Source organism: Hibiscus syriacus, unplaced genomic scaffold, assembly GCF_006381635.1.
Source record: "Hibiscus syriacus cultivar Baekdansim isolate YM2019G1 unplaced genomic scaffold, ASM638163v2 tig00112254_pilon, whole genome shotgun sequence".
Lineage (NCBI taxonomy): Eukaryota > Viridiplantae > Streptophyta > Magnoliopsida > Malvales > Malvaceae > Hibiscus > Hibiscus syriacus.
The window spans coordinates 404594-476682 of record NW_024063284.1 but is presented as its reverse complement, the minus strand read 5'-3'; the positions used below and the strand labels follow the sequence as shown (position 1 = coordinate 476682).

Here is a 72089-nt window from a genome sequence, read left to right as displayed (position 1 = left end):
GGCTTAAGTTAACATTAAACAAGAATGAAGAGTTAAGAGAAATTAAAGTTAAGGAACTTTAAATGAAATCTGATAAGAGTTGATAAGTTAAATTAGAAGCTAAATTTGACTTGTAAATGGATGAATTAAGAGATAGGAAGTGATAGAATTAAATTTAGAACAAGTAGAAAGTTTGATATGATTATTAAATTTCATATGGAAGATAAGAATTTGAGGATAAAGAGGTGTTTTAGTTTATAAATGTGTTTGAGTATGTATTCTTGATTTAAGGTATTAAAGGAGCTAATCATGAAGAGTTTAAGTGGATTTGGAGTGATTTTCGGGTTTTAAAGTGATTTTTGGGCAAGGGGATATCAGTACCCATTAATCCGGTACCGATATCTCAAGAGTAAAAATTCAGGAAACATTCAAAGGGTACCGATACCTTAAGGACGGTATCGATACCCCCTTGAAACGAAAAAATTATCGAATGTAATTTGGGTATCGATACCTAGGTAGTGTACTGACACCCCAGTTGAGGGATGTATCGATATCCTATAACAGGTACCGATACCTCTTCAAAGGGAAATTGAGAATAGACTTTTATTTTGACTTAAGAAATTAAGGATTGAATTATAATTATTGGAATGTATGATTATGTAGATATCGAGCAAGAACAAGTTCTGGAAAGATCGAAAGGTTAGACTTGATCAAGAAGAGAAATTAAGCTACAGGAGTAATTGATAGCAAGTGAGGCCAAGGTGAGTGCATACTAGAGATGTAGTTCCAAAGGAATTATGACTTGTGATAAGTCTATTCCTATATTAGTACTTATAGCATAGTAATTATGAACATGCATACATGAGGATTATTATAAATATGCATAAATTAGATATTTTATATATTGATAAATGGTATATGATTCCTATGAATAGATGCAAAGTACACATGTAATGATACGAGATAGATAATTATATGTACATGTGCTATGTGATAAAAGAAAAGACATATGTGAATACAAGAGAAATGATATGAATATATGAATAGATATATAAAGAATCACAATAATGCCTATGTTATGTGATATGAGAGCTAGGGTATAGTTGGCATGCCAAGAGTTGAGGGTTTCATAGGTCCTTCGAGACATATTCATAGGTCCTTCAAGACAAATTTCACATGCCCCTAGTGGAGCCCCATACGAGCTGTGGTGATAGCATGAGTGCACAACCTCAATGTACTGGCATACCTTAAGTTATCAGAATATGCATGAGCCTATAAACACTATAAAGAGTATGTATGTCTCTTATATGATATTCTATTAATATTGATTATTGTGAATCACATATAATGTAAGGTAATCATGACATGATAGTGATGATATGAGTTGAATAGTTGCATTGCATTTTTACATTTATAAGAAATGTATTATGATAGTTTTATGCTTGACTAAGTCTATGACTTAGCGTGTAAGCATTTTTACACGTAGGTTCAGAGGAGCAAGAGGATCAAGATTAGGATTTGCAGAGTAGCATAGTTTCACTCAAAGATCAGATCAGAAATACTTTATAAAGTATGTATTTGTGTAATATAAATATTGGTATGTATACAAAGTTGTTAAGTATATAAGCTTTGATAAGTTTTTGTAATGTGTCGAAGGTTTTATGTAAATTATTAACTTATTTTAATGAAAGTTTGAAATTTGTATGATTTTATATGATTTAAAGGTTTTGAATAGTTAATGTGACACATCGTTCGTATCCGGGTCGGGTACGACTTAGAGGTTGATAACTCCGTAAAAAGACTCAATTTCTAGTCTTTTCACTTAAGTTATTGCTCGTCTAAACAAAGTATGCACATCATTTTTAGTTGCATATAGGTTATATTAGCTTGTAGTGGATAAATTTTGCTTTGGCAAGATTTATTTGGTTTGATTGATGCTGCTAAGGAGAAAGGGTTGTTTGGATTGTGTTTGTGCAGGAAACTTACAGAGGAAGAACATTTCTGTCGCGACAACATAAATTTGCAAAGGACAAAAAAACAAATGAGAATATGAGGAGCAGATTTATCTTGCCGAGGAAAGGTTTATCAGAAGAAGTCTGAAGCAGGTGTGACAAAACCACCTATGTCACACGCCAGCTGGATGACCTACTTCACGTGCAAGCAAGCCTTAATAATTCTGACAGTCGCATTTCCTTTTTAAGTCTGAGCATTTAATAACAGTAATTTAAGGAAACTCCAAAAGCATGCAAAGCCCTAGGAGATATTTCCTTATAAATAACCAGCCATAGCCGACAAAGAAAGGAGGCAAGGAAGAAAAGAGAAGAGCTTTACCCAAGGCATGAGTAAGAAACTGTAGTGCTTCTTCACCATCTACCCACCGACCTTCCTTGGTGCCCTCCATAACCAGACGTTAGCAGAGCGGTGATCAGGCCTCGAGAGAGGGTGATCACCAAGGCAGGCGTAGTGCTGATCAGAATCTTCGCGACAGAGCCCCTGGTTTTTGGAGTCGTTCTTCCTTTGTTCTTAACTTTTTATCTATTTAAGGTTGTAGTAAACGTTGAATTCTAGATGATCATTGATAGCACCATGAATTTCTTACTTGGTGGTAAACTTTGTTTTGCCTGAACAATATTTTTATGTTTTATGAATGACAAATTATGTTTTGCGTATGACTATTTTGCTCACTGTTTAAATATTTTACCTTATGTTGTAAGAGCATCGACAGATCGTCTGTGGTATTGGTAAAACATGTATTGGCAATATAAGAGTATCGAGAGATAGCCTTTTGTCTAGATAGTGATTCTTAGATTTGAGAGAATTAAGATAGATCCACGTGAGCAATGAAATGAATCCGGGATGGTGAAGTTCTAACTTGTTACCTTAGAGATAAGGAGTAAGTTTCAACTGACTAAAAGGGATAGACGCTAGAGTAGGATAGACAACACCTATAGTTTACGCTAAGAGGTATTGCTACAACAACAGTTTGACAAACCAAGGGTTGTAGTTAACGCTGAGGAGTATTTCCATAGCAACCGTCTAAGAATACCTAGTAATCCTATCGGGCAGTTTAGCAAGTCATAATAATTCATTCTTGACCTAGAATAATTGTTGTCAAAGTAAAAGTTTAGCATAAGTGCTCTGTGATATGTCTGAATATGTGAGGTTGTTTGCATTATATTTGAATCAACACTTGTCTAGTTTTATTTTACTTTAGCATTATGCATACTTATTTTTCCTCGACCAAACTTTTCTACAATTGTTAAATCACTTCTTTGTTTTATTAATATTAGTTCTTAAGTTGATATTTAGTAGGACTTAGTTTCTGACATTAGTTCTACTTGTGGTGAAAATATATTTCTCGACCAATCCCTGTGGTGACGATACTCACTTACCCTATATTACTTGAATCGATTGTGTATACTTGCAATAATTTTCTTGCCTTAACATATACATTTACAAGCGATCAATATTTTGGTGCCATTGCCGAGGATTGACAACTGACAAAATATTTAGCCATAACAAGTTCTTTTTGTGTCACCTTATATTTATTTAGTCTAACGTAGTTTACTATTTTCTTTTGTAGGTTTTTCTTATTGCATGACCCTGAGATCTTCTGGTAAGCCTTTGGAACCATTTGACCATGAAATTGAGCAATCACTCAGACAAAGGTTGCGTGCCCAAAAAACTAGAGAACAATTAAACCAAACTCAAATGTAAGACAACATGGGAGATTTAGGACCTGATGCAACTATCAATCTTCAAGTTGAAAGGCCAAGAGTGATAAGAGGTCATTTGAACCCGATTCTTGATGACCTCAATCCAGGCATAGTGGCACCTGAAATACAAGCCACTCATTTTGAACTCAAACCGGTGATGTTCAACATTCTAAACTCTATTGGAAAATTTGGTGGATCACCCAACGAGGATTCTAGGCAGCATGTTCATGCTTTCCTTGAAGTATTTGACTCGTTTCGAAAACAAGGAGTACATGAAGATGTGCTCAAACTGAAACTTTTCCCTTACTCCCTACGTGATAGAGCAAGAACATGGCTCAGCAGAGTTCATTCCGGCTCAATAGAGTCATGGGCAGATTTATGCAAGAGTTTCCTACTCCGATACAATCCTCCCAACATGAATACACAGCGTCGCAATGATATTGCTAGTTTTTGCCGAGGTGATGATGAATCAATGTATGAATGTTGGGATAGCTACAAAAGCATACTTCGCAAGTGTGTTAACCATGGCTTTCACGATTGGACGCAAGTGGTAATGTTTTACAATGGAGTCAATGCACCAACTTGAATGATTCTAAATGCCTCAGCAAATGGCACCTTACTGGACAAATCGCCCGAGGAAGCTTTTGACATCCTCGACAGGATAGAAAATAATGATTACCAATTCCCAAATACAAGATTGGGAACCAGCAGAAAAACATCTGGAGCATATGAATTAGAGGGTAAGGATTCGATAATAGCTCAACCTTTTGTCATAACTAATATGTTGAAAAATTTGCAACGCCCTAAAGAGGTAAGAGAAGTCAAGGTGATCAATAACGCATGCATATTTTGTCACGGTAACCATCATGAGATTGAATGCCCGGAAAACCATGAGTCACCCAACTTCGTGGGCAACTATAATCAGAGCAACAATAATCCCTATTCAAACATGTACAACCCTGGTTGGAGACATCACCCATATTTTCATGGAGTAATCAAGTGAACAACACAAATCAAGCATCAAATTACAGGCCACAGTAAAATAATTCTGACCATCAACATTTTCAGAATCAACATCATCATCAGCCCTGGCAAAACAATAAGGTATAGTTTCTCCTCTAATACTAATTCCAATATTAATTCCTTGGAGTTATCATTGTAGGAATTTATGGCTTCAACAAAAGATTTCATGACCTCTACAAAGACCTTGATGCATGAACATTCTACAACAATAAAAAATCAAAGAAATTTTATACAAAGCCAAGCAACTCTTTTGCAAAGCCATAGTTCATCCCTAAGGGCATTGGATAATCAAGTGGGACAAATTGCTACAACACTACATTCTCGCCCATAAGGAAATCTCTAGTAATACGGAGATCACTAAACATCATGGGAAGGAACAATGCAATGTACTTACACTAAGGAGTGGAAAACAGATAAACCAAGATAACAAGTTTGGGAGAGAAAACACAAACAACCTTTGCCATGGCCTAACACAACCAGAGGATCGAGCTAAAAATGTTGAACGAGAGGAAGAGCCTGAAGAGAATGAAAGAACTGAAAAGCATCACTCAAACAACGATAAATTCATGGTCGAAGCCAGAGATTCTTCAGCAATAATAGCAGACAAACGTGAGACCTCCACCACCATTCCCTCAACGGTTGAAGAAGCATGATAATGACATCCAGTTTAAGAAATTCGTTGATGTTTTGGATCAGTTGTGTATCAATGTACCCTTACTAGAAGCCGTCAAGCAAATGCCTTCCTATGCCAAGTTCCATAAAGACATTGTTACAAAGAAACAGAAGGTAGAACGTGTTGCCACGGCAACAGAAATCTGTTCAGCAGTGAGAAAACTCCCACCAATGCAAAAAGACCCTGACAGCTTTATAATACCATGCTCAATTGATATTGACTTCATAGGACGAGCTCTTGTTGATTTGGGATCAAGTGTGAACTTGATACCAAAGTCTATATTTATGAAACTAGACAGGAATCACGCCTGTCCAACCTCAGTCATCTTACAGCTAGCTGATCGGTCATATGTGCGGCCAGAGGACAGAATAGAGGACGTCATAGTAAAGGTGGATAAATTTGTATTCCCAAATGATTTTCTCATCATGGATTATGAAGCCGATGAAAACGCACCGATCATTCTGGGACGACCCTTCTTAGCCACTGGAGAATCCTAATCGATTGTTAAAAGGGAGAGTTCATAATGCGAGTAGAAGAGCAAAGCGTCACCATCAATGTATTAAACTCCATGAAATATGTGGAAGATTCAAAAGAGCGTCAATGTATTAGAGAAGTAGAGGAGAAGATAATCCTTGGACGAGGCAAATCTCTAAGACTTGATGAATACAGTGCTTTGTACCATGACCCTACAACCGAGATACATGAACAAGATACATTTGGTCCAAGCGAATTATTTCTAGAAAATGATTCAGAGATTCATGGTCCTGACAACAAAAATATGAACAATGAATGCCCCTAAAAATGACACCAATGAATGATACGGAGGAAAGACAAAGGATCAATCGAGACTTTTTTATAGTAGATCAGGTATGAAATATGAACCCTTAGATTGTGATGAAGTTAAGTCTCAAGAACATGTACCAAAATTGGAACTTAAAACTCTGCCATCACATTTGAAGTATGCTTATCTAGGAGTTGATGACACTCTACCAGTGATAATTTCTGCTAACCTAATCTCTGAGAAGGAGAATAGTTTGTTCAATGTTTTGTCACAGCACAGAAAAACGCTAGGATGGACAATGGCAGACTTGAAGGGAATCAGTCTGACCATATGCATGCACAAAATCAACCTCGAAGATAGCCATAACACTTCGGTGGAACCCCAAAGAAGGCTCAATCCAATCATAAAGAAGGTAGTTATGAAGAAAATTATAAAATGGTTGGACGCGGGAGTGATATATCATATATCCGATAGTTCATGGGTTAGCTCAGTGCAGTGTGTGCCAAAGAAAGGTGGTGTGACCGTGATTAAAAGTGGACATGACGAACTCGTCACCACAAGAACAGTTACAGGCTGGCACATATGCATGGATTACAGGAAGCTCAACAAAGCCACGAAGAAAGACCATTTCCCCCTCCCCTTCATCGACCAAATGCTTGATAGGTTAGCGGGAAAATCATTTTACTGCTTCCTCGATGGATACTCAGGGTATAACCAAATAGCCATAGCACCGGAGGACCAAGAGAAAACCACTTTCACATGCCCATATGGTACCTATGCATTTAGATGAATGTCGTTTGGATTGTGTAACGCTCCAACTACATTTCAAAGATGCATGATGAAAATCTTTTCAGATATGGTGGAAGAATGTATGGAAATATTTATGGACGACTTCTCCGTCTCGGGAGATGATTTTGACCGATGCCTCAACAATCTATCCAAGGTACTGAAACGATGTGAAGAAGCCAACCTAGTGCTGAATTGGGAGTAATTCCATTTTATGGTGACCAAAGAAATAGTGTTGGTTCACAAAATTTCATGTCGAGGCATCAAAGTCGACAAAGCCAAGGTGGACGTAATTGCAAACCTACCCTTATGTCTTTTGCTTCAACAAAATCATCCATTTGAATTTACTAATGATTGTTTGAATTCATTCACAGATTTGAAGAAAAAGCTTTCGGTAGCACCAATGTTGTCCTGCCAGACTAGAACAAACCTTTCGAGCTCATGTGCGACGCTAGTGACTATGCAGTCGGAGTAGTACTAAGGTAAAGAAAAAGTAAAATCTTTCATGTCATATACTACGTGAGCCGTACTCTTAATGATGCATAAGTAAACTATACCACTACTGAAAAAGAACTTTGAGCAGTAGTATTTGCATTCGATAAGTTTAGGAAATACCTAATAGGCACGAAGGTAATTGTGCATACATATCACTCAGCCATTAAATATCTGATTAATAAAAAAGATGCGAAGCATAGACTAATTCGATGGATATTATTACTACAAGAGTTTGATTTAGAGATTAAGGATAGAAAATGTATAGAGAATCAAGTGGCAGGCCATTTATCTAGGCTAGATAAAGAACCTGATTTTCTTGACATAACAGAAATTAAAGAAGATTTCCCTGATGAGAAAATATTATTTGTCACGGCTGCGCCGTGGTATGCTGATATTGTTAAATTTCTTGTTAGTGGTATTGTTCATCTTGATTTATCTAGCCAGGGCATAAAGAAGTTTGGACATGATGTTCTACATTACTACTGGGATGAACCATTTTTATTCAATCAATGCGAAGACCAAATAATCCAAAGGTGCATTCTAGAAGAAGAGCAGAGAGATATTTTACACCAGTGCCACTCGTCACCATATGGAGGGCATTTCGACGGAATGAGAATAGTAACGAAGGTGCTCCAATCTAGATTTTATTGGCCAACCTTATTCAAGGATGTGCATGAATTCTATAAGTCATGTGATAGATGCCAAAAAATAGGAAATATATCAAAAAGGCACGAGATGCCATGGCAAAATATTTTGGAAATTGAACTCTTCGACGTATGGGGAATAAACTTCATGTGACATTTTCCCACATCTTTTAGAAATTTGTACATTCTCTTGGCAGTGGATTATGTATCAAAATGGGTTGAGGCCATTGCTACACCTAAAAATATTTCCAAGACGGCGTTAATTTTTTTGCACAAAAATATATTCACCCGATTTGGAACACCACGAGCTATCATCAACGATGAAGGCACACATTTTAACAACAAATTGATTGCCAAGGCACTGAAACGATATGGAGTACGACATAGGATTTCTATTGCGTATCACCCTTAAACGAATGGACAAGCCAAACTGTCTAACCAAAGTCGAAAGGACTGGTCGCCGAAGCTAGATGAAGCAATATGGGCTTATCGCACAGTATTCAAGACACCGTTTGGAATGTCACCATTCAAACTGGTCTATGGAAAAGAATGTCATCTGTCTGTTGAATTAGAACATAGAGGATACTGGGCCATCAAGAAGCTAAACATGGATGCTCAGCTTGCTGGAGAGAAAAGTCTCTTGGAACTGAACGAGATAGATGAATTCAGAGCACACACATACGAGAATGCCCACCTATACAAGGAGAAAACAAATCGATGGCATGATAGAAAATATTGCCGAGGCAATTTTATTCTGGATAACAAGTACTGCTTTATAATTCACGTCTTAAGTTATTCCCATGCAAGCTAAAATCACGATGGTCAGGACCATTCATCGTACACCAAGTCCATGACAAAGGAGTAATTGAAATCCAGAACCAAAACGATGGTTCCATCTTCAAGGTGAACGGGCAGAGACTTAAAGAGTACAAATGAGCCTCAGTCATGCGCGATAAACCGGCATCATTGGCACATGATGCCCAAGAGTTTGCTTTATTTACTTAAACAAAATTCGTTATTATTATTTTTTGTTCTTCTTTCTTATTGTAGGCAAGCAAGGAACACGTGGCAGCATGGGGAGTTAGAGCATGCATGAGAAAAAAAAAGGAAACCCTAGGCTGCATGGTTTTGGCGGCAGAATAAAGAGGGAAAGATATCTTTCCCCCCACTTTATGTCCAATCAGATATTTTTCATTAAATGCAAAAATATTTCCCCTGCGTGTAAGGACAAAAATAACCCAAAACCACCCATTACTTTCCAAAGAAACAAACCGCCCAACTTCTTCTTCTTCATCGTGCCCCATTCTTTCTCTACTAAACAAGAAATTTTTTTCTCTCAACAAATTTCTCCTTATCGCCACCACTGATTTCAGCCAAGAACAATGGTAAAATCAACGACAAGCCCAGCCCCAGCATAGATTTTCAAACATTTCCAAATAGCCGAAGCAGAAGCACGCTTCAAAATATTTCAGAAACATCAAGTATATTTGGAAGATGGATTCGTCTTCCCAGCCAAGGAAGAAGAACCGTTTGGACCAGAGGTGATGGACGTGATAAAGAAATATAACTGGGAGAAGTTTGCGAGCCATCCCAAACCCATAGCACCGGCGATGGTAAGGGAGTTCTACGCCCACCTCGAAGACCCATCCAACCACACAGTATACGTCCGAGGGAAGCTGCTTCGATTTTCCCTCTCAGCACTCAATAGATACTTTAAGTTGGGGAAAGTAGAGGATCAGTACAAGCGATTCATGGCTGATGCGGATCAAGAAACGTACGTCATAGTGCTAAAGGATTTATGCTTCGGGTGGGCCAAGTTGTAACCCCCACAGACCGATGCGGGTAACCCAATCCGATCCGGGGTGTCACATTAGGGCCACTGGAGCGACCCACTATAAAAATAGCGGAAAATTTAAAACTTTTATTGAAACGTGTAACTTATAAAATCAGTTGTCACTATTTAAAAATAAAACAGATTTCCAGACTCGTATATAAATCAAAATACAATTACATGCCCCCTAATCACATGTACCATACTCTGCAACGCCGGAAGAACTCCCTTACTGAAGTCGATAGTGATACTGGTACAATTCTTTTAACCTGCAATGATGAGTAATAGAGTGATCTTTGAAAAGCTCAGTAATACAGAACTACCAGATGATGCTACATGATATGCAGATAATTGGAAAACCATAATTTCCTTATTGAATCATACGTTACTAGTGGGCGGAATAATTTAAGGTTCCCTTAGAAGTTCATCGAGTAGAAGCCATGAATCTCAGTTCATAAGAAACCTTTCATACTATCACGTTTTCATGAGGTCGAATAGGATGCCTAGTGTGTTCCATCAGTACGATAAAACCATAATAGGTATACTAATCAAATGATAGTTCAGTAAAATCCCATAAACCATACTGTAGTGGAGCTTTTTAAACTCGTATTTTAAAACCATCTTACAAAGAGTCAACCTAAGGGAACATCTTAGGGCCTGAGAGCCTACCCAAGATAGATTTTGGGGCTGTAGGGCCTATCTAAGAACACATCTTAGGGCCGCAAGGCCTACCCGAGAATGATCTCAGGGCCGCAGAGCCTACCTAAGAGTCATATTAGGTCCATAAAAATTTTCCAGCTTGATCAGAGCTGTACTTTACAAATTTGTATCTCCAAGATACAGTTTATACAATATTACAAATCCATAAGCCATCACCGTTAAGTCGGTGCATCCATAAAACAGTAATCATATATTTCAGTGTACCACATGTTAAAACAATAAAACAATTTTTCAAAATATAAGGAACACACTAGAGAATCCAATTATTTTTCAGATGCATTTTGTAGTTATCAATATGGATAACATGAACTTGTGTAATTTGATCGGATTCCAATAATAAGATCTTATTGAAGAGAATCGATTTCTAACCGATCTAATCAGACATTTCAGATTGATACTTTTAATTCCACTAAGTTTCTATGCATCAGGAAAACGTTCAGGAACCTTTATACTAATTCTAAATTCATTTACTGCGAGTGATTCCATTACCCAAACAATCAGGGGTATTCAGGAATATACTTTGAATTCATAGGATTTCAGCCCAATTGAACCAAATAAGGTATTCAGAATCTTTTTCTTCTACGTTAGTTGCGTTTTCAAACATGACTGAAGTGATTTTAGCTGAAAATAAAGAATCAAAGATTCAAGTCATTTACAATCTATGACTATCGACCGTATTATCAAACAACTCGAGTTACACAACTCTCAAACTGATGCATGTCAACAAGTCAATTCATTATCCTTCTAGTGTATTCACTCTTTAATACCATAATGCAGATCCAGATCATCCCCATAATCATGAATAGATCTCCTAACTGTCTTTATTTCATTTCCATGTTTCAACGATATCAGGAAATACAGATATACTTGATTCATGGTTTATAACCCATAAAGATAATTTATCATGTAAGTTCAACAGTGTTTCCAGACCCATCCAAATCACTTATTTAATCCTCATTCATTGAGGTTATTTAGTTCATTTAACAATCATGTCTATTCTTGTTACTTTAGAGTTTTTCAGAGTAATTTAGACGTTTCTGAATTCCAAATACATATTGTATTTCCATTCAGTTTAATTTGGTCTTCGTGGTTTATTTGTCGAACAAACGCCAATTCTTAATACTGAATGCGATCTAGAGTTGAGCTGAGCTGAATACTTCCAAAATTATCATCGAGCTAAACTTGAGTAGACGAACACGCATTCAAGTAATATCTATGCGTTCAGGTACTGACATATCATTAAAGTTGATCGGCTTACTTAAGCTGTGTTCCATAACTTTTTAAAGGTAGTCCAATACCTATGCTTATTTGGATTCCTTAATTAATCCAAGGCATTTACTTAGAATAGGACACAAGGGTATTTTGGTAATTTTGGTATTCATTTTTATTACATTTATTTCAGAGCTCGAAGATATCCAATCATTCTTGAGCTTGGTGGTATTCTTGGGTTATTTTAATTACAGGGGTATTTTGGTCATTTTACAGATTCAACGTATTTCAATCATTTCCTTCCGTCCGATCTTACTATTAAATTCAATCTTATCATTTATTTCAGTCCTTTCGAACAATTATGACAACAGAACACCCCGACAAATTATTCTTCATGTGTTTACTCATAACTCGGATATTTCTGGGTCAAGTGTCTTCTCAGATTTTACAAACGGAAAATTAGGAATTTTCCTGAACTAAGTCAGGATCTTAATAATCAAATCCGTACTTAATCGATTTAAGTACAAATCTTCAAAGTATTTTCTCATTCAGGGTTAACTAGGACTATTTTACCTCTCAAGGGTATTTTCGTAATTTCTTAACCAGATAATTTCAATATTAGCTCTTAACGAAAATAATTATAATTTAGAGATCCCTATGATCAATTGCTTTACCGAACATTCTCTTATCTTGAAATGATTCCTTAATAGAATTCTAATATCTTGCACAAACCCTCTAGGGGTTAAAAACCGGTTATCCGTATTTCGTAAGCAAAATCTAGCATTTCTTAAGCACATCTGTAGTTTTATCATATCAATATATCATTTCAGAGTTATTAATCAACTTCCAGGGACAATTCTTGACATCTTACAACTTAAGGGTATTTTCGTAATTTTACCCTACCAGAGTATTATCATAATTTCCCATCCAAGTACCTTTAACATTTAACCTTTGATGAAATAAACTATAAGTTACAAATCCATGTTGATTTCTTTATCACTAAGCACATAACTTGTAATTTAATTCTAACAATCCCTCAATTTCTTATAAAAATCATCTAAACCATAATCAATTATTGAACCCTTTTACCATATTCAGATCGAGTGCAGAAACTAATTAACTACACAAATGAGACCAACATTATCTTAATCATGCATTTACCAATATTCACATGTTCCATAAAGCATAAAGAGGTGGTAAAGTATTACCTCGATTTTCGTGTCATACTGATCAACCATAAAAATTCTCTTCGAACGCCCTCGATCTTGAAATCAACTTCTAATATTTTCCTCACGATCCAAGCCATCAAAATTACTAACTCGTATCCAAATAATTTCCCTCGTCATAAAGATAACTTATTAGAATTTAAATAATAATTTGGAAACCCAAATTTGCATAACTAAAAACTTGAAGAGCCAATAATATTTAATTACTAACATCATGGACAAAATTGATCTTATTTAAACCATTATATCATAATAATAATAATAATACAGAAGCTAAAAGACAAGGTTAAGTTTTTACCAAACTTGGATGACTAACCTAGTAATTTTGCCCTTCTCATTTTATCACAATTTCCCTAACTTGATATACCCTTTTTTTTCTGCTGAAGAATTCTCATCCATGGTCCTGTCGAAGATGAAAGAGATTGTTGAGGCTTATCTTGGGTCAAATATTAAAAATGTCGTCGTTATTGTTCCGGCTTACGCACGACTTCGGCGTTGCTCGTGAAATCGACGAGCTCGGCTCGATGATTGCTTAATAGCTCGGACCCTCTCTCGACCACTAACTGAAGGTTCACTTTGGTGTTTTTATCGATGTTAACAACCAATATTAGCTTCCTCCTTTGATGCAGCAAGCATCCATTGCTATTGCTATCTACAGTTGGAATTTGTGCTTGCTGGAACTTAAACGTTTGAGGGTAATCAACAACTGGAACTAAGTTTTCTTTCGTGCTGCAACCATGGAAGTTGACAACTTTTAAATCTCTTTTTCCCCAACAATTGATTTCGATGGAAAGCTCCGCAGAAACCTGGTTGAGGCACGAGAGATAGGGATGCACGAGTTAACGATCTCAACGGCCAATAACAAGTCCTGCCGATTACCATTCACCTCGTAAGATCTCCAGCAAGTAAAAGTTGTCCCCAGCAGCCCCGGATACACATTTGGGTCTATTTCTATACCCGACCCTCCACCATTTCCACCTCCTCCCCACGTTACCTGGTTCTTGAGAGCGATGACAGTTTTGAGGAAAGTATCAGCAGACAATGAGAAGCTGTTAGAAAGCGTTGGATCCACATTCAGCAAATGATCTAACCGTTCATTTTTTCCCTCTTCATTGCTTTCTTTAGAAGCAGCAAATTCCATTACAGAAGACATTGAAGTCTGGCTTTTGAAACTTTGGTGTGAAGTCTCAAACTTTTTCTACAATTATTGAAATAGATAATATAAAATATGGTTGGTGGAGGTTGAGGTGCAGACTAGCGTGGGGTGATTGAGGATAATACAAAATTTTAATTGATACATTAAACCCCACAGCCAACTAAAAAATTAACCCCACAAATTGGGGTGTGACACAAGTTTGAAGGAAACGCCCCAACGAGGAAACGAGTAGATCGATAAACCTTAAAATCGAACATGAAGTTGTAGAACCATTTTCTCAAAGGCAAGCTGATGCCAACCTCCCACAACACCACTATCCTCGTTAAAAGATTGATGCTCTTGCACTCGATCATATATGGGAGGAAGATCGACGTGGGAGAACTCAGCTTTGAGCAGATCCATGAGTGTGTAAAGAGGAACTGGGGTAACTTATTGTTTCCCAACCTGATAACCGCACTGTATAAGAAAGAAGAAGGTTCCTGAGGAGCCCTTCGAGGATTTCATTAAATCCAAGGAGGGCATCACCAAGAAGAAGGTACCCGAGTTGACGAGCTTCAATTACGACGACCCACAGGAAGGTTTGAAGTGGGGAGTAAAATCGATTATCGCGGCTAGAATGGTTGATGTGGTCACGCACACTCGAGAAATAGGTGAAACGATCAGACGCCTGGAGGACCACATGGAAATTTACTTCGAATATGTCAAGGCGAGGGACATACAACTCAACGCCTTCTTCAAGGAGTTGCTCCCGAACACTAATACCATACTACCGACCTTCGCTAATGTCATTCTCAAATACAATGTGGGCAGCAGCACATACCATGCCTTGACATCGCATGTCCTTCCAGAATTCCCCCAGAAGTGCTCACTGATGTGCCACCACTGGAAACCCATGTGCCAGCCGTACCAGAGGAAGTCCAAGGTGACACAGAAGAGTTCCTCAGCTCCTCCTCCTTTTCCACCTCTGAAAAAAGTCATGATAGCCTACCCCACTTCTTCCTCGATGAAGTTTTTACTCCAGCACTGAAGCAACCCAAGCACGGTCCTATACAGTCCCCACTCAGTCAAGCTTCACCGATCCCAGTAGCAGATCCTAGTCCAGTACCAGATCCTAGTCCAGTACCAGATCCAGCACAACCAACTCCTGTTGTCGAGCTTCAAACTCCAGCACGAGCATCGACCAACAAGAAGTGCTACAAGAGAACAGAAGGCCGTATACTCCAGCAATCTTCCTCAACACCAGTTGTAGTAGACTCGAGATCTGAGAGTCCTTGTCCTCCCAAACGACGTTGAACGAGGGCGTCCAGCCAACTCACCCCACCATAGTGAGTTTCTATTTTAGTTTTCTTTTATTTCGCATTTGCATTTAGTTTCATGTAGTTTTAGTCTTCATGCATTGGGGACAATGCATCCCTCAAGTTTGGGGGAGGTATTATACCATATTCTGACATACTTTGTTAGAAAGCAGTTGATGATAATTGGTTGAAAATTTTGGTTGTCATGACCTAGTAGGTTAAGATTATTGTTAGGAATGAATTAAGGATGCCCAATGATGAATACATAATTTGATTGCCCAGGCTAGAATTATTTTTAAGACTGTCTAAAGAAGAGAACCAACCTTAGGCCTGATTCTTTGAAGTTTATAAACACGATTGTAGGTTGTCTTTGCTTCAGGTAATCTGTAAAATTTTGGAAAAGAACTTTCTTCTTGCCGAGACTTCAAAAATATTTTAAGGGTGAAGTGAAAACTCTCTAGTGTTTAAAAACTTGAAAAATAAGAAGGAAATAAGAATGGACACTCCTCTGTGCAAAGGCATAACCAGAAAAACTCCATAAGAAATTAAGAGTAGCCACGACATATGAGTGAATGAAAGTAGTCATAGGATGACTCTACCCGACTAGCTTGGGGGTGGAAGGTATGCTCTCTTTCACCTAGAGTGTGGAACGGTAGGTGTGATGAGCTGACTCCCCTATAAAAAATGTTGATAAATAACTAGGAGTATAAACTAAGCATGACAAATAATTTGTTTTCTTGACAAACCATAAGTGCTTACTTAAGTTTTCTAATTACCTTTATGCATAGACTGGTTACAGTCATACACACACTATAGCAAAGAATCCTGACTAGGGAAGGGACTTGCCTGATATGATTATCGAACATGTTGAGGCTAAACAATTTTTTCTGAGGGTTGAAATCTCAAACCCTATGATTTTCTTAACACTGTTTTCCATGACAATTTTGATTTTCTTCTAGCTATTGTACATTGCTTGAGGACAAGCAATAGCTTAAGTTTGGGGTGTGATAACTCCGTAAAAAGACTCAATTTCTAGTTTTTTCACTTAAGTTATTGCTCGTTTAAACAAAGTATGCAAAACATTTTTAGTTGCATTTAGTTGCATATAGGTTATATTAGCTTGTCGTGGATAAATTTTGCTTAGGCAAGATTTATTTGTTCTGACTGATGCTGTTGAGGAGAAATGGTTGTTTGGATTGTGTTTGCGCAAGAAACTTACAGAGGAAGAACATTTCAGTCGTGACAACGTAAATTTGCAAAGGCCAACGGAGCAGATGAGAACGTGAGGAGCAGATTTATCTCGCCGAGGCAAGGTTTATCTGAAGAAGTCTGAAGCAGGTGTGACAAAACCGCCTATGTCACACGCCAGCTGGATGACCTACTTCACGTGCAAGCAAGCCTTAATCATCCGGACAACCGCCTTTCCTTTCTAAGTCTGGGCATTTAATAATGGTAATTTAAGGAAACTCCAAAAGCATGCAAAGCCCTAGGAGATATTTCCTTATAAATAACCAACCGTAGTCGACAAAGAAAGGAGGCAAGGAAGAAGAGAGAAGAGCTTTACCCAAGGCGTGAGTAAGCAACTGCAGTGCTTCTTCACCGTCTATCTATTGACCTTCCTTGGTGTCCTCCATAACCAGACGTTAGCAGAGCGGTGATCATGCCTCGAGAGAGGGTGATCACCAAGGTAGGCATAGTGCTGATCAGAATCGTCACGACGACAGAGCTTTCAGTTTTGGGAGTCGTTCTTCATTTGTTCTTAACTTTTTATCTATTTGGGGTTGTACTAAACGTTGAATTATGGATGATCTTTGATAGCACCATGAATGTCTTACTTGGTGTTAAACTTTGTTTTGCCTGAACAATATTTTTATGTTTTATGAATGAGGAATTATGTTTTGCATATGACTGTTTTGCTCACTGTTTAAATATTTTACCTTACGTTATAAGAGCATCGAGAGATCGGTTGGGGTATTAGTAAAACATGTCTTAGCAATATAATAGCATCGAGAGATATCATTTTGTCTAGATAGTGATTCTTAGATTCGAGAGAATTAAGATAGATCCACGTGAGCAATGGAATGAATCCGGGATGGTGAAGAGTTCACTTGTTACCTTAGAGATAAGGAGTAAGTTTCAATCAACTAAAAGGGATAGACGCTAAAATAGGATAGACAACGCCTATAGTTTACGTTGAGAGGTATTTCTACAACAACAGTTTTGACAAACCAAAGGTTGTAATTAACGCTGAGGAGTATTGCATAGTAACCGTCTAAAAATACCTAGTAATCCTGTCGGGCAGTTTAGCAAGTCATAATAATTCATTCTAGACTTAGAATAATTGTTGTCAAAGCAAAAGTTTAGCATAAGTGCTATGTGATATGTCTGAATATGTGAGGTTGTTTGCATTATATTTGAATCAACACTTGTCTAGTTTTATTTTGCTTTAGCATTATGCATTCTTATTTTGCCTTGACCAAAACTTTTCTACAATTGTTAAATCACTTCTTTGTTTTATTAATATTCACTACAAGAAAATATACCTTTAATGACACACGAACAATGACACACGCTAATTTATGACTTGCAAAAACCGTGTCATAAAAAAAAGGTCATGTTTCTTAAAATATGAACGATTTATGACTTACAATAATGTGTGTCATTTTTAATAGTCATAATCCAAAAAATTTACAAAACACGGAGTACACTTTTTAAATGTGTGTCATCTATAAAAGTCGTCTTTTAATTTCCCCCCCATTATTTTCATCTTTTCCCGCTTCTTCCCCCTCGATAATTATCAGTTCACTCCGCATGCTTCCCCTTTTTCTCTTTTTCCCTTTTTCCTTTTGTCCAAAACGCCATCTTCTCAAAGGGATTATGTTATCTTTTTGTTACAGTGATTTTGCATACAACTACCTCGAAGGGACCATTCCAAATGAATGTGCTTCAATGAATTTGACTTTTGCATCCACCGTCACGTACGATAGCCGAGCAATTGTCATTGACAGGAAACACCGTGTTTTGGTATCCGGCTCCATTCACTACCCTTGTAGCACCCCTGATGTAAGGTTGAATTTTCTGTCATTTTCCCCTCGTTTTCCCTTTACCTGATTTTGGAAGAGGAAAAAATGTGTTTCATGTTTTCAGATGTGGTCAGACCTTATACAAAAATCCAAAGACGGATTAGATATGATCGAAACTTACGTTTTCTGGAATCTGCATGAACCAGTTCGAAACCAGGTTCTGCCTTATTTTTTCCTCTTCAGTTGTTGTGCTAAAACTGTTCTGAACTTATGCACTAAAAATTAATCCCATTGATTATTTCCCTGAGTTTTGATAATCGATGTTTACAGTATAATTTTGAAGGAAGAAACGATTTGGTTAAATTTGTGAAGTTAGTTGCAGCAGCTGGTCTTTATGTTCATCTGCGCATCGGACCATATGTTTGTGCTTAATGGAATTATGGGTAAATTTTTTTTTTTGGGTATGTTTAATTTTCTTTTATTTGTTGATAAAATATTTACAATGGATTTCCTCTTTGGTTACATTTTATACTCGGGATCAAGTTCCGAACTGATAACGAACCATTTAAGGTAGTATATTTATCCATAAAAATATTATTATTTTATTATTTATATAAATTAGTCTCTTCTTTATTCATCATTCTCTTCTGTTTCGTAAAGTTCACTGAAATTGTTGAAGGACTATTAGCTGAAATGATTAAAAACAAGTGTAAAAATATTTTTTTAGGCAGAAATCCAGAGGTTCACGACCAAAATTGTGGACATGATGAAGCAAGAGAAATTGTATGCATCACAAGGAGGACCCATTATTTTGTCACAGGTATACGTTTTGTCTTTGCTATTTTTCTTCTCCAACTTTCTTATGAACAATTCATGTTGTTGTTGTTGGTGCTATAATATTTCCCCTAATGGTTTTCTGGGTTTTCTTATACAGATTGAAAATGAATATGGAAACATTGATTCAATATATGGGGCAAGTGCAAAACCATATATTAAATGGGCAGCTGATATGGTTGTCTCATTGGATACTGGAGTTCCCTGGGTCATGTGCCAGCATTCTGATGCTCCTGACCCCATTGTAAGTTTAGGGTTTTAAGATTTAGGTTTTTTACTTGTAATTTCGATCATAGTTAATCGTTTCGCTTGGAATTTGCATGTTTTAGTCAAAAGAGGTTTCGGTATGTAACATCCTCAATACCGGGTTAGTGATTTAAGTGTAAGATTTTTAATTCAATGACCAAACTAAATAAATTGAAAAGTGAAGGAATTAATTGAAAGATGTTGGTGTAGGATTGATTAATAAGTGAAGAAGAAGTAAGAGGGTAAAAGGGTCATTGAGCAAATAAAATAATAAAATAATAAATTGTGGGTATTATAATACCCATGTGAATGAATTGAAAAGATAAGTTCCAGATTACTCATCCCCCTTTTCTCTTCATCTTCTTCTTCTTCAACGTGAAACCCAAGCTCAAGGTAAGAATCCGAACTTTGGTCGTTTCTTTGATTTTTAGCTTGGAAATTGAAGTTTGGATGTTATATAAGCTAAAGGAAAGCTTATATGACATTAAAACAACAAGATAAATGTTTTAGAGATAGATTTGAAAAATGGGTTTTTAGATGAAATTTTGATATGGATGAGTTTTTGAAGTTTGAATAAGATTTTTGACTTGTCAAGAGGTTAATTAAGGAATATAGAGTGTAGAATTGATTATAACATGTTTGGAATTTGGGTATGATTATTGGTTTTAAGAATTTGAATGAAATATTGGAAATAATAAAGTTGAAATGATAGAAGTTAGTTAAAATGGTTGTAGTTAAGTTTGGTAGTATGAAATGAACTTTGTATGAGAAAATTTAGTGAAGGGTTGATGATTTTCGGGCTTGAACAGTAAAATTTACAGATTTTGCAGAGGGAACCGATACCCCTGGGGGGGAATCGATTCCCCCTAAAGGAAAAGTTGAGATTTGGTTCATTAAATTTGTTTAAGCTGTTAGAGGTTAATTGCAAGGTTTAGGATTTTGATAATTGTCTCAAAAATTATGTTCATGTAGATATCGATCCTAAACGAGTTCCGGAACAAGGGACGAAAAAGATCGATCGAGGGAAAGGCAAAGAGATTTAGGTGAGTGCATATGCATATCATGATTATAGAAATACATTCAGGTCTAGAATTGTGATAAGTCTAGATTTTATATCTTGATACATGAATAATAATATGACTTCTAAGTGTACATTACTATTATCATATGTTATGTGTGTTGTATGCATTGTTTTACCTGATTTATGTATTACAAGAAAATGTGAAAACAATTATGCAACATGGAGTTATATGATTACATGAAAAGATGATATGAGCTATGTGATAAAGGTAAGAAGTTACATGTCTACGCGATATAAACTACGTGAAATGTAAAAGCCCATGTTTATGTAGATGAGAACTATAGGTATAGTTGGTATGCCAAGAGTAGAGGGTCTACGCGGTCTTTCAGGACAAAAATTCTACGTGGTCCTTCGGGACGTATATGTATTCTTTGGAGCATGTATGATGTCTTTTGAGACATGTGCTTGATCCTTGGTATATGTATATGATTCTTAAGGAATTTCTATGTGGTCCTTAGGGACATATTATATGGCACTACGGTGTAATTCTACATGGCACTTCGGTGCATCTCTACGCGGTCCTTCAGGACAAATTCTACGTGGCACTTCGGTGCAAATTTATATGAGCTGTGGTGACAGCATAGTGCACAACCTCACAGTACTCACATACCTCGGGTTCTCAGTATTGTATCATGGGCTATTGAATCTATTGAACTTACGGAATTTATTATATGAATTTATGATAATTAAATTGAGAAGATTATTGGTAAGGTACATTGTTATGTAGCTTACATTGATTGCATAGATGTTTTCGTTACGTTTTATTTTATTATAGCATCATTATATTATTATGCCTCACTAAGTCTATGACTTAGCGTGTAAGCGATTACACGTAGGTACGAAGAACCAAGATTAGCATAAATAGAAGTGGCAAAAACAACAACATTGTTAGAAGATCAGATTAGAAGTAATACTAAAGTATGTATTTTGATTGTGTAATATGTTGGTATGTAAGAAATAATAAGTTGTTAGTACTAACGCTCTGATCGACTTTCTAATATTTGAACATATTTATGTAAATGTAAATGTATAGTAATGAATGGTTAAATTTTACGAGTTTTATGTACATTTTACGGAAGTACTGTAGCAGTCCTGTAGCAGGGGAATCGATTCCCTGTAGCAGGGTACCGATTCCCTATTTGCATTATGGAAAATTTGTGTAATCGGTACTGTAGCAGATTGTTGTTCATGCGTATTTTAATGTACACAAATACGTTTTTGCCTAAAATTTTATAATAAACATAATTCAATAATTTATTATAGTACTTTCTTAAAATAAGTTCAAATGTTTTGTTATTTTGTAAGGAAAAATGTTTTAAAAAGGCAATGTGACATCTCGGACTCGTATTCGGATCGGGTACGGGTTGGGGTATTACACGGTATATTTCTTGTTGGTTTTGAAAATCAGGGCAATGGTTGGTTTTTGATATATAATTTCTTCTTTTATCTTGGCAATGACAGATTAACACCTGCAAGGATCTACTGTGATCAATTCACTCCAAATTCTAATAAGAAACCGAGAATTTGTCTGGATGGTATGGTGTCCAAGTCCAACTCGTCAATATACTTTACAATCTGACTTCTACTTAGTAGTTGTTTTGGTGATATGGATTAAATGTCTCCATCATAATGCTGATTGCTTGCTTCTCTTATTCAACTTTTTATCAAAAAGTATTTCTTCTTCATTACTTCCCAATATATTTCAAATGCTAGGTTCCTTTCATTTGGTGGTGTCGTTCCCTACAGACCTGTAGAAGACCTAGCATTTGCGGTTATGCGGTTTTACCAAAGAGGTGGAACTTTCCAAAACTATATATGGTAATCATAATTGGAGTTTCAATGTGTTTGTGCATTGGCTTTTATAGTAATAAAATTCAATCCTGGAATCTAGTACGCAGTCTCATTTCGAACGGAACTTACGGGTCCAATTTTTTCGTTCTCTTAAAACAGTATCATGGTGGAACGAACTTTGGCAGGATACAGGTGGACCCTTCATTGCTACTAGTTATGATGATGCTCCGATTGATAAGTACGGTATGTCTTCAGTCAATCTAATAAAAATTGTTAGCACTTCTAAGCATCTACTTGGCCTCCTGTAACATACTTGAGGTTATCATCTTGTATGCAACTTGACTCATATCGGTGGTTATTACAATAGAATGAGTAATGTAAAACCATGATTATTCAGTTTATAATTTCATAAACGACATCTTCTAAGTTTCACCTGTCTTCCAATTCACTATTTTTTTCAGGACTTGTTAGACAACCTAAGTGGGATCACCTAAGAGATGTTCATAAGGTTATAAAGCTTTGTGAAGAAGCACTGATAGCCACTGATCCTACCATTTCCTCCTTGGGTCCAAACTTGGAGGTATTTTCCCTATTTATTCTCTTCCTTTCTCATTTTAAAAGAAAACCTTACTTATTTTCTTCTATGTTGATTATGAATAAGAACTCAAGGAGGGTTGCCTCTTTATTACTTCTTTGTCTGATTGGTGAGCAAGGGTCCCGTTGAAATCTTAAGGATCATAATATTTTATACACATAAATGACAAAAGATAAATCACTTTTTTTCTGATCATAAACTCTTCTTAAGACTTTTCTCGAAACCAAATGTGCTCAAGCTATATTGAAAGATATAGTTGAAAATCAATTAACAATATCCCAACAGTTCTTCTGCCAGATCTTGTTCAATTAATTTTCATCGACGTATTTCCTTCTTCTTCCCAGGCTGCTGTATAAAAAGCAGGAACATTATGTTCTACTTTTCTTGCCAATGTGAACACCAAATCTGATGCAACTGTTAAATTCAATGGTAATTCGTACATTTTTTATGTGTGGTTTGTCAGTATCTTATCAGACTGCAAGAATGTGGTTTTGAACACTGCCAAGGTATGCTTCATTAGCAAATTCGCCACCCACTTCCAGTTTTGTTTAGCTTCATTAGCAGCTTAACCAGCTTGCTTCTTGTTCTAGATTTTCATTCCATAACTAGTCAAGATTCTTTATGACAAGTTTCTTTGAAACATTGGAATGAATAACATAAATCATGTAAAACTAGCTTTTCTATCTTCTCTTACAAAAGGATCATAGCTGGAAATTCAAGTTGTCATTATTTTTGGGTTCATATAACCTAACTCTGCAAAAGAGACTGTCTGAAAACCTCCCTCGCAGTTGTACAATGTATTTCTTCCCAGTTAGGTCAGTCTTTTAGGATCTCAATCGGCTTTTACCTTTGATCAAATGAAATGGGGGGATATATTAACAAGCTAACTGCAATGAACCTTCCATATCGGTTGTTAAGTATAATGTGTTGAGTTTGATTATTTTCACTTTAGAACACTAATTGGATCATTTCTGTAGATTGTGCTTCATCTGCCATGGATTGCTTGCATTATATTTACTTAATTATGCCAATTTGTTATTTCAAGTAACTCATATAGTTTTATTCTTCAAATTACAGGAATCTTGAAGCAAACCAATTTTCGGGCCCTGTACCACCTACACTTGGGGATTTAGTGAACTTAGAAACTTTGTAAGGAGAAACTCAATACCTTCTTCTTCTTTGTTTAATTTTACGATTCTTAATTTCTTGTTAAATTGGCCTTGATCAAATGATTTGTTTTCATGCTCATTGTAATTTCAGGATGCTCTCCTCCAATCTGTTAACTCAGAATTTACCAGTGACGTTTAGTTTACTAAGAAATCCAACTGACTTGTAAGTTTCTTCAAATTATCCTCTATTTTAAACCACATATCTAGACACATTCATAGGATCAACACTGATGTGTTTGCAAATATTGCATTTATCTTTTGTGCGGAGGATTAGTGATATAAATGGTCCAAGTCAGGATTTTCTTGTGCTCAGAAACATGAAATGCCTACTGACATTGTATGTTTTGTGCTTAAATTGTCAAATATTTTGAAGGTTCCATCTATATATGATTCATTTTGACATAACATAATCCCATTATATTTGTATAGGGTTTTGAGGGTTTTGAGGAATCTTATGTGACAAACTTTATTATGTCGTGATATTTTGTATCGAGGTATGATTACAATATTTTGTATCGCTTAATGTGAATATATTGTATGCAAATGGATTGCTAATATATAATATGATATATATATTTAGTATTATGAGGCATTAAATGTGATTTAGTTTGATTATTTGTCAATCTACAATATATATAATTTACGACATACAATCACGACACACGAATGTGTGTTATCTTTTCTAATGATGTGTGCTTCAATGACATATAATGTAAGTCATAAATGCGTGTCATAAATTTATGACACACAAATATGTGTCGTCTTCATTTATGACATGAGCGTCATAAATGAGCGTCATAAATGCGCGTCATAAATGCGTGTCATAAATGTGTGTCATAAATGCATGTCATAAATGCGCGTCATAAATTTATGACGCACAATTGGCTGTCATCTGAGATTCATGTTGGTGGCTTCAACAACAGGCATTTGTGTGTCATCAGCACCCATAGATGACGCGCAATATGCGTCATTAAAGGGGTTTTTCTAGTAGTGATTAGTTCTTAAGTTGATATTTAGTAGGACTTAGTTTGTGACATTAGTTCTACTTGTGGTGAAAATGTATTTCTCGACCAATCCCTATGGAGACGATACTCACTTACCCTATATTACTTGAATCGATTGTGTATACTTGCACAAATTTGTTTGCCTTAACATACACATTTACAAGCGATCAGGGGTGTTAAAATATGCATTATAAGACAATGGTCTAAGTGAATATGTATAAGAAGTTTACATGAAGTATGTAATAAAAGCTACAAACTTATATGTCTATAAGATATAAACTATGTGAATTGTAAAAAGTTCATGTTATGTAGATGAGAAATATAGGTTTAATTGGCATGCCAAGAGTCGAGGGTTCTACGTGGTCCTTCGGGACATATATATAATCCTTTGAAAAATATATGTGGGTCTTTAAGACACATATATGGTCATTTGGAATATATATATGGTTCTTAAGAGATTTTATGTGGTCATTTGGGACATTTTATATGGTACTTTGTTGCATTTCTACGCGACACTTCGGTGCATTTCTACGTGGCACTTCGGTGCATTTTATACGAGCTGTGGTAACATCATTTGTGCACAACCTCAATGCACTCACATACCTTAAGTTCTCGGTATTGTATCATGTGCTAATGAAAGATATAATATGAATTAATATTAAATAATGTGATAAGTTTATGTGTGAAATGCATGACTATGTAGGTTGCATTGACTGAATATATGATTGCATAATACCACATTTCATTATAGTATCATTATATATATATTGTGCCTCACTAAGTTGATGACTTATCGTGTGAGTGTTTCACACATAGGATCCAGGAAGTTAGATGAGCAAGGATAAGCAGCTGGGATAGCATCACTCATTCAGATATCAGATCAGAAGCAACTTAAACAGTAGGTTATTTTGTTATGAAAATCAATGTTTGCATGTAATCAACAGTTTAAGTTGTACATGCTCTGATTATTTTGTGAGCTTTTGTATCAAACTTATGTAATTTTTTAGATTTCTTAATATAAGTTTAAATTTTCTATTATTTTGTACAAGTATATTGTTTTTGAAAAGTCAATGTGACATCTTGGACTCGTATCCGTGTCTGGTACAAGTTGAGGGTGTTATATTTAATAGTATTAGAGCTATGGTTTAGCCGATTCTAGGTATAAACCAAGGTTAAAAGTGTTTTAAATAATTTACATGCCAACATAATATTAAATACTTATGATCTTATATAGAAATGAGTATGTTGCATTGCTAATAGAATTATCTGATTATGTTTTATTAGATTTCCAGACATGAAAGCTCCCAAAGTGAAGCGGGAGATGATAGGCCAGTCGAGAGTAGTAATTCACCTTCCCTAACTAGGAAAAGTGAAGAACAGACACCTCAGGGAGTGCTTGTGCAAGATCATGATATGTTCTTCAAGACGTTGGACGCTATTCTGACATGTTTTCAACCTCTTGTTCCATCAACTCAACGAATGAGTGTGACGAATGAGTTAAAAGGATTGAGAGCTCTCGAATTTAAGGGACAAACCGAGGAAGGTCCGGTTGCGGCACACCTCTGGCTTAATGATTTAAAGAACATGTTGGATAGTCTCCACTGCTCAGAAGTGGAGAAGTTGGATGGAGCGATTTCTTTGCTAAGGGGACAAGCTAGGTATGTTGGACGAATGTCACCATGAGGTTGACAAGGGATCAAGTGACTTGGTCTCTATTTTTGGAAGAGTTTAAGCACAAGTATATTGGAGATCCGTTTATCAGGCAAATAAAGCACAAGTTTATGAGTTTGAAGCAGTTGAATCGTACCGTATATGAATATGAGTGTGAGTTAAATAAGTTAAGTCGGTTTGCTGCTGATCTTATTCCTATAGAAAAAGACGTTTATGAATGGTTTGTGGAGGGCTTGCGCCTTAGATTGAAGGAGATGCTGATAATATTGAATCTGTCTTCATTCCAGGAGGTAGTTAATCGTGCTAAAGCTCTTGAGAGAGGTCAGAATGAAAGGTTGGGGAATAAAGAGTTCAGACACCTAAGAGAACTGGTGCTTCTTCAAGCTCATCACTATCAAAAAGATGTAGAGATTCGAGATTCCGACGTCAAGCTAGATCTCAATCAGTTGCATCATCTGCTAGAGGATCAAGTCAGATGAGAGAGCTAAACAGACGCAATCAGTGGGATCTGGTGGTGGGAGATTAAATCAAGGCCAATCAAGACAGTGTCAGTATTGTGGGAAGAATCATTTTGGAATGTGTCGGATGGCCTCCAGAGCCTGTTTCCAATGTGGGGATGCTGGAAATTTCATCTGGGATTATCCATTGATGGCTAGTGAATCTTTACCATTCGAGAGAATCGCTTCTGTATCACAAAGAGGACGAGGGAGAGGTAGAGGGAGAACCCAGTCTGAATCCTCTACACAATATGAAGTGTGTTAAACTGCGCGAGTATATAATTTAAAGACAAATGAAGACTGTGATGATACAGAGATTATAGCAGATACTTTTCAGTTGTTTGATAAATTGGTGTTAGTATTGATTGATCTTGGTTCCAATTAATCATATATTAGTATAAAATTAGTAAAGGAGAGAATTCCATTGGAAGCTATGAGTAGTGAAGTGATAGTGACTAATCCTTTAGGGCATAGTGCTCGGGTAAATAAAGTTTGTAAGAGGTGTCCCATAAGGATTCAGGGAATTGAATTCCCTGCTAATCTAATGAAATTACCCTTTGACGAATTTGAAGTGATACTGGAATGGACTGGTTATATCGCTATCACGCTAATGTTGATTGTAGACTGAAGAAGGTAACGTCAATCAGTTCAGAAGGATTGGAAGTTATAGTGTTCAGTGAAAGATAGAATCTATTGGTAAATGTAATATCGGTGATGTTAGTAAGGAAATTGTTCCTACAAGGATGTCAGGGTTTTCTTGCAAATGTGATCGATAACAGAGTTAAAGAGAAAGGTTTAGAAGAAATTCTAATAGTCAGAGAGCTCCCTGATGTATTTCCTGCAGAGTTTCCAGGACTACCTCCAGATAGAGAGGTGGAATTTCAAATTGAAGTGATGCTGGGAATAACTCCTATTACTATGACACCTTATCATATGGCTCCAAAAGAATTGCAAGAGTTGAAGATTCAATTACAAGAATTGTTAGAGAAAGGATTTATAAGACCAAGTGGGTCACCTTGGGGAGCTCCAGTGTTGTTTGTTAAGAAGAATGATGGTTCAATGCATCTCTGCATTGATTATCGATAGCTTAATATAATGACCATCAAGAACAAGTATCCCCTCCCAAGAATTGATGATTTGTTTGATAAGTTAAAGGGAGCTTCGGTATTCTCGAAGATTGACTTATATTATGGTTATCATCAATTGAAGATTTAGGGAAAAGATATTCCAAAGACAACTTTTAGGACGATATATGGTCACTATGAATTCATTGTAATGTCATTTGTAGTAACTAATGCACCTGCTTCTTTTATGGATATCATGAATATGACATTCAACCTTATCTGGACCAGTTCATAGGTGTTTTTATTGATGATATATTGGTGTACTCGAAGTCCAATAAAGTGCATAGTGCACATCTGAGAGTAGTTTTGCAAACCCTAAGAGATAAGAAGCTTTATGCCAAATTTTTTAAATGTGAGTTTTGGCTAAATGAAGTGACTTTCTTGGGGCATGTTATCTCTCCAGATGGGATTCGGGTGGATGTTTTAAAGATAAAAGCTATTTTTGGAATGAGATGTTCCAAAGAATATGTCTGAAGTTCGGAGTTTCCTTGGGCTTGCTGGTTATTATAGAAGATTTGTAAGAATTTTTCGATGATAGGTATGCCTTTAACAAAATTGATGAGAAATAATGTACCATTTGTTTAGACTCCCGAATATCAAGGAAGTTTTGAAGCATTAAAGAGAATTTTGACAGAAGCTCCAGTATTGGTACAACCCGAATATAACAAAAAATTTGTGGTTTATAGTGACGCATCCCATAATAGATTGGGATGTGTATTGATGCAAGAAGGGAAAATGGTAGTGTATACATCTAGACAATTGAAACCGCATAAAAAGAACTATACAACACATGATTTAGAATTGGTTGCAGTAGTGTTCACTCTCTAGATTTGGCATCACTACCTATATGGAGAACGTTATCCTTATACGGATCATAAAAGCTTGAAGTTTCTAATGACTCGGAAAGAATTAAATTTTAGGTAGAGAAGATGGTTGGAGTTCTTAAAGGATTACGATGTAATAATTGATTTTTATCCTGCAAAAACTTACATGGTAATAGATACTTTAAGTAGAAAAATGTTTGCACCCTTACGAGCTTTAGATGTCAGGTTATCTTTAAATGGAGATGGTGGTCTATATGCAGAATTAAAGCTTAAACCAACATGGTTAGATCGAATTAGATAATTGCAAAATAAAGATGACACGTGTTTGAAAAGATTGGAACAAGTAAAGAATGAAGAGAATAAAGATTTCAAGATTAAGTCTGATGGGAATTTGTACTATAGAGGAAGAGTGGTGATTCCAGATAATGAGGAATTGAATAAGGATCTATTGACAGAGGCTCACTACAGTCCATTGACGATGCGCCCTGGTGGAAATAAGATGTATATGGATTTGAAGAATCGATATTGGTGGCCAAGAATGAAAAAAATATCACCGAATTTGTGTCTAAATGTTTGACATATCAACAAGTCAAAGTCGATCATTAAGTTCCTTCAGGATTATTGCAACCACTTTTCATTCCTCAATGGAAGTGGGAAAATATGACGATGGACTTTGGTTCGAGGTTACCTCTGACTCTGAACAAAAGAGATTCAATTTGGGTAATTGTTGATCGATTGACCAAGTCAGCATATTTCCTTCCTGTCATTACTGATTTCTCTATGGAAAAGCATGCTAAGTTGTACATTAGATAAATTATTATATTACATGGAGTGTCTGTTTCAATAGTTTCTGACCGAGATTCTCGATTCACCTCGAGATTTTGGAAGTCTTTACATGGAGCATTGGGAACTCGATTGAATTTTAGTAAGCTTTTCACCCTCAGACGGATGGATAATCAGAGCGGACTATTCAAATATTGGAAGATATATTGAGATCATACATAATTGAGTTCAAAGGGTCGTGGGAGAAGTATCTACCACTTGCTGAATTCGCTTACAACAATAGTTATCAGTCTAGTATTAAGATGGCACCTTATGAGCCGTTATATGGGAGGAAATATTGTACGCCCTTAAACTGGTATGAGCTTAAAGATCAAAGTGTTCTTTGACAAGATTTGATTCAATATGTAGAAGAAAAAGTTTGAGAAATTCAGCATAATCTCAAAGTGGCATTTGACCGGGAAAAGTCATATTCTGATCTTAAAAAAATGAATTGATTTGAAATTGGAGATAAAGTTTTCCTGAAGGAATCTCCCTGGAAGAAAGTATTAAGGTTTGGTCGGAAAGGAAAATTGAGTCCTAGATTCATTGGGTCATACAAAATTGTTAAGAGGATAGGACCAGTGGAAAACCAGTTAGCTTTGCCACCGGAAATGGAGAAAATTCATAATGTTTTCCATGTGTCCATGCTGCAGAGATATAGGTCCGACCCCTCCCATATCGTTGCACAAGAGCAAATAGAAGTTCAACCTGATTTGACATGTGAGGAGGAACCAATGTGAATATTGGCTTATGAAGTCAGATTTTAAGAACTAAAACAATTCCAATGGTCAAAGTTTTATGGAGAAATCACAAAGTAGAGGAAACAACGTGGGAACGTTAAGAAGATATGCGTAATCAATACCCCCATCTCTTCGTGCAATAAAAATTCGAGGATGAATTTTCTTAAGGGGGAGAATTGTAACATCCTAAACATCAGGTTAGTGACCAAATTGTGATATTTTAGAATCCAGTGAGTAAATTATATAAATTAAAAAGTTTAGGGACTTAATTAAAATATTTTATGCATGATGGTTTAACAAAGAAGATAAATTAACCATGTGCTGCTCATAATTTGAAAAAACGAAGGTTCCAGACATCTCTTCATCTTTCTTCCTTCTCCAACCGTGAAACTCCATAAGCTAAGGTGAGTTTGGTTTTAACTGATTAATTCTTAGGAATGGTTTTGATTAATGAAGCATTAGGAAAGATTATGGAGACGAAAAGGGATATAAAAACTTAAAGAAATGTAAGTTAGGGATGATTAAATGTAAGAGGTGTATAAGTGAAATTGTGAATAAGATGAAATAAGTGAATTTGGAAGTTGGAATTGACTTTTCAAAAGTGAGAATAAGAAGTAATAAGTGTTAGAATGAGTTTGGATTATGTTGAAAAATTAGTAAGATTCTTAGTTTCAAGAATTTGAATGAGATATTGAAGTTAATAAGGTGTTAGAATGATAAAAGATAGTTAAAGTGTTTGTAGTTGTGTTTGGTACTATGAAAGGAACTTTAAAGGTGGAAATTAAGTGAAGTGTTGATAATTTTCGGATATTGGGAATATATTATGGGTTGGTAGTATCGGTACTCAATGAACAAGTACTGATAGTATCGATACCATAAGGCCATGTTAGATAACATCTTCATGATGTATCGATACCGAAAGTTGTAGTATCGATACCATGGGTATTGCTATCATAAGGCAGGTATCGATACCATTTTTGGAAATTGAATCCCAGAATCGAAAATGGGTATCGATACTCAAGTACGGTATCGATACCATTATAAGGGAAGTATCAGTATTGTACCTTGGGTACCAATACTACTTAAAAAGAAATTATTAATTATAACTTTCAGATATCTTAAGTTATTAAGATTGAGTCATAATATTTAGGATTCTGATAATTGCTTTGAAATCATATTTATGTAGATACCGAGCATAAACAAGTTCCGGGACAGTTGTCGAGTAAGATCGATCGAGGAAAAGAAAAAAAGATATAGGTGTTGCTTGGAATAGTGAGGCTAAGGTGAGTGCACACTTGTAGAATATATATAGTGTAATACGGAAATTAGACTTGTGACAAGTCTATTTCTGATATAATTAGTATATGATTGCATAAGTAGAAGCATAATCATGAATGGTAGGGTGTAAACATGTCTTGATTACATTACACAATATGATATATGACATGAAATCATATGATATGCATTATAAGACAATGATCTAAGTGAATATGTATGATAAGTTTACATGAACTATGTGATAAAAGCTACAAACTTATATGTCTATGAGATATAAACTATGTGAATTGTGAAAAGCCTATGTTATGTAGATGATAGCTATAGGTGTAATTGGCATGCCAAGAGTCGAGGGTTCTACGTGGTCCTTCAGGACATATATATAATCCTTTGGAACATATATATGTAGATCTTTGAGACACATATTTCATCATTTGGAATATATATATGGTTCTTAAGGAGATTTCTATGTGGTCCTTTCGGGACATTTTATATGGAACTTCGGTGCATTTCTACGCAGCACTTTGGTGCATTTTTACGTGGCACTTCAGAGCATTTTATACGAGCTGTGGTGACAACATTTGTGCACAACCTCAATGCACTCGCATACCTTAAGTTCTCAGTATTTTATCATGGGCTAATGAAAGATATAATATGAATTAATATTAAATATTGTGATAAGTTTATGTGTGAAATGCATGACTATGTAGGTTGCATTGAATGAATAGATGATTGAATAACACCACATTTCATTATAGTATCATTATAGATATTGTGCCTCACTAAGTCGATGACTTAGCCTGTGAATGTTTCACACGTAGGATCCAGGACGTTAGACGAGCAAGGATAAGCTGCTGGGATAGCATCACTCCTTCATATATCAGATCAGAAGCAACTTAAAACAATATGTTATTTTTTTATGAAAATCAATGTTAGCATGTAATCAAAAGTTTAAGTTGTACATGCTCTGATTATTTTGTGATCTTTTGTATTAAACTTATGTAAATTCTTAGATTTCTTAATATAAGTTTAAATTTTCTACTATTTTGTACAAGTATATTGTTTTGAAAAGTCAATGTGACATCTTGGACTCGTATCCGGGTCGTGTACGGGTTGAAGGTGTTACAACCATGGTTAAGGCCGATGATCAATCTCGAATGATTCCTTCGAATGAGTATAAGAGAAGTGTCAGCTCATTGTTGTAACATTGAGGAAGAAGAGAATGATGGTCTCCCATGGTATTACGATATTCTCTAGTATATAAATATAGAGCCTACCCCGGTGAAGCAACTGAAAATGACAAACAAACTTTAAGAAGATTAGCAATGGGATATGTCTTTGATGATGGCATATTGTATAAAAACGGAAAAGATCGGGTGCTTTTGAGATGTGTAGATAGAATTGAGGCCAAGAAAATACTTGAAGAAATCCATGAAAGGGTTTGTGGAACACATGCTAATGGATTCACAATGGTTAGACAAATCATGAGGTTTGGATACTATTGGTTCAGTATGGAAAGATATTGTATCATATTTGCTCGAAGATGTCATAAATTCCAAATCCATGATAACCAAATACATGTCCCTCCTTCCCCACTCCATGTAATGAATGCACCTTGGCCATTTTCAATGTGGGGCATTGATGTCATTGGGGCAATTTCACCAAAAGCTTTAAATGAACATCGTTTTATCTTAGTGGCCATTGACTACTTCACCAAATGGGTCAAAGTTGTCTCATACGTTAATGTCACAAAAGGAGCAGATTCTTAAAAAGATAAATCATTTGTAGATATGGAACACCTGAAAGGATCATTACAGATAATGCGTTGAATCTGAACAATGATTTAATAAAAGAAGTTTGCACGAAGTTGAAGATCAAACATCACAACTCGGCTCCTTACTGCCCAAAATATGAATAGGGTAGTGGAGGCAACAAATAAAAACATCAAGAAGATCATCACAAAAGTAACTGAAACATATAAAGATTGGCATGAGAAGTTACCTTTTGCGTTGTTTGCTTATCGTACATTCGTTCGTACATCTAATGGGGTAACAACATTCTCTTTGGTATATGGGATGGAAGCAATCTTACCTGTTGAGGTGGAAATTCCTCTTCAGAGAGTATTGATGGAATTGAAACTTGACGAGGCTGATTGGGTACAAAGTAGGTTTGATCAGTTGAATTTGATCGAGGAGAAAAGGCTAAGAGCTATTTGCCATGGCCATATGTACCATAAAAGGATGATACGAACTTATGACAAGAAGATCAGACCTCGAGAATTTCATGAAGGCTATGTGGTGCTAAAAACGATCCTCCCTATGCAGAAAAACATTCGAGGGAAGTGGATGTCGAACTGGGAAAGTCTCTATATTGTAAAAAAGGCTTTCTCATGAGGAGCTTTGGTTTTGATAGAAATGGAAGGAGAAGATTTGCCTAATCCTATGAATTCTGATTCAATCAAGTGATATTACACTTGAAGAGAAAAAAACAAGAAGAAAATGAAAAGGAAAATGAAAAGGAAAAGGAAAAAAAATGAAAAACGAAAAAAATGAAAAAAAGAGAAAAAAAAGAGAAAAAAATAAATGAGGGTTCAAGATGAAAACCCAAAATGGGCGTCTTGAAACCAAAGGAGGATTCGAGTTGAAAATCTGTAATGGGCGGCTCGAATAGTCAAGATTTGAAATGGCGGATTCCCTCGGAAGCCTAACAGTTAAGGGAAAGACTCTCAGACTCACACATCTTTTGTACGATCTAAATATTCAAGACACATGTCAATTTTCAAGAAAGATTTGGGATGAAGAAATAGAAGGACTCAACATTTGATATCCACTGTATTTATCCTTTGTTGTTCCTATAATATTTACTTGTTTCTTGTCCCAAAAGATTGTACTTTCTCATTGCCTCTTTTCAATGAAAATTTTGAACTTGATTCATTATCCTTGCATATATTCACCAAATTACTTATCAATAACAATATCAATTATTATGCCTTACTTTGTAAAGTGTCAGAGTATGGGGATTTCAAAATAAGTGTTCACTGAAGAGCACATACAAAGACACGCTTCCCTAAATCCTTAAGCAGATCATTGAAAAATAAGGGTTTTAATTGAATAAATCAGTTTCAACATAATTTTACCTTTCCCAAATAAAGAAGTCCCAATTTGATGATGAACGAAGAGAAAGGCTATTCCGATTGAATTTTCTTAGAAAATCAACCAGTGGCCAAAGAATCAACAAGCAAGATAAACTTTCTTGGGGTGGATCAGAGAAACCAAGTTAATGAACGAGAGGTTCAGAAAGTAACCACAGTCATATCCCAGATATCAGAAAATCTAGAAATCTCATGCTTTCCGATCAAAGAGCATAAGAAAGCCCAAATGCCAGGATCGAACTATGCATAACCCTTTTAAACATGCATGACAACTTACATACATTTACATCATCTTTAGGGCATATTGCAAACATGAAATCATGGAATATGACCATTTTTTAATAGAATCTTCAAGACATATCTCATTATTGAAGCAACGGGTCAATCATTATCAACTATGACCAAATATTTTCATCACGTATGAGCCGTGTCAACTTTAGATAACAGCCATCCTCATCGTGTAGGAACCGTGTTATCACCTTTCCTAAAGATGAACAAGCCGTCCTCATCACGTAGGAATAGTTTCATCCATCGAACAGATCTCTTCATCACATAGGAGCCGTGTCAACCTTAGATAACTTGTCGTACTCATCACGTAGGAACCGTGTTATCATCCTTTAGATAACGTGTCATCCTCATCACGTAGGTACTGTATTATCATCCATAAAGATGGTCACCCGTCCTCATCAAGTAGGAACCGTGTCATCCTCCGACCATATCTCCTCATCACGTAGGAGACGCGTCACCCTTAGATAGTCAGACTTCCTCATCACGTAGAAATCATGCTATCTCCCAACTTTACCTAAAAGCGACCAGAACTCTTCATCGCGGATGAGCATCATCATCCTCAACTATCAAATTTCAAAGCAAAAAAAAGGAGAACTGGACAAAAACTTGTCTTGTCGTCTTTGCCCTATTCTTGTTAACACAAGAATGTGCAAAGAGGGGTAGCTGTAGACACCCGTTTTTGTTTGGGTCTTCTTTATGTATTTTTATTTTAATTATTATTAATTATTATTATTTAATCTAATTTAATTTATATATTACATGTTGCAGGCCCACTCCTCAAGCCTAATACAACCAGACCCATACTAACTCACTCAAACTGGTTTAAGCCAATTACAAAGCATCAAGCAGACACACGACCCAACCCAACAACAAGACCCAGAACACGTGACCTGAGGACCTGATCAAACCCGACCCGGCTTATCAAAACCTTAAACACATTAAGGTTTTTGGTGGCACCGCTCAACTGCAACCCTTGGATCTGGACACATCCAACAGTCTAGATCATTCAGGAAATCTAGGGTTTTAACCCTAGTACATCTGACGCCGCCGCTGGGATTGTTGTTGCTGCCACCGACCGCCTCTAACGTTGTCGTTTCACCTACAGTGACAAAAGATCAGTTTTAACAGTGAAAAAATGACAACAAATAAAAAGGAATAAACAAGATATCCCGTGGATATCTACAAAATCACATAACAGAATAGGGCACTCATACCCTTATATTTCAAAAACCCAAATCATCAAATCAACTAAGGGGATGGGTTTTCTTTAAAAGATAGGGAGAGATTATAAAAAGGGGACAGAGAGTAAAAAGAAAAAAACCGAGAACTACTCAAAGAAAAAGAGAGAATAGAAAGGAAGAGAGAGTTGCCTTGTAGATCCGACTGTAGGGTCTTCATCGGAGCCAAACCCATCACTCACTGAAGGTAAAGACCTTATCTTTTATGGGGCTTGTTAGGGTTCAAAGATAGATGGGTTTCTCTAAGGACTAGGGTAACAAAGTGGTTAGTTTTAAGGGGTGAAAGGAAGTCACGAAGGGTAAGAGAACCTTTACTGGGTATGGGTTACAACCCATGACTACCGATCTACGGTGGCCGGGGAGTTTGGGTTTTTATTTTAGGCTGAAAAGGAGATAGGGAGGCAGAGGAGGAAGGGAAATGGGTAGATGAGAGAGAGAGAGAGAGATTTTAAGAGCCTTTTTTGCTCTATGTTTTTAGAGAGAATAAAGAAAATGAAAAGTAGGGAAACTTACTGAGCTAAAGCCTCTTGTATGCCCTTAAACATCGAGTCCAAAACGGCACCGTGTAGGAGAAGGCTCTGTTTGTAATTTCAGCGTGGGTAAATTAGGCAAGAAGGGTCTCCGTGTTTTGTAAAGTTGTTTATGGGCATTTATTATTTATTATTTTGTATATCATTCTCCGAGTTTGTAAAGTTTATACTTTGGTCATGTGGTTGTTTGATGTTAATATTTTGTAATTTCATAAATTGTACTCTGTATCTATAAAATGTACATTTTGATCACTGACTCTGTACTTTGGGTTAAATATTGAATATGGCTTGTATGTTTTCATTTTCTTATTTTTAGTCCTTTATTACCTTTAAATACTTTTGTGTTTATATTTTGAGCCTAGATCATTGTACTTTAGTTTGTTTATACTTATGTAGAATGTTTTTTTACTAGTTCATTTTAGTCACTGATCTTATAGATCATACATGTTTTTGTGATTGTTTGAATATGGTCTTAAAATCTGAAAATATTTTGTTTTGATCATTGATTTTAACTTGGAGATGACTTTGATGTTATTCTCGATTTAATCCCTTAGGTGTGTTTTTTATTGTATTCTGTTTTAACAATCCTCTTCTATGATATTTGTATATTAGACATGAATTGTTATAGAATTATTATTATAGCTCCAAGTTTGTTGTTTTTGTATGTGGGTCCCTTATTTTTGTACACATTAGTATCACTAATCTTACATTGTTTTTTATCACTATGGTTTTAATATACAAAAATAAAAGAAATTTTATTGTGAGAGAAATCTACGAAGATATATCCCAACTATAAGGGAATGTATCTTTTCGAGATTTTTCGGCCAAATTTCTTTATTTTTTTAATATTTGTCTCTGTGTATTCTTTGCATTTATTTATTTTGATTATTTTTCAATTCTTTTCATTTTTACTTTTGTCTTATTTTAACTTATTTTATTTTGTGGAAAGTATGAAATAATTTTTTTGTGAGGGTAATCTAACGGGAAAGTCTCCTAAGTACAAAAGAATGTGCATTCCCGAGGATTGTTCACACAAAAAGGCGTTATTTATCCGAACATGTTTATAATTTAATATATATATATATATATATATATTATAGAATTAAAGAAACGTTATTTTTGTGAGGAAAATCCATGAAAAAGTCTCCTAACTATAAAGGAAGTGCATTTTCAATGATTGTTCTTACAAAATAATGTATTTTCTTTTATAAAAATAATTATATATATATATATAATAAATACTCATATTCTATAAAAATATATTTTGTCTTTTTAATCTTGTAAATTGTTACATTTATTGTTTTGAAATTACACTTTTTAAATAAATTTGGATAAATAGAATGATCATAATTTAAAGATGTTTTAAAGTTTGTAATTCTCAATCTTTAAACAACATATAATAGTTTAGGTAGCAAAATTTGGACGTTGTGGGGGTGCTCACCTTTCACTATTTTTTTAGGTTTTGGACCTATATGACTTAAAGGTTGGTAGTGACTCCAAAATTAAATCGTTTTCAAACCCAAATTAATTATTTTTAAGTCTAACGAATCCTTGGAGAGACGTTATAACAAGTTTGTCATCCAACGCATCGTTCATCACCGCGTCAAAGCCATTGGAGTCCATTCCATTCAAATCTTCCCCCGGAGGAAGAGTCATGTCCTCATTGTTTCTAGGCTTTTTCCCTACTGGTAGATCCTCCACCGTAATCTCATTGCCTGGCCTTTCCAGTGCTGCCGATGCACTAACGTTGACCAAACCAACCGGCAGCCTCCCAGACGGACTGATTGCTATTCTTTCGGTAGGTTTTCCGAGATTTTCGGAGGAAATCTTTGTCATCGTTTTTTTTTTTGGTCTTTAGTTTTCTTTTAGTTTGATAGAAAATATTTTTTATTATATAAAAAATTAATGTCAGTAATAGTTAATAATTTTAGTACTAAGGATTAAACTTCAAAAATATAATTTAATGATGTCAACTGTCAAGGATCAAAATAAAAAAATAATTCAAGAATATATATATTACATAAACACAAATACATTGAATTTAACAATGATGTACGTTTAAAATTTTTTATTCTTATTATTTAATAAGATAAAGTATAAAATTTATATTTAAACACTTATAAAGACCACAATATAACCGAAGCGAGATACATCTTTGCATTATCTACAAAACTCATATAAATTAAATATTGATTTTTATAAATATTTAAATATAATCTTTATATATTTTTATTAAAGGAGTGGAGTCAAGGTACCTATATACATATTATCACCAACATAATACTTTAATTCAATTTTTGATTGTGTTCGTGTCCGACGATAATTTTCTCAAAATTGTCAAAAAAAATTAACAATTGCATTTAAAATAATATATTTTTTTAATTAATTGTATGATATTCTATTTTTCCCCTCCGATTCCAAAGTTTCGCTCTGACTAATTCCGGACCAACTTGTGTTACACACCTTGATTTTGGTGGGTGAGTCTCTTAACAAGAATTTTCTGCATACACAAGGACTCAAACTCAATACCTTGCTTAAGCGATATCAAGTTGCTTACCAATAGAATTAATTTTATGATATTCTATTTTTTAAGTTATTTTTCTAAATAGGCCTAAAAATAGTGCATCGAAAAAAAAAGTAGATTACGGTTCCGTTGTTGCCATCAGGGTTGTAAATGAGACGAGACAGACTCGAGATCGACTCGGTCAAGGCTCGATAAATACTCTGATCAAATGGACTCGACTCGAGCTCGACTCGAATTCTTAACGAGCCGAAACGAGCTACTTGATACTTGACTCGAAAAGCTCGTGAGCAACTCTAAAATATAATATATTAAGATTTTATTTTTTAAAAAAACAAATTAGTAATAATATTAACATTTATGTGTTGATTTGAAAAAACACAGTAAGACTTTCATGTATTTAAGATTCAGGTTCGAGTTTGAGTTTGAGACTTCAATCAAGTTAAGTTTAAGAATTTTTTTTTTCATTTCGAGCTACTCACGAGCTTCAGTTCAGGATTTCGAGTTCGAATCGAGCTTAAAAATTTTAAACTCGCGAGTTTACGAGTCTAGTCGAGCTCTATTTCAGAGTTTTTGAGTCGAATCGAGCTCAGTAATACTCGAGCTCGACTCGGCTCGTTTACACTCCTAGACTTGCCATTGTTAATTCTAACTTTCAAAAATCAAAACCGCGCAAAACTGTCGTTTCAATATTCACATTTTCAGTATGTATATATATAGAAGAATTCCCTTGTTGTAAGGCGTTTCACGCTTAATTCTCTCATTGTCTTGATGGCGTTCATTTATCGAACCGGAAGCGACTCTTTTTTACGGCGGTGCGGCTACTTACCGATCAAGGTTTCATTCTATTCTCTCTTTCTTAATTTCTTTATGATCAGAAAATCGAACGGTTTATAATTTCTTAGCTTCCTTTTTATTTAAAAAAATCATTTGTTTTTGTTAGCTAATTTATTATCGTTAATATTGAAATAGGGAAGGTTTAAGCAGGAGACGGATGGCTAGCTCCGATAAAATACAAATTCTGATTGACCCAATGAATGTTGATTTGGAAGATGAGATCACGGATTAAGAACGTAATTTGATGCGATTATTCATCTTCATCTGTTTGGCATTTATGTTGAAAGTTAAAAGCAAATGGGTGGCTGGAAGTCATAGTAGCCGGCCGCTGTTTTTGTTTTTTAATTATTATTTTTGTTGAATTATACAAGGGATAATTATAACATTTAGTCACTAAACTTTAGAGTATTTACAAATTAATCCTTAGGCTTCAACTATAAATACCCTAACTCATTTAGCTTCAAAACCATCCCAAAGCATTTTAGCTTTCTTCCAATACTAGAGAGTTGTTTTCTCCTTTTTATCAAGAGAGAATTATCATTGTTTTCTCCTTGGTAGATCAAGAGAGGTTGTAATTCCTATTTTCTCATAGTGAAATTCTTCTACCGTTACCCGTGGTTTTTACCCTATATTATTTAGGGATTTTCTACGTAAATTTTGTGTCTTCTTTATCTTCATTTTTATTTTCTCAAATTATCAGTTGCGATTTTGCTCTATCCGATAGCTGTCTTCCGCAACAATTGATATCCGAGCCAGATTAGAGTGTGTAATATATGCTTATTGTCTTTGTGGTTGCCACCAAAAGGTGGATCCTCCAACATAAGAAAGTAAGAAGGTATTACCCATTCTTTGAAGGTTCCAGAGAACTATTCACGATAGTGAAATAGTGGGAGCTATCCGTAAAAGAAGCTATGGCAACGAAATTTGATATTGAAAAATTCAATGAAAGAAATTTCTCATTGTGGAAATTAAAGATGAAGGCCATCCTGAGGAAAGACGGTTGTCTAGCAGCTATCAGTGAAAGGCCGGTGGATTTCATAGATGACAACAAATGGATCGAAATGGACGGGAATGCTATGGAAAACTTTCATCTGGCATTAGAAGATGAAGTATTGTCAAGCATCGAGGAAAAGAATACAGCTAAAGAGATATGGGATCATCTCACCAAATTATACGAGGCCACATTGCTGCATAATAAAATTTTCCTTAAGAGAAAATTGTACACTCTCCGTATGCCATAATCTACTTCAATGATGGAGCACGTAAATACACTGAACACTTTATTTTCTCAGCTTACATCCTTAAGCTGTAAAATAGGAGAACAAGAACATGTTGAACTTCTACTTCAAAGTCTACCGGATTCGTATGAACAACTCATCATCAACTTGACAAACAGTAATGTCACTAGTCTAGTCTTCAATGACGTTGCAGCTGATGTTCTACAAGAAGAAAATCGGCGCAAGAACAAGGAAGACAGACAAGTAAATCTGTAACAAGCAGAAGCATTGACAAAGATGAGAGGGAGATCAACAGAACGTGGCCAAAGCAGCAGTCACAAATATGTTAGATCGAAGTCGATGAGCAAGAAGAATTTAAAGTGTTACAACTGTGGAAAGAATGGTCAGTTGAAGAAGGATTATTGGAGTCTAAATAAAAACTCCAATCCACAAGGCAATATCGCAAACACTTTAGATGATGGAGATGCTCTATGTTGTGAAGTTTCAACCACCGTAGAAGGTAGAAAGAGATATGCAAATATATGGCTTATTGATTCGGGAGCAACATATCACATGACCTCAAGAAGAGAATGGTTTCATCAATATGAACCTGTCTCAGGAGGATATGTGTATAGTTGCAATGATCATGCCTTAGAGATCGTTGGCGTGAGAACCATCAAATTGAAGATGTATGATGCAACGATTAAAGTTGTTCGAGATGTGTGGCACGTGAAAGGCCTGAAGAAAAATTTATTATCCTACGGATTGTTAGATAATAATGCAAGCAAGATTGAAACACGGAAAGGAATCATGAAGGTGTTTCGTTGAGCGCTTGTGGTGTTGAAAGGAGAAAAGATAGCAGCAAACTTGTACATGTTGAAGGGAGAAACTTTGCTAGAAGTAAAAGCCTCTGTTGCCTCATGTAGTTCAGATTCTGCAATGTTATGGCATCAGAAACTTGGACACATGTCAGAACAAGGAATGAAAGTCCTTTTGGAGCAAAAGCTACTTCCAGGCTTAACAAAGATATCACTTCCTTTGTGTGAGCATTGCATAACAAGTAAGCAGCACCAGTTGAAATTCAACACATCAAATTCTAGAGACAAAAGTGTTCTAGAATTGGTTCACTCTGATGTATGGCAAGCACCAGTTATATCCCTAGGCAGAGCAAAATACTTTCTCATTTATTGATGACTACTCCAGGAGATGTTGGGTGTACCCTATTAAGAAGAAGTCAGATGTGTTTTCAACTTTTAGAAACTTCAAAGCGCAGGTGGAACTTGATTCTGGAAATAAGATCAAGTGTTTCAGAACATATAATGGAGGAGAATACACAAGCGAAGAATTCGATGACTTTTGTAGGAAAGAAGGCATCAAAAGACAGTTCACAGTGGTAAACACTCCTCAACAAAATGGAGTGGCAGAGCGGATGAACAGAACATTGTTAGAAAGAACAAGAGCAATGTTGAGAGATGCAGGCCTAGAAAAATCATTATGGGCAGAAGCAGTCAATATCGCCTGTTATTTGGTGAATTCGAGCTCCATCAACTGCAATAGAGCTGAAGACACCAATGGAGATGTGGACTGGTAAACCAGCTGATTATTCAAACCTCCATGTATTTGGAAGTATTATGTACGTGATGTATAACTCCCAAGAAATCTCAAAGCTGGATCCAAAATCCAGGAAATACAAATTCTTGGGGTATGCTGATGGAGTCAAGGCGTATCGCTTGTGGGATCCCACTGTCCGCAAAGTGATCATTAGAAGGGATGTTATCTTTGTAGAAAATAAACTACAAAGAAAAGAAGACGATGATAGCGCTGAAAAGTCAGAGACTACACAGATACATGTGGAAAAGGAAGTTGAACAAGGAGATTCTTCAGAAGCAGAACCAGCACATGATGAACAAGAACCAGAGAGTTCTGAAGCTCCAACAACTCGTCAATCAGATCGTGCGAGAAGACGTCCCAATTGGCACTCAGATTATGTTATAGAAGGTAATATTGTATACTGCCTTTTAACAGAGGACGGTGAGCCATCAACATACCAGGAGGTAATAAACAGCTTAGATGCTTCACTATGGATGATGGCGATGCAAGAGGAAATTAAAACCCTTCATAAAAATAATACATGGGACCTTGTGCCACTACCACAAGGAAGGAAGCCAATTGGTAACAAATGGGTCTTCAAAATCATGCGAAATGGTGATGATCAAGTGGAGAGGTATCGTGCAAGACAGAAGTAATAGGAAGATTTGGCTTTCACAAAAAAATTACTTGAAAAATATATTGTCACGATTCAGCATGCAAGACTGTAACCAATTTCTACCCCTCTTCCTATTAACTTCAAATTATCCTCCAGTATGAATCCTAGCAGTGAAGAAGAGAGGATAGAGATGTCTCGAGTACCGTATGCATCAGTAGTGGGAAGTTTAATGTTCGCTATGATATGCACAAGACCAGACATTGCACAAGCAGTGGGAGTGGTTAGTCGGTACATGGCGAATCCAAGAAAAAAGCATTGGAATACAGTGAAGAGGATCCTGAGATACATCAAAGGGACCTTAAATGTTGCATTATGTTATGGAGGATCAAACTTACTAATCAATGGGTATGTAGATTCTGACTATGCAGGGGATTTGGATAAAAGCAAATCTACTACAGGATATGTGTTCTAAGTTGCTGGTGGAGCTGTAAGCTGAGTTTCAAAATTGCAGTCAGTTGTGGCTACATCCACAATAGAAGCAGAATATGTAGCAGCTACACAAGCCAGTATAGAAGCAATTTGGTTGAAGATGCTTTTGGAGGAGCTCAGGCACAATCAAGAGTATGTCTCTCTATTTTGTGGCAGTCAAAGCGCCTTGCATCTAGCAAGGAATCCAGCATTTCATTCAAGGACAAAGCACATACGAGTTCAGTACCATTTCATTCGTGAAAAGGTGGAAGAAGGGACGGTAGATATGCAGAAGATTCATACCAAAGACAACATAGCAGATTTCATGACCAAGGCGATCAGTACTGATAAATTTACTTGGTGTCGATCCTCTTGTGGCCTGTCAGAGACGTAAGCAACATGAAGATACAAGGTAGAAAGACTGGTGTGAAGATATGATTGTTCCAATCAAATCTTCAAGTGGGAGATTGTTGAAAGTTAAAAGCAAATGGGTGGCTGGAAGTCATAGCAGCCGGCGGCTGCTTTTCTTTTTTTAATTATTATTTTTGTTGAATTATGCAAGGGATAATTACAACATTTAGTCACTAAACTTTAGGGTATTTACAAATTAGTCCTTAGGCTTCAACTATAAATACCATAGCTCATTTAGCTTAAAAACCATCCCAAAGCATTCTAGCTTTCTTCCAAAACTAGAGAGAATTTAGAGAGTTTCTTGAGAGTTGTTTTCTCCTTTTTATCAAGAGATAATTATCATTGTTTTCTCCTTGGTAGATCGATAGATGTTGTAATTCCTATTTTCTCATTGTGAAATTCTTCTACCGTTGCCCGTAGTTTTTACACTATATTATTTAGGGGTTTTCCACGTAAATTTTGTATCTTCTTTATCTTCATTTTTATTTTCTCAAATTATCAGCTGCGATTTTGCTCTATCCGATAGCCGTCTTCCGCAACACTTTAATTAAGCATTAAGAATGTAATTTATTTCTTACACGAAACGCCGCATGTATTTGCAGATTTCGTGACACATGATACTTGCCGTAATTGTTCTCCTCTGTATTCAATTTCTGGATGGAACTGGAAATCTCACCAAGAGCATAATCAAACATGGTTCGATCCAGTTTGGTGCATAAATGCTGTCCATCGCTTTCAACTGTGGTTAGTCTTCAAAAGCTTTCTCAATCTAATTATCAAAATGAATTCTTTTGGAATTCATCTCATTATTTTCATAATATTCAAAATGGTTCCTTTCCCTTTAACTTCATATCCAAGTTTCCAACATATTAATTCAAGCATCATACATCAACTTTTGAACAATTGCCATTTCAATCCCATAATTTCCATCATTTTCAATTTGGTTCTTAAAGTTGTACAAACTTCCAAATTGGTTCAAATAACATTCTAAAGCTTGTATGGTTGCACGGACTTTTAATTCATATTCTCAATGAACAATTATTTTAGTAAATGTATAGTTCACAATTTTTGAATGTTAGTGTTTATAATATCCTGCTTTAATTATGCCTTTCCTACTTAATAATAGTATGATTTGGGTAATTTTTCACCTTAAAAAATAAGTAATGTTTTTTTAATTAAGATTTTGCACTTTCTATTTCTTGGAATGGTAAGTAAAAGTAATGAGGTCATAACTAACCAAGGGTAACACAATACATATCATCTATATATATTATATAAAATTTTACTAACAATTTCATAATTTTGTTATCAGATAATCTCATGATAAAAGAGAATATTATTTTCCCTCAACATTCTAGGTTTGAGCAGCTACAATTTTATAATCACTCGAGACTATTATAAAAAAATACTACAACTGTAAACTAAAACATATAATAAGATCATTTTTCTATGATCCATTAACACAATAAACTAGCCACTTAAGATTACACATGGACTATATAAGGAAAAAAGTTAAAAACATAACCAAATAAAATCAAATAAAAGGTATATACAAACAGATCTGATCGCATAGACAAACGAACCATAAAAAGGAATCAAGTTATTAAAAGATCACCGACAAATCGCAAATCAAAATTGAGCGATGTGAGAAAACTATCCACAAACACAAATCTATTATGAAGGTCCAAAGCAAGGAATATCAATATGATAACAAATGAGCGTCATCTTGATCAGTCGTAGTAATATCAAATCCAATCATGAGAAAAATGATAAATAAAAATAACTGTCAAATGACTAAAAACTCCTAAAGATAGAGGAAATGTGCCATAAAGGCAAAATTATTAAAAAATAAAGATACGACATAATAAAATAAAGAAAAAATAATAAATATCGACAGTCGACGACCATCACTAAGATTGGTGTCACCATCAGTTAAAAGATGAAGAAAAACTAATTATACAAGAAAAATAAAGAAAATTAGGGTTAACAATCCTATTATTAAAAAGAATCTTGACTAAACTATATCAATACTCAAGTAACTTTTACGGTGTTATTACCTTAATAATAAAAAATCATTTTTAATTAAACCATTATTGTTAGAAATTATTTTTGTTTCAATCACTTACCATTAAACTCTTAACGCGGTCTTTAAACTTTAAAATGGAACTGCAAATTCAAAAGGTTTAGTTAATTATATTTAACTAAAATGTCCTCTTAAAAAATATAATTAATTTTAGTGCTGGTTTAAACTTTAAAATTATTTATTTTCATCTATGTAATAAACAAGGGTAAACAAAATAAATAGTCACTGAACTTTTCAAGTACTCGTATTTTAATCATTGAACTTTTAAAACTTGTAATACAATCACTAAACTTTTAATTCACTTTCATTATGGTCGTTCTTCTTAGTTGCCGCATGATACATTAAGTCGTATTCATCAATTTTGTAATCGTCCTTAAGGTGGGCCTGTAATTGGGCTTCGACTTAAATTAATGAGTTAGAGCCACCACTGATCATTAGGTTGATCGGACACCTTAATTTACCATCTTACCTGATTTGTGTTTTACCAAAAACAAATCGGATTCGAGAGTCGATTACAGTCAAGGAATGATTAGCACCCTTGTACTGCCCTTTCGGTACCAATTTAATTTCCCGGTTGTCTTAGTTGCGAAAGTTAAAAGTTAAATTAAAATTTAAAATTAGATCCAAATTACTTATCTTTGATCAATTAAAATTCCCCTAAAAATGTCAAAAAATGTTAGATCGTTAAATAAAATAAATGAATGTTAAATAAATCAAAGATAAAAATTTAAAAAAAAAGGTTAAATTGAGAAAAAAGAATAAAAATAAAGCTAGGATAAAAATAAAGAATAATAAAGTAAATTAATATTAAAAGAGAGATAAATAAAAATGAAGAAACTATTAAATTTTAAAATAAACTTAAAATAAAAAAATGAAGAAAATATTAATTTTTAAAAGAAATAAAAATAAAATAAAATAAAAAAGAGAAAGAAATGTTAAATTTTAGAAGAAATAAAAATAAAAAATGAAGAAAGTGTTAAAGGATCAAATTGGAACAAATTAAAATTTATGGACAAAATTGATTCTAAAAATGAGTTTCAAGAGAAAAACAAAATGTAAGGGGACTAAATCGTGAAATATAAGAAATTTAGACATGGATTTAATTGAATAAATTCAAAATTCAAGGGTAAATTCACAATATGTGACCAAAATGAATTACGCATAAAAAGTCCAGGGACTGCGAAAATAATTTAAAATTTTCATAATTACAACATAGTCTCCACTATAAATACCCCCTATAACACCAAAAAAAATCATTCTCCCTCATTTCTCAAAACACCCTTCCCCTAAACTCTCTCAACTTTCTCCTTTCTCTCCCTCATCGGCCTAGGGTCGGACACCCCTCCAGCGACCAACCGCCACTGCTCCTCCATACCAACCACCTTCGACCGTCGCTCTGGCCGTTGGAAAAACCAAACTTACCTAAAACGCTCTCCCCAACCCAATGATCCCGAATCTGAGGCCAAAATCTCGCAAAAAAGCCCCGAAAAGCGTAGATCTACGCCAAAGTTTCAATTTTTTACCTTTACCGATGGTAACTTTTTGACTCTCCGGTGACATTCGCTTCTTCGATGACACAAAGCCAAGATTTTTCACTCTCGATTTTTTTGTGATTTTTGTTTGGTGAGTAACTCGAATGGCTAATGCTTTTCTCAACTTTTTTTTGTGTTTCAATGCCCCCTTGATGGGATGGTTTAGTCCCCCTTTTCTGATTTAATCGGACGATTTATTACTGCTTATTGTTGGTCGATTATTTCGGGATGGGTCAGTCCCGATTCCTTTACGATTTTTCGGCCGAGAACTTCGTACGGTTGGTGACTGGGTTGGTGCGTGCCCACCACACCGTGGAATGGTGACCGTTGGGTCTCCTGATTTGTTGTGGGTCATTGGATCAATTGATCTGATCCAATGGCTCTCGGTCATGCGGTGCTGGTGCTAAGTTTGAAACCCTAATATGGTTCAGGGCTCTTTCTGGGCTTGGTTTAGCGGCCTGCTGGGTCAGGCGGGTCAGCTATTTGGAGCAACACTGCCTTCCATAAGGAGCTTGAGATGCAACTAACAAAGAAAGTAGGGCAACTTCCTTGGCTTGTTTCGAGTCATTATCGAGTTTGCATTTATCAAACTCACTTCCTGTGATTCTATGTCTTTTTCTTGATTGATAATCTCAATGGCACTCGTTTCCTCGCCCATATTATTATCGTTAGATCGGTTTTCAGGATTCGAGACCGGACCGTTTATTTGAACCGTGGCGGAGGTAATGGTCTCGCCGCCGCAGGGCTTCACCATCAAATTGGCACGGCAAACGGGACACGTTAAATGAGAAGAGAGCCAAGCGTCAATGCAATCGGGATGAAACACGTGGCTGCATTTAGGGATCAAACGCAGCGTTTCGTCGTCTTCGAACTCGTTCAAGCAAATAGCGCACTCGAGGGTGGCCTTCCCGATCTTGAGTCCTTTACCCGTCGAGTAAAGAAACGTCGGGAAAGATTCAATTACTGACGACTCGAGTCCACGTGTCAACCTCCTACACTGGGTCCTCAAATTCGCAGAGGAATCTCAGCTTCGGCGTCGAATCCTCCTTTCCGCCCACTCCCTTAAGTCAACGCTAAAATATCCCATGAAGAAACACGCAATCCATAAAATCAACATTAAGATTGCCAATTTCGAATTCAATCTTGATGCAACCGGACCGTTAAGATCGGACGGCGTCGGAGACGGCAGAACTGCGATCGTTTGGATTTGCGCGGTTGACAACGGGAGCACGAAATATAGAAACAAAAGGAGTGAACTTGCCTTTCCCGTGCACCGCCATTGGAGTCCATAGTTCTGCCTGAAAATTCTAAGAAATTGAGGGCTTCGATATTTTTCGTTCATCAGACGACGAATCATAGGAGAAGACAACAGTCGGAGCGTCGATTTTGTCGATCAATGCTCATATATTTCCTTGTGGCTCGAAAGCAAACCAAAGTACAAAGGAGAGAGAGAGAAGAAAAATAAGTTTCACACGCGCGTCCAAGTGAGCGTGGAATTGGAACAAACCTTGTTGTGCGGATACGAAGAATGCGGGTACTAATGTCAGCAAATAAAAAATTGACACGTATGCAACCAAGAAGGAATGGTGCAAACTGATTGGTTGGTGTTTGGTTAGGATTTTCTTCTTCTTTAGATAATCAGTTAGATTTACCGAATGAGGAAATGTGCTTATAGTTTTATTCACATTTTAACATGTCAATCGTTATACTTTATGTTTTATTTACGTTAATTAGGCTTGTTTAATTTTAAACAATTTAAAAAATAAATAAATTATGTGATAGATGTTGAAGCTAATTTATAGAGTTAAAAATCTCATAACTGTCATTATCACATGGGCATATATTATTGCTGATAGAGAAGCTTGAAATAAATTGAACAGAATGAATCTGCTTTAAAGGAGATTAATTTCAATTTTTAATTTTCTATGATTTGATTACTAAACCTATCACCATATATTGTTTTGTCGGGTACTATGATGTCGATTTCGTTGAAGAAAACCGTGTATTGGATAAGGAGAAGAAAAGATTATTGAGGCAATATCACAAAGAAGGAACCACCATTGTTCTGGTGGGAAGCATTCTTCATTTTGCCTGAATTATTAGTATATAAAAATAAAAAATTTCAGTATTTGGTGATCTTCATTTTGCATATTCGTGTCCAGTCTGACAGTTTCAGATATGGTTTTGGAATATGGTCCTCCAAATACATGGAAGAATTTAAAAGAAACTAAACATACCCGTAGCTCTTACACTCGAGCCCGAGTAACATAGATGCAGTCTACAATTGCGTGCTTGTTTTCTGATGTTAAAACTACTGCATTTCCTGCATTTATTTGGTTGATTGTCACAATTTCATTAATTTAATTTAGGTTTAACTAAAAAATATCTCAAACTATATCATTTTTCTCATTTAGGCACAAACTTTTTTCGGTCAAAGTAAGCGTCTAACATTACGAACATTATCATTTTAAGTGTTTTGGATATAATGATCCTTTAAAAAGACTGTTAAATGACATGTAAATTTCTCTAATCTTAAACCCCAAACTTTGAAAAACCTAAACTTTAATCTCTATACCCACGTCGATTGTTGCCGTTGACCTCGACCAAACCTTCACCCGACCAAACCTCCACCGGGTGAACAATTACCTAATGAACCCCATTCAATGATAAACCTGACAAATAATAAGGAGAAAAAACAAGACACCCACGTGACTCGACGATCCCGACGATAAGGACGATGATCGTAGACAAGGACTCCAGCTGTGGTCGTGGCTGATAAAGGAGGTAATAAGGTTAAGATTAGAGATTTTTATGAATTTTTAGGGATTTGAGTTTTTGTTTGTTTGTAATTTTAGAGAAAATTATAGTATTTTTTTAATATAATAATACTTTTAAGTTATTTCTAAAAACTAAAAACTTTAAAAAATATTTAAATACAAGACGACCACTTAAACGGACTTTTTTTTAATTGTTGTAACAGTGAAGACACTTAAAATAGTAACATTCGTAATATTAAACACCTACATTTACCGAAAAAATTAGACACCTAAATGAGAAAAATATAAAATTTTGGCACTTTTTTTCATATTAAGCCTTTAATTTAGTGTTGTTACTTCGCGGGTTTTCTTTTTAAAAAAATTGGTCAGCTTGGTAGGGTCGAGTTTTTTAGATTATTAGTTCGAGTTTATGATAAAAAAATATCCGACTCAACCCAAAAAATAATATAATTATATTTTATATATTTAAAAATAATTACAATAATATTCATCTCTATGTTATTTTTTAGTTAGATATCTATTTTTATCAAACAAAATTAAAAATTATATATAAATATGAGTCGAATCAAATCGAGTTGGGTATGAGTTTTATCTCAAAATACAAATCAAGTTTTAGATCGGATGAAGTCATCCTAAATTCAAACTCAATGAATTTTAGGAGGAGATGAATTTATATTAGGTCAAGTTGAGTTAGCAAAAAAATGCGACCCATACTCATTCTAGTTCAATCCTATTGAGTGGGACTAACTAGTATAGGATCCATGAGCAGTTGGGCTAAACCATATGGACCCAGTTGGCTCAGTTCTATCATCCAAATCCCATTACTTTCCAATTTTATTTTCCAAGTGATTTTGACTGCCGCTTTACTTTCGGTTAACAGTAGAATGACCGTATTGTGTCCGAGTTAAAATCATGCCCATGAACACATTGTCTCGGGTTAGGTGGAAAGTCTGAATTTAAAGACAAGATTGTGTTTTTCTTTTCTCCAAATTAAAAGATCAAGACAAATTTGGTATGTTTTTCGGAATTGGGTTTCGACTTAAATGAATTGGGTTAGGAGTTGCCATCGACCATTTTAAAACGAATTTAGGTGGGTCGGACACCATCTTACCTGATCTGCGTTGTACCAGAAACGTGTTAGGTTCGGGAATCGATTACGGTCAAGGAAGGATTAGCACCCTTGAATCGCCCTTTCGGTACCAATTAATTTACCGATTGTCTTTATTTGCGAAAATTAAAATTTAAATTTAAATTTAAAATTCGATTCAAATTAATTACCTTTGGTCGATTGGAATTCTTCTATAAAAAAAGAGTAAAAATGTTAGTAAAAATGTAAATAAAATAAATAGTAATAATAATAATGAATGTTAAATAAAAAACAATATGAAGGAAAAAATTGAAAAAAAGAAAAAGAAAAATGTTAAAATAGGAAAAAAGAAAAAGAAAAAGAAAAAGATGGAAATGAAATAAAAGTTAAAAAAAGAATAATAAAACAATAATAATAAATAAGGGTTGGGGACTATATAATAATTAAACCTAAATGAGACATTGACTAAAATGAAATACTAGAAAATGTAATATCCAAAATCAAACTCTAATGAAAATAACAAAGCAAACCAGAGTCATACTAAAATGAAAGAATTAAAAAAATTATGCTCAAAATAGAAGAAATCGAAAGTTTAACCTATGACTAGAAAATAACGTTACAAGGAATGAGGGACCCGTGTTGTGATTAGCCCCACATGGAAATTACGCAAACAACCCCAGGAGAAAACGGCGTTGTTTCCCGTGGACTATAAAAGTCCTAAAGCTAGGCTTATTTTCCACTCTATCTTCATTTGGCTCTTTTATCAGAAAGAAGGAGAGAAAGAGTGTAGAAAAACTCTCTCAACTCTCCGCTTGAGAGGAAAGAGTGGTACCGTCGGACTTTCGCCATTCGCCACCGCCGGCCGCCACCTCCGGCGGCCGGAAAACAACAAACTCACCAAAACACTCCCCTCACCAACCTTAACAACAAATCGAAGCCAAAATCCCCAAAAACCCCATCGAACGGAGTAAATCTAGGTTTGAAGTTCCAGTTTTTACCCTTTTTCGCCGGTGCCTCTTGGTTTTTCGGTGACCGATGGTGCTCATTCTGTCTTCCTCGAAACGTTCCCGATAAAAGCTATCGACTTTGCTTTGTTTTATATTTTGCTTGGATTTTTGTGAGGCTTTGGACTTTGGTATTTTCTGTGGTTTCAGTTTTGTGATGTCGCCTTTGGTTATGTTTCGTTGTTGATATCTCTGTTGTTGTTTTCCACTGTTGATGGCTTTGTGATGGCTCGATTTGTTTGATCGTGGTGGTCTAGTTCACTATGTTGTTCTTGTTTTTTTGGTTGTGATGCTTCGTGGGTTCTATTGATACTCGGTGTCCCCCCCTTGGCAGTGGCTTGGTGGGGTATTTATACCCCCACCGGTGGCCTGTTGGTTCTGAAATAGGGGCGCTCGTGGCTGTTGTGACCGGCCACCCCGGGATGGGTATGTCACAGGGATCTCGGTCGGAAATGTCGCGCCGTTTGTGATTGTTGGCATGACTTGGTTTCCCTGACTTGTGGCGCCTTGACTGAACGTGGAAACCCTAACTTGTACTCTAGGCTGGGTCAAGCCCACTCTTCATACTACTACTGAACCATTTAGACCATAACCTGGACCGAAAATAAAGAGGAAAATAAAAAGAATTAATAAAACGAATAACTAAAATAATAATAGTAGTAGTATACTAATAAACTATATAAATATATATTTCAAAAATATCTTTAAACCATATATTATATTTTTTAAAACAATTTTCCAAACTATATATTATAGTTTTTCAAAAAATGATTTAAAAACATTACATCAATTTTTTTAAAATGATTTTAAACTATATATTATATAATTTTTTAAAAATGTTTTTTTTAAAACTATATTTTATATAAGTTTTTTCAAAAGGTTTTAAAGAAACTACATATTATATATTTTTTCAAAATGATTTCAAAACTATATACTATATAAGTTTTCAAAATGTTTTAAAAACTATATATTATGTATCTTCAAAATGTTTTTTTTTTTAAAATTATATACTATATATATTTAAAAAAACCCGTTTTCAAAACTACATATATCATATGTATGTTAAAAACATTTGCAAATATAATATATAAAATAAAAAATCAGACGAAAATGAGTGTCTACAGCTGCCCCTCTTTGTCTTTTTTCGTGGAACGAAAAATAGGACAAAGATAAAAAGACACAAATTTTCGTTCGATGGAGTTGAAGAATAACTCCCTGTCGAATTGGATGGCCCCTCCGTCGGGAAGTCAAGTCCATCTTGAAATGATATGGAGTTGAAGTCGCAGTTCAGAATTTGAATCATAATACGACTTCTTATTGCCAAATTACAGACCATTTCGGTCTTCTTTTCGGTTTAAAGACCTTGGATCGGAATTGAACTCAAAAACCTTTGTTGACATATATATTTTCTTGACTTAAGCTATGCTGCTTGAAAAATGACTTATTGTCACTAAGGCACGACTAACCCCATGTCTTCTTCTCGACTTGAAAACCTTGATTGCAGCTGGTCAGTAGTGTGATTGAGGTGTCAGCGAGCTGAATGGAATCAAACTCGACAATTTTATTGACAGATAACCCTTCTTGCTTTGAGCTATGCTGTAAATGATGTGCATTGGAGCTGAGCGTAGTTGAACTCGAAGGTCTTTGGCAGATAACCCTTCTAGCCTTGAGTTATACTGCAAATGATGTGCCCTCGAAGCTGAGTGTAATCGAACTCGAGGGTCTTTGGCAGATGGCCCTTCTAGCCTTAAGCTATACTGCAAATGATGTGTCGTTGAGCTGAGCGTAGTCAAACTCAAAGGTCTTTGTTGTCAGATAACCCTTCTAGCCTTGAGTTATGCTTCAAATGATGTGCTCTCGAAGCTGAGTGTAATCGAACTCGAGGGTCTTTGGCAGATAGCCCTTCTCGACTTAAGCTATACTGCAAATGATGTGCCTTGGAGTTGAGCGTAGTCGAACTTGAAGATCTTTGGTTGGCAGATAACCCTTCTCGACTTTAAGTTATGCTGCAAATGATGTGCCCTCGAAGATGAGTGTAATCGAACTTGAGGGTCTTTGGCAGATAGCCCTTTTCAACTTAAGTTATACTGCAAATGATGTGCCTTGCAGCTGAGCGTAGTCAAACTCGAAGGTATTTGGTTGGTAGATAACCCTTCTTGATTTAAGTTATGCTGTAAATGATGTGCCCTCGAAGCTGAGTGTAATCAAACTTGAGGGTCTTTGGCAGATATCCCTTCTCGACTTAAGCTATGCTACAAATGATGCGCCTTGGAGCTGAGCGTAGTCGAACTTGAAGGTCTTTGGTTGACAGATAACCCTTCTTGACTTAAGTTATGCTTCAAATGATATGCCTTGGAGCTGAGTGTAGTCGAACTCGAAGGCCTTTGTTGGCAGATAATCCTTCTAGCCTTGAGTTATGCTGCAAAATGTTGTCCTAAAAAATTGGCTTCCCTTCACAGGTCTAAGCTGGTCATGATTCTTCAGGTGGTTCCTTTGATCAAGTCTGAACCAAATGAGACGATCTTTGAATGACTCCCCTTTTACGGAAAAACCCACTGATAAATTCTGACAGTCGGATATCTTCTGTTGTGAAATTGAAATCTTGCTTGAAGACATTAACTGGAAACATGCTGCTTATTGTAGAGTTGAGCTGAACTGGATTTGTTCTGAATTGTTTCTCGAACCTATATGAAATTGATTATGAGATCTGTAGATATGTCAAGTCGGTTGAGGTATAGCTTCTCACTGCTGAGTTAAGCAACCACCATCGTTCTTTAAAGGCGCTTGCGAATCGAGTATCCTTCATCCTGAAGTTGAAACTTGACTCTAAAAGCTGCAAAACATCATGTCTGCTAAAATGATGAATGTAATGCACCTAAGTATGTCTAAGATGCATGCAACATGAATGAATTATGTTTTATCTCTTGAACTGGAGTCCCGTTCTTTGTCTGTCAATCTGGTCCATGGAATCGATCTTGCCCCATCCTTTTTCGAGCTTTGGCTTTACAGACCTTTCAAATATGAGAATGTTCTGCTTGAAAATGTTTTTCACATTTTTCTTATTTTAAGAGGGAAAAGGATAAAAAAATGTTGTAAAATATTGCTCCTTAATTCATGCTCGCAATTGAATCAAATTATAAACATGAGTTTAAAGTATATCAAAGGAATCAATAGCTCTTTTAATGCTTTCAGAGTTATATTTCTTTGATAAATGTTCGAATGGATGAGTTGTCTTTAGGTTGACCTAAAGTTTCAGCCATAAAAAGGTAATTTTTCGGTTATTGCAACAGGCTTTTCTTTGGATTGGCAATTTAACTGGATGCAGACAAAATGACGCAACTAGCCTGATCAATTTCTAGACCTTTTATTTCGATCCTCTGAAATCTTCCATTTGTTCAAGTTTTGTAAGCTCTTCTAACAAAGGTAGTGCAGAAATATCGGTCTAAAAATTGAATTTCTTGAGTGCTCGTGTGTATTTGACTATAACAGGTGTTCGTTAACTCCCTTAGTCCATTTTACCGAAACTCCTTATTTAAATTTGCCATTAAATGGCTAGCTGGATCCATAAAGCTGGGGCGTTTAACCAATTGCTCTATAGGGACAGTTTAATATATAAACACCTTTATCAGGTTAGCTGAATCTTATCCATAAAACCGGGGCATTTAACCAATTGCCTTAGAGGGACAGCTCAAACTTTATTGTATAGTATAATCACCTTTATCAAGCTAGCTGAATATTATCCATAAAGCTGGGGGGTTTAACCAATTTCTCTAGAGGGACAACTCAAGCTTTATTTGATATAAATAATATCATAATGTGGGTATACAGGTCCAATTTTGTAAGTTTGTTAAGAAAAACCTGTTATAGTCTAGGTGTTTTTGAAGGTCAGAAAATGTCATCGTTAGAGTTCAATTCCCAAGCAACTGACCTAAACTAGATTCACCTACTTGACCATTCTATCTGAGAAGATCATGATCATCATTGAACGTCTTAAATAGAAAGCATAGTTGTAACATCCCAAATCAGGGTCAGTGACTAAATTACAAATTTTGAAAGTTTTGTGCTCAATTTAGAAATAAATTAAAAGTCTCGTGAGTTAAGTAAAGAATTTTAATATTGGATTAAATAGCAAAGATGGATGAACTAAAGGGGCAAAATGGTCTTTTCATGGGAAATATTTTTATCTTCCCTTTTTGTGTATTATAAAACGTGGGAAATATTAGAGAGTTCGAGACTTCTCTTCTTCATTCTCTTCTTTTCCACCGTGAAACCATAAACAAAGGTAAGATCTCGTGTTAGTTGATATTTAGCTGAATTTAGGATTTGGTTATGATTATTGGATGATAATTAAGCTTTAGGAAATCATAAATCATCTTAAAAACAAAGGATGGTGGAATTAGGAGAGATTAAAGATTAAGAGTTTTTGAATGAAATTATGGAATAGAGTTCTTAAAATTGGAAGATAAATTTGACTTGTCAATGGTTGAACTAAGAGATATGAAGTGATGGAATTGAATTTAGAACAAGAAGAAAAATTAGTGTGATTTTTGAATTCTATGTAGAGGATTAGATTTTGAAGTTAAAGATGTATTGAATGAGTAGTAATGAGTTTAAGCATGTATATGTAAGTTAAGAATAAGAAAGGGGATGATATATGAAGTGTTTGAGAGGAAATGAAGTAACTTTCGTGCTAAAAAATGTGATTTCTGGGCTAGGAGAATAGGCACCCATTCAAGGGGAACCGATACCCCCTCAAACGAACCAGAATTTATAGAATGTAATGGGAGAACCGATACCCCCACAGGAGGGAATCGATTCCCCCCTAAAGGAAGAAATGAATATTGGTTTATTAAGTTTGTTTAAGTTGTTAGTATCGAATTACAAGATGTAAGTATCTAATAATTGTCTTGAAAATGTATAATTATGTAGATTCAGAGCCTGAACGAGTTCCGGAATCATTGTCAAGTAAGATCGATCAAAGGAAAAGATAAGAGATTGGAATTGACTAGTGAGGCCAGGTGAGTGCATATTTAGTAGTATATGATGGGTGATGGGAAGAAGACTTGCGATGAGTCTATTTCCTGAAGAGTTACATATGAATTCATGATTAAAGGCATGAGGTGAATATGAGTGTTTGTATGCTAGATTATATGAATTGATATGTTTTGTATGTGCTATGTGGTTTATGTACACACACTATTAAGTGTTAATGAGAGAATATCAAATAAGTTATGAAATTATATGAATATAGAAGATAAGTCAAGAGATGTAGAGAAATAGAAATAGAGGTTTATGAAGAATCATAGGAGAATAAATATAAGTAATAAGATAATGAAATATAAGACTATGTGAAATATATGGTTATGAGAATTAGTAAAATAGAGTTATTTGATTTAATGAGAATTGAGGAAACTAAATAAGATTGAATTATAGAATGGAATGAGAATAATATATCTATTAGGGAACTTGAATATAAAGAGCTGATATGTATATATATATGATAAATTATATGCTAAAGATCTATGGGGTTATATGAAAAGGTTATAAGGAATGTATGAAATTGAATTAATTAAATGGATTAAAGTAGTATATAAATAAAATATGATTAAGTGTAATATATATGTTTAGAAATACGACATAAGTTATATAATCTAAGGGAATATAAAGAAATAAAGCATAAAGTAGACGAAATGAGATAAGTTATTTATACCTATGATATATGTTATTAGGTAATATGAAAGGATTCAGAAAACTTATATAAGCTATGTGAAAGTGATCTAGGTGTTTATATGTGAATTATTCGGTAATAAGTTATATGAAATAAGTGTAGTGATTACCAGATCATAAGAGATAAGTCGGAGAATGTTAAATAATATGACCAGAAACTATGAGCCTGTGTGATGAAATGAATATATGAAGACATGACTATGAGATATATGATAAGAGGTTATGATTAAATGATCAAGAGATTTAAGCTAAGGGATATCTGTGAATTACATGAAAATGTGCTATGTATAAGTGAATTACGTGATTATATGAATATGAAATCATATGAGAATTTACATGAACTACGTGATTACATGTATGTGTGAATGAAGCTACGAGTTTATATGAATATGTGATATGTTTACATGAATATGTGCAAGGATATAAAAGATAGTGCCCATGTTATGTGTCTTGAGAGCTAGGGTTATAGTTGGCATGCCAAGAGTCGAGGGTCTACGCGGTCCTTCGGGATATATATATATATTCTTTGGAACATGTGTGAAGTCTTGTGAGACACATACTTGATCCCTAGTATATGTATATGATTCTTAAGGAATGATATGTGGTCTTTATGGACATTATTATATGGCACTATGGTGCAATTCTACGCGACACTCCGGTGCAGTTCTACGTGGTACTTCGGTGTAATTATATAAGTTGTGGTGGCAGCATTAGTGCACAACCTCTATAGACTCATATATCTATGGTTCTCACATGTGTACATGGGCTAATAAAGGAAATAATATAAAAGAACCTTGCATGATAGTATGTGATTGGTTTGTAATCTTTATGGTGTGAAGTGATATATGTGATATGATGATGTGAATATAGCTTGGTTAAGAGGAATTGATGCAAGAACATATGACAAAAAGATAAAGAACGATAATAAGACTAATAAAAAGATAATAATAAATACCTTATATATGATTTACATGTTTTGTTCTAGAAAACATTTTATAAGAATATGTAAATGATGTGTGTGTGTACAAGTGGATAGTGGTTGCATGGCAGAATGTATGATTTTGTATGATATAATAAGTATAGATTATGAATGCATTAGTAGTGGTTATATGTTTTTATGCCTCACTAAGTCATCGACTTAGCGTGTGAGTGTTTCACACTTAGGTTCCGGAAAGCTAGAAGAAAAGTGAAAAGGAGCAAGTCCGATCAGTTACTTCTTACTGAAGATCAGATCAGAAAAGATGTCTTGAATTAGATGCATTTTTTATATTGAATATAGTTGGCATGTACTAATTGATTGAGTTAAACAAACAGCTGTGACTTTAATGAAAGTTTTAAATTTTCTCGAGTTTTTGTCATGAGTCAAAGTTTGAAAAGTCAATGTGAAACCTCGTACTCGTATCCGGGTTGGGTACAGGTTGGAGGTGTTACATTTAATGGTATCAGAGCTAAGGTTTAGCCGATTCTAGGCTTAAACTGAAGTCAAATGAGTTTTAAAGATGTGTACATGCCAACATAGAGTGAAAATTTCTAATCTGATAGTGTAAGGAGTGTGTTGTCTTGCTAATATAATTAGATTGCTAAGTTATAATAGAAGTATGATTATGATAATTCTGAAATAAAGGAAAATGTGATATTCCTGATTGTTATAGCTATTCACATGCCCTGGCCAGTTAGGATGAAGAGCGGACACCTCAGGAAATGCATAGTAAGATCAAAAGTTGATTTCAGAAAGCTGAAATCATATCTGAATAATGATAGAAAGTTTTCATTGTTTTGAATCAGAAACATGATATGGAGTAGTTTTGTTATTACGTGGATAAGATAGAATATGGTGAACAAGTGTCACCATAAGATTGTTAAAAAGATCAAAGTTTGTGGTGAGTATTTGTATAAGAATTCAAGAATAGATGTATCAGTGACAAGTGTATAAGAGATATGGAGATAGAGTTTATGAATTTAAGACAAAAGGATAGTACTATGTTTAAGCAAGAATATGGATATGATAAGGGTTTGCATTTTAGATGGAAAGAGTTAGCGTTGGCTAACCAGATTATATGGTGGAAAAGGTATATAAATATAAGATTTTGAGATATTGTCAGGATAAGATAAACAAAGATGAGGTGGATCTAGATACAATTGTATATTTTGATCATAATATTGTGATACAGTGAAGAAGATGAAGATTTGTATGTTTGAATAAAGCTAAGGATGGTTAAGAAGAGTTTGAGAATGGGAACATCAGTGATCAGTTTATAAGATAAAGGAATTAGAAGGTTAGGTTGGAACAACAGAAATTGCATGGTGTAAGAGAATAAATGTGGATTTGATAAGTTAAGTAAACTATTGTTGAGATAATTCTGACTGGAAAGAATGTATATGAATGGTTCGATGAAGGTTTATACTTTGGATTGGAAGGACTGGTGATGACTAACAGAATTATGTGATGGTAAGTATATCAAAGGTAAAGGATTAGAAGATAATGTTAGGGTAAATTAACTAAGTATGGTGTGAATTGAGACACGATTATGTATTTTGATCACGGAAATGTAAGGTAATAGAAAAACAAACAAGAGAATAATATTGTATACGAATAAGAGTGTGGGCTGGATAAGTGAGTAAATTGCACTGATTGGATTTCAACTGAGAAGATGAATATGATTAGTTTGATTAGGGTTTATACCCTAAATTGGAAAAAGTTATGACTGATTAATTGTAATAGTATGGATAATAAAGTTATAAGATTTGAAGAAAAGATAAAGTTAAGTTAATTAAGTATGATGTGGATTTGGATATGGTTTTGATCATATAGATATGATGTAGGCAAGGAAATAAGTATTTGTATGTTTAAAAAGTAGCTTTGAGGAAGAAAATACAAGTACAAGAGATGGTAAAAAATGAGGTTTTGTATAAGTAAAGCGGATTATCAAAGTTATGAAGATGCGATGAAGATCAGTAATCAGGGATAAGTATAAATGATATAATAAGAGTATGAGTGCCTGACAAAAAGATGTGATATATGTTATAAGGAGATTTTGATTTTGGAAGGAATGAAAGAATAAAGGGATAGGAAAAGACAAAGATGGAGGTTAAACAATAAAGTAAGACAAGAGGTATATTGAGATATAAGTTAAAAGTTTGATATTGAATAATATAATTTTCAATTATTAGAAGAATGAGAATGGGTGATTATTTTTTGAACAAATACGTAAGGGTTATATGAAAAGATTGTATGTATAGTAATACATACAAGGATTAAGAAATGAGCAAAAGCTTGATTTATGTGCAAAGCACATAGAGAATGATGGAAAAGATCAATTGATCCATAATAGTGAGGATTAAAGATTTGGGGTTACTGTCTATATAATGAATAATATTATATGGACTTATAAAGATGTGGACGTATATGAAGAATTGAGTATGGGAAAATGGTAAGTTGCTAGCGGTAGCAGGAAATATTAAGGGAAACAACATGAAAATATTAGAAGACATGATATTATAAAGGCATGCAGTGAAAATTCGAGGACGAATTTTCTTTAAAGGGGGGGAGATTTGTAACATCCCAAATCAGGGTTAGTGACTAAATTGTAAATTTTGAAAGTTTTGTGCTCAATTTAGAAATAAATTAAAAGTCTCAGGAGTTAAGTAAAGAATTTTAATATTGGATTAAATAGCAAAGATGGATGAACTAAAGGGGCAAAATGGTCTTTCCATGGGAAATATTTTTATCTTCCCTTTTTGAGTATTATAAAACGTGAGAAATATGAGAGAGTTCGAGACGTCTCTTCTTCATTCTCTTTTTTTCCACCGTGAAGCCATAAACAAAGGTAAGATCTCTTGTTAGTTGATATTTAGCTGAATTTAGGGTTTGGTTATGATTATTGGATGATAATTAAGCTTTAGGAAACCTTAAATCATCTTAAAAACAAAGGATGGTGGAAATAGGAGAGATTAAAGATTAAGAGTTTTTTAATGAAATTATGGAATAGAGTTCTTTACTCAAATTGGAAGATAAATTTGACTTGTCAATGATTGAACTAAGAGATATGAAGTGATGGAATTGAATTTAGAACAAGAAGAAAAATTAGTGTGATTCTTGAATTCTATGTAGAGGATTAGATTTTGAAGTTAAAGATGTATTGAATGAGTAGTAATGAGTTTAAGCATGTATATGTAAGTTAAGAATAAGAAAGGGGATGATATATGAAGTGTTTGAGAGGAAATGAAGTAATTTTCGTGCTGAAAAATGTGATTTCTGGGCTAGGAGAATCGGCACCCATTCAAGGGGAACCGATACCCCCTCAAACGAACCAGAATTTACAGAATGTCATGGGAGAACCGATACCCCCACAGGAGGGAACTGATTCCCCCCTAAAGGAAGAAATGAATATTGGTTTATTAAGTTTGTTTAAGTTGTTAGTATCGAATTACAAGATGTAGGTATCTAATAATTGTCTTGAAAATGTATAATTATGTAGATTCAGAGCCTGAACGAGTTCCAGAATCATTGTCAAGTAAGATCGATCAAAGGGAAAGATAAGAGATTTGAATTGACTAGTGAGGCCATGTGAGTGCATATTTAATAGTATATGATGGGTGATGGGAAGAAGACTTGCGATGAGTCTATTTCCTGAAGAGTTACATATGAATTCATGATTAAAGGCATGAGTTGAATATGAGTGTATGTATGCTTGATTATATGAATTGATATGTTTTGTATGTGCTATGTGGTTTATGTACACACACTATTAAGTGTTACTGAGAGAATATCAAATAAGATATGAAATTATATGAATATAGAAGATAAGTCAAGAGATGTAGGGAAATAGAAATAGAGGTTTATGAAAAATCATAAGAGAATAAATATAAGTAATAAGATAATGAAATATAAGACTATGTGAAATACATGGTTATGAGAATTAGTAAAATAGAGTTATTTGATTTAATGAGAATTGAGGAAACTAAATAAGATTGAATTATAGAATGGAATGAGAATAATAATATATCTATTAGGGAACTTGAATATAAAGCGCTGATATGTATATATATGATAAATTATATGCTAAAGATCTATGGGGTTATATGAAAAGGTTATAAGGAATATATGAAATTGAATTAATTAAATGGATTAAAGTAGTATATATAAATAAAATATGATTAAGTGTAATATATATGTTTAGAAATACGACATAAGTTATATAATCTAAGGGAATATAAAGAAATAAAGCATAAAGTAGACGAAATGAGATACGTTATTATATACCTATATGATATACGTTATCAGGTAATATGAAAGGATTTAGAAAACTTATATAAGTTATGTGAAAGTGATCTAGGTGTTTATATGTGAATTATTCGGTAATAAGTTATATGAAATAAGTGTAGTGATTACCATATCATAAGAGATAAGTCAGAGAATGTGAATAATATGACCAGAAACTATGAGCCTGTGTGATGAAATGAATATATGAAGACATGACTATCAGATATGAGATAAAAAGTTATAATTAAATGATCAAGAGATATAAGCTAAGGGATATCTGTGAATTACATGAAAATGTGCTATGTGTAAGTGAATTACGTGATTATATGAATATGAAATCATATGAGAATTTACATGAACTACGTGATTACATGTATGTGTGAATGAAGCTACGAGCTTATATGAATATGTGATATGTTTACATGAATATGTGCAAGGATATAAAAGATAGTGCCCATGTTATGTGTCTTGAGAGCTAGGGTTATAGTTGGCATGCCAAGAGTCGAGGGTCTACGCGGTCCTTCAAGATATATATATATTCTTTGGAACATGTGTGAAGTCTTGTGAGAAACATACTTGATCCCTAGTATATGTATATGATTATTAAGGAATGATTTGTGGTCCTTATGGACATTATTTTATGGCACTATAGTGCAATTCTACGTGGCACACCGGTGCAATTCTACGTGGTACTTCGGTGTAATTATATGAGCTGTGGTGACAGCATTAGTGCACAACCTCTATAGACTCACATATCTATGGTTCTCACATGTGTACATGGGCTAATAAAAGAAATAATATAAAAGAACCTTGCATGATAGTATGTGATTGGTTTGTAATCTTTATGGTGTGAAGTGATATATGTGATATGATGATGTGAATATAGCTTGGTTAAGAGGAATTGATGCAAGAACATATGACAAAAAGATAAAGAACGATAATAAGACTAATAAAAAGATAATAATAAATACCTTACATATGATTTACATGTTTTGTGCTAGAAAACCTGTTATAAGAATATGTAAATGATGTGTGTGTACAAGTGGATAGTGGTTGCATGACAGAATGTATGATTTTGTATGATATAATAAGTAAAGATTATGAATGCATTAGTAGTGGTTATATGTTTTTATGCCTCACTAAGTCATCGACTTAGCGTGTGAGTGTTTCACACTTAGGTTCCGGAAAGCTAGAAGAAAAGTGAAGAGGAGCAAGACCGATCAGTTACTTCTTACGGAAGATCAGATCAGAAAAGATGTCTTGAATTAGATGTATTCTTTATATTGAATATAGTTGACATGTACTAATTGATTGAGTTAAACAAACAGCTGTGACTTTAAAGAAAGTTTTAAATTTTCTCGAGTTTTTGTCATGAGTCAAAGTTTGAAAAGTCAATGTGACACCTCGGACTCGTATCCGGGTCGGGTACGGGTTGGAGGTGTTACATTTAATGGTATCAGAGCTAAGGTTTAGCCGATTCTAGGCTTAAACTGAAGTCAAATGAGTTTTAAAGATGTGTACATGCCAACATAGAGTGAAAATTTATGATCTGATAGTGTAAGGAGTGTGTTGTCTTGCTAATATAATTAGATTGCTAAGTTATAATAGAAGTATGATTATGATAATTCTAAAATAAAGGGAAAGGTGATATTCCTGATTGTTATAGCTATTCACATGCCCTGGCCAGGCAGGATGAAGAGCGGACACCTCAGGGAATGCATAGTAAGATCAAAAGTTGATTTCAGAAAGCTGAAATCATATATGAATAATGATAGAAAGTTTTCATTGTTTTGAATCAGAAACACGATATGGAGTAGTTTTCTTATTACGTGGATATGATAGAATATGGTGAACAAGTGTCACCATAAGATTGTTAAAAAGATCAAAGGATGTGGTGAGTATTTGTATAAGAATTCAAGAATAGATGCATCAGTGACAAGTGTATAAGAGATATGGAGATAGAATTTATGAATTTAAGACAAAAGGATAGTGCTATGTTTAAGCAAGAATATGGATATGATAAGGGTTTACATTTTAGATGGAAAGAGTTAGCGTTGGCTAACCAGATTATATGGTAGAAAAAGTATAGAAATATAGGATTTTGAGATATTGTCAGGATAAGATAAACAAAGATGAGGCGGATCTAGATAGAATTGTATATTTTGATCATAATATTGTGATACAGTGAAGAAGATGAGGATTTGTATGTTTGAATAAAGCTAAGGATGGTTAAGAAGAGTTTTAGAATGGGAACATCAGTGATCAGTTTATAAGATAAAGGAATTAGAAGGTTAGGTTGGAACAACAGAAATTGCATGGTGTAAGAGAATAAATGTGGATTTGATAAGTTAAGTAAACTATTGTTCAGATAATTCTGACTGGAAAGAATGTATATGAATGGTTCGATGAAGGTTTATACTTTGGATTGGAAGGACTGGTGATGACTAACAGAATTATGTGATGGTAAGTATATCAAAGGTAAAGGATTAGAAGGTAATGTTAGGGTAAATTAACTAAGTATGGTGTGAATTGAGACACGATTATGTATTTTGATCACGGAAATGTAAGGTAATAGAAAAACAAACAAAGAATAATATTGTATACGAATAAGTGTGGGCTGGATAAGTGAGTAAATTGCACTGATTGGATTTCAACTGAGAAGATGAATATGATTAGTTTGATTAGGGTTTATACCCTAAATTGGAAAAGTTATGACTGATTAATTGTAATAGTATGGATAATAAAGTTATAAGATTTGAAGAAAAGATAAAGTTAAGTTAATTAAGTATGATGTGGATTTGGATATGGTTTTGATCATATAGATATGATGTAGGCAAGGAAATAAGTATTTGTATGTTTAAAAAGTAGCTTTGAGGAAGAAAATACAAGTACAAGAGATGGTAAAAAATGAGGTTTTGTATAAGTAAAGCGGATTATCAAAGTTATGAAGATGCGATGAAGATCAGTAATCAGGGATAAGTATAAATGATATAAAAAGAGTATGAGTGCCTGACAAAAAGATGTGATATATGTTATAAGGAGATTTTGATTTTGGAAGGAATGAAAGAATAAAGGGATAGGAAAAGACAAAGATGGAGGTTAAACAATAAAGTAGACAAGAGGTATATTGAGATAAGTTAAAAGTTTGATATTGAATAATAATTTTCAATTATTAGAAGAATGAGAATGGGTGATTATTTTTGAACAAATACGTAAGGGTTATATGAAAAGATTGTATGTATAGTACATACAAGGATTAAGAAATGAGCAAAAGCTTGATTTATGTGCAAAGCACATAGAGAATGATGGAAAAGATCAATTGATCCATAATAGTGAGGATTAAAGATTTGGGGTTACTGTCTATATAATGAATAATATTATATGGACTTATAAAGATGTGGACGTATATGAAGAATTGAGTATGGGAAAATGGTAAGTTGCTAGCGGTAGCATGAAATATTAAGGGAAGCAACATGAAAATATTAGAAGACATGATATTATAAAGGCATGCAGTGAAAATTCGAGGACGAATTTTCTTTAAAGGGGGGAGATTTGTAACATCCCAAATCAGGGTCAGTGACTAAATTATAAATTTTGAAAGTTTTGTGCTCAATTTAGAAATAAATTAAAAGTCTCAGGAGTTAAGTAAAGAATTTTAATATTGGATTAATAGCAAAGATGGATGAACTAAAGGGGCAAAATGGTCTTTCCATGGGAAATATTTTTATCTTCCCTTTTTGAGTATTATAAAACGTGGGAAATATGAGAGAGTTCGAGACGTCTCTTCTTCATTCTCTTTTTTTCCACCGTTAAGCCATAAACAAAGGTAAGATCTCTTGTTAGTTGATATTTAGCTGAATTTAGGGTTTGGTTATGATTATTGGATGATAATTAAGCTTTAGGAAACCTTAAATCATCTTAAAAACTGGTGGAAATAGGAGAGATTAAAGATTAAGAGTTTTTTAATGAAATTATGGAATAGAGTTCTTTACTCAAATTGGAAGATAAATTTGACTTGTCAATGGTTGAACTAAGAGATATGAAGTGATGGAATTGAATTTAGAACAAGAAGAAAAATTAGTGTGATTCTTGAATTCTATGTAGAGGATTAGATTTTGAAGTTAAAGATGTATTGAATGAGTAGTAATGAGTTTAAGCATGTATATGTAAGTTAAGAATAAGAAAGGGGATGATATATGAAGTGTTTGAGAGGAAATGAAGTAATTTTCGTGCTGAAAAATGTGATTTCTGGGCTAGGAGAATCGGCACCCATTCAAGGGGAACCGATACCCCCTCAAACGAACCAGAATTTACAGAATGTCATGGGAGAACCGATACCCCCACAGGAGGGAACTGATTCCCCCTAAAGGAAGAAATGAATATTGGTTTATTAAGTTTGTTTAAGTTGTTAGTATCGAATTACAAGATGTAGGTATCTAATAATTGTCTTGAAAATGTATAATTATGTAGATTCAGAGCCTGAACGAGTTCCAGAATCATTGTCAAGTAAGATCGATCAAAGGGAAAGATAAGAGATTTGAATTGACTAGTGAGGCCATGTGAGTGCATATTTAATAGTATATGATGGGTGATGGGAAGAAGACTTGCGATGAGTCTATTTCCTGAAGAGTTACATATGAATTCATGATTAAAGGCATGAGTTGAATATGAGTGTATGTATGCTTGATTATATGAATTGATATGTTTTGTATGTGCTATGTGGTTTATGTACACACACTATTAAGTGTTACTGAGAGAATATCAAATAAGTTATGAAATTATATGAATATAGAAGATAAGTCAAGAGATGTAGGGAAATAGAAATAGAGGTTTATGAAGAATCATAAGAGAATAAAATATAATAAGATAATGAAATATAAGACTATGTGAAATACATGGTTATGAGAATTAGTAAAATAGAGTTATTTGATTTAATGAGAATTGAGGAAACTAAATAAGATTGAATTATAGAATGGAATGAGAATAATATATCTATTAGGGAACTTGAATATAAAGCGCTGATATGTATATATACGATAAATTATATGCTAAAGATCTATGGGGTTATATGAAAAGGTTATAAGGAATATATGAAATTGAATTAATTAAATGGATTAAAGTAGTATATAAATAAAATATGATTAAGTGTAATATATATGTTTAGAAATACGACATAAGTTATATAATCTAAGGGATATAAAGAAATAAAGCATAAAGTAGACGAAATGAGATACGTTATTATATACCTATGATATACGTTATCAGGTAATATGAAAGGATTCAGAAAACTTATATAAGTTATGTGAAAGTGATCTAGGTGTTATATGTGAATTATTCGGTAATAAGTTATATGAAATAAGTGTAGTGATTACCATATTATAAGAGATAAGACAGAGAATGTGAATAATATGACCAGAAACTATGAGCCTGTGTGATGAAATGAATATATGAAGACATGACTATCAGATATGAGATAAAAATTATGATTAAATGATCAAGAGATATAAGCTAAGGGATATCTGTGAATTACATGAAAATGTGATATGTGTAAGTGAATTACGTGATTATATGAATATGAAATCATATGAGAATTTACATGAACTACGTGATTACATGTATGTGTGAATGAAGCTACGAGCTTATATGAATATGTGATATGTTTACATGAATATGTGCAAGGATATAAAAGATAGTGCCCATGTTATGTGTCTTGAGAGCTAGGGTTATAGTTGGCATGCCAAGAGTCGAGGGTCTACGCGGTCCTTCAAGATATATATATATTCTTTGGAACATGTGTGAAGTCTTGTGAGACACATACTTGATCCCTAGTATATGTATATGATTATTAAGGAATGATATGTGGTCCTTATGGACATTATTTTATGGCACTATAGTGCAATTATACGTGGCACTCCGGTGTAATTCTACGTGGTACTTCGGTGTAATTATATGAGCTGTGGTGACAGCATTAGTGCACAACCTCTATAGACTCACATATCTATGGTTCTCACATGTGTACATGGGCTAATAAAAGAAATAATATAAAAGAACCTTGCATGATAGTATGTGATTGGTTTGTAATCTTTATGGTGTGAAGTGATATATGTGATATGATGATGTGAATATAGCTTGGTTAAGAGGAATTGATGCAAGAACATATGACAAAAAGATAAAGAACGATAATAAGACTAATAAAAAGATAATAATAAATACCTTACATATGATTTACAAGTTTTGTGCTAGAAAACCTGTTATAAGAATATGTAAATGATGTGTGTGTACAAGTGGATAGTGGTTGCATGACAGAATGTATGATTTTGTATGATATAATAAGTATAGATTATGAATGCATTAGTAGTGGTTATATGTTTTTATGCCTCACTAAGTCATCGACTTAGCGTGTGAGTGTTTCACACTTAGGTTCCGGAAAGCTAGAAGAAAAGTGAAGAGGAGCAAGACCGATCAGTTACTTCTTACGGAAGATCAGATCAGAAAAGATGTCTTGAATTAGATGTATTCTTTATATTGAATATAGTTGACATGTACTAATTGATTGAGTTAAACAAACAGCTGTGACTTTAATGAAAGTTTTAAATTTCTCGAGTTTTTGTCATGAGTCAAAGTTTAAAAAGTCAATGTGACACCTCAGACTCGTATCCGGGTCGGGTACGGGTTGGAGGTGTTACATTTAATGGTATCAGAGCTAAGGTTTAGCCGATTCTAGGCTTAAACTGAAGTCAAATGAGTTTTAAAGATGTGTACATGCCAAAATAGAGTGAAAATTTATGATCTGATAGTGTAAGGAGTGTGTTGTCTGCTAATATAATTGATTGCTAAGTTATAATACAAGTATGATTATGATAATTCTGAAATAAAGGGAAAGGTGATATTCCTGATTGTTATAGCTATTCACATGCCCTGGCTAGGCAGGATGAAGGCGGACACCTCAGGGAATGCATAGTAAGATCAAAAGTTGATTTCAGAAAGCTGAAATAATATCTGAATAATGATAGAAAGTTTTCATTGTTTTGAATCAAAACACGATATGGAGTAGTTTTTGTTATTACGTGGATAAGATAGAATATGGTGAACAAGTGTCACCATAAGATTGTTAAAAAGATCAAAGGATGTGGTGAGTATTTGTATAAGAATTCAAGAATAAATGCATCAGTGACAAGTGTATAAGAGATATGGAGATAGAATTTATAAATTTAAGACAAAAGGATAGTACTATGTTTAAGCAAGAATATGGATATGATAAGGGTTTGCATTTTAGATGGAAAGAGTTAGCGTTGGCTAACCAGATTATATGGTGGAAAAGGTATAGAAATATAGGATTTTGAGATATTGTCAGGATAAGATAAACAAAGATGAGGTGGATCTAGATACAGTTGTATATTTTGATCATAATATTGTGATACAATGAAGAAGATGAGGATTCGTATGTTTGAATAAAGCTAAGGATGGTTAAGAAGAGTTTGAGAATGGGAACATTAGTTATCAGTTTATAAGATAAAGG

The 72089-nt window shown here is 34.7% G+C and overlaps 2 pseudogenes; one reads left to right on the top strand and one right to left on the bottom strand.

The window, feature by feature from the left end:
• The first annotated feature begins 18483 nt into the window (after positions 1-18483).
• LOC120176793 lies at positions 18484-24412 on the top strand (annotated as a pseudogene).
• A 24823-nt stretch (positions 24413-49235) lies between these two features.
• LOC120176792 lies at positions 49236-50069 on the bottom strand (annotated as a pseudogene).
• Positions 50070-72089: the final 22020 nt, after the last annotated feature.